This window comes from Sitophilus oryzae, unplaced genomic scaffold (assembly GCF_002938485.1).
Source record: "Sitophilus oryzae breed Bouriz unplaced genomic scaffold, Soryzae_2.0 scaffold_1394_pilon_pilon, whole genome shotgun sequence".
Taxonomy (NCBI): domain Eukaryota; kingdom Metazoa; phylum Arthropoda; class Insecta; order Coleoptera; family Curculionidae; genus Sitophilus; species Sitophilus oryzae.
Window position 1 is genome coordinate 15,289 of NW_022146053.1, and position 53,695 is coordinate 68,983.

At 32.7% G+C, this 53,695-nt stretch overlaps 1 protein-coding gene and 2 long non-coding RNA genes across 3 annotated transcripts; 2 read left to right on the forward strand and 1 right to left on the reverse strand.

Moving 5' to 3' along the window:
- Positions 1-16,773: 16,773 nt before the first annotated feature.
- On the forward strand, positions 16,774-19,477 carry LOC115875701. The gene is made up of 2 exons (XM_030891219.1): positions 16,774-17,141; positions 17,369-19,477. The coding sequence occupies exon 2, from the start codon at positions 17,535-17,537 to the stop codon at positions 18,153-18,155; it is 621 nt and encodes a 206-aa protein (XP_030747079.1). The 5' UTR covers positions 16,774-17,141; positions 17,369-17,534; the 3' UTR covers positions 18,156-19,477.
- Positions 19,478-26,607: 7,130 nt separating this feature from the next.
- LOC115875703 lies at positions 26,608-31,165 on the reverse strand. Its single transcript, XR_004049043.1, has 3 exons — positions 30,971-31,165; positions 29,167-29,428; positions 26,608-26,951 (listed from the first exon to the last, which is right to left on the reverse strand). It is a non-coding gene; the product is annotated as an uncharacterized LOC115875703 (long non-coding RNA).
- Positions 31,166-37,175: 6,010 nt separating this feature from the next.
- On the forward strand, positions 37,176-38,903 carry LOC115875702. Its single transcript, XR_004049042.1, has 3 exons — positions 37,176-37,331; positions 37,662-37,790; positions 38,605-38,903. It is a non-coding gene; the product is annotated as an uncharacterized LOC115875702 (long non-coding RNA).
- The last annotated feature ends 14,792 nt before the right edge of the window (positions 38,904-53,695 follow it).

Here is a 53,695-nt window from a genome sequence, read left to right on the forward strand (position 1 = left end):
TAAGGTTAATTACCCTTTATTGGGATTACTTGTGGTGGTATTGCAGTTTATCTATTATCCAGTTTTAACTCTTGATTGCAATGTGTATGGAGTTGTAGACAAAATGGAGGAAGTGGCAAAGAATGAAAGCCATGTAATGTACGAAGGTACCATGATCATTAGACCAGGGTCATGCGTTAAGATTGGTAAAAGTGCATTAATTGTGAAAGAAATATGGGTAATCATGAAGTACTTGTCTGCTGGAGTGATCCCTGTAAAAATTGAATTGAAATGCACCAAGTTAGATTGGAATTGTCCTATGACATCTAGCACGGTATGTGATAAACCGGAAAAGTCTTGTGCGGAATATTGTAAAGGTGATAATGCCTTTTACTTACAGCTTGTGTGAATCTCAAAAGACGTGGAGAGGAGATTCATGTTTCAGAAGTGGAGCTTCTAATGTACATAGTGATGTGTGTTTAACTACCGGCAACACCGACAATGATTATTTTGAATTGTTCACCTTGACTAACACTGAGTCCAAATTCTATGGTATCATAGAAGAGCAACGAGGTGAAATCAGCAACACGCTTGAAATATCTTCCACAGATGTGAATGTAGGGAGATCAGTGTCTGTTCAGTCATTTAAGTTAACACCTACTATGCCTTCGATATATTCTCAGATTTCTGTAATGAACAAAAACATAAGATGCTTAATGTTTACTAATTATCCGGATAAATTCTGTCCAGGAATAAGAGAGAATAACGTGTTTACTCCTTATTACAAAGACTGCTTAAGACCGGAGTTTAAGTGGCATGATAGCCATTATCAAATTGTAGTGTGGTAGTGGTCTTGCTATTTTTTTTTATTTAAATTGATTTTACATTTTTTGAGAGAGAGACAGAGATAGAGATACATTTTACCTTTGCCTATTTTTTTTAAGATAATTTGGACAATACTCAATTCTAACTTCAGTTAAGCTGTTATAGCCAGATTTCATAATTATTCAATTAAATTGAATTTTCAAGTTTGATAGTAGAATTTTGTCTATTACTTATTCAATTTTTTGATTGGTTGTTATTTTGAGAAGATTAACAATTTGATTGAATTTACCAATTTTTTTTAGCTGCCTTTCGGCTTCTGTATTAAAATTGATCAATTTAATTTTAAGTTAGTAGTAGTTAATTAGATTTAATTTAAATATTGTTAAGGTAAATAACTATACCTTTGATTTAAATTTTGATTGACTCTCATTGTACATTATATTGGCAACCACAGACAGTCGACTTGGTACTGTAGAACACTACCACATAACTAGGTACTTAACCATTATTTGGAATAGCATACTGCTGTTTATTATCTTCTAGGAAGATACGAGAACTGACCCTCCCCATAAGTAGCTCACGCACTGAGACTGGTGGAGTCTCACAAGCTCTCCAAGATTAGCCAGACAATCACGCTACCCACCAGCGGATGAGTGCAGCGAAGAGGGCGAGGCCTTTCTCCCAATCAACTGAAGCAGAACCATATATCTAAGTATCCCAGTTAATTACCTATTTTACTTTATAATATAGTCAAGACTGTCACAGCCAGCCAATTGTACTATAGTGAGAAATTGTTAAGTAAATATAAGTTAGTTTTTAAAGAAAAAAATATATCTTGTTTTATTTCATTCCAAAGCATACTTCTAAATTCATCAACATCCAGAATTTTGTGGGTTATAAGATGCTTCCGTCGCTCAGTTTTAGCGCCGCGCCGCCGCACATTGATCTGGGGCTAGGTCATAAGTGGTCAAATCCGACATCCTGGTATCTTCCTTAACCGATGCTAATTAAACACTTAAATGACCCCAGAGATATGACGCATTATAAGTGAATTCCTAAATTATTTTTTTTAAGTTACAGAGGGTTCATTTAGTATAATTTTGGATCGTAATCACCATAAGCCTAAAGAAAAAAAGTAAAACAAATTATAATTAAGACAAAAATTGTTCGTGGAGGAAATTAAAGACATCTACGTGTAGGGTAAGGATTGGGCTTTTAAGCAGTATCAAAAAAAATGGTAAGAGCGTTTTTGATTTTATGCAAAATTATTTTAATAAAATGTTAATTTAAAAGATGTTCTTGCTAGTTTCACAAAATTTATCTTTTTAAATTCCACATGATGCTAAATATATAATCCGACTACTGTAGTATATAAGTATCATACCCGGAAGCTTTTCTAGTAAATCTAATTATATGTTCCATGAATATGGCTGCTGTAACAGAATGTTGTCCGATGCGTTATTATTAAGGAACCAAGCATTTTTACGGGATTTACGCTGTTGAAATTTATGAACGTCGTTTAAGCCTCTCTTGAGTTGAATATGCAGTCTGAAAAAGATATAATGGCTTATGTGTCCAAATATTATTTATTTATCCAAGCCTTGAGGTATAAGAGGCGGAATAAATGAAGGCTACACATCGTTTTTTAAAGATCCATGTAATAACTGTTTTTGAGCCGACATACGATCCTTCAAAGCCTGAAACTATCATAAGGACCACAGGCCAAAGCTGTGTCTAGTCAGAAGATATGCGAAATCTACTTTATGCCTGTCGATTGTATCCAGACCCAAGAATTCGTTATTCCTGACTTAAAACCGACAGTAATAGAGGCTCGATATAAGTTAAAATTGCGAAATATATCAATTTCCGAAGGACACAGTTTAGAAGCCCTACAAGAAGATGTACCATTGCACCATTACATCTCATGGAGTTCGCTCCTTTTAGCGTGTGTAATTACCCTAATTATTTGTAGTCTCAGCATATATAAAAGAAAAAGGATCCAGACATTATTCGTGAATCCACGTCCAACCAAGGAGTCCCTAAGAGGGAAGGGTCCCTTCAGTCTTAAGGGGGGAAGAGTTAAGGAATATGAGCCCTGTCCCAACATAAGATAAGAAGCCTCTATAAATGCCAGCGCCCGCTGCGGGGAAGCCAGATTAAGATTAAATTCTCATTAAGTACAGATCGATACTCTGCTCAAATTGTAACTTGTATTTTGTGTAATTGTCTAAGTTCACTGTTTGTAATAAAATAAATAATTTTTAAAAAAGCTATTTTTGCTTCCAAATTATTTAATTTTAATATTTAATATATGTACCACAAATAAAGGTTACCTAAAAACATTTCTCAAAGGAGTTTTTAAAAAAATCCACCAAAGCCTAAATATCAGACAACATGGGATCCTACTTGTGTTCTAAATTTTTTATCATCTTTTTATCCATTAGAAGAAGTCTCGATTTTTAAATTAACGCTAAAATTAGTTACTTTGTTAGCCTTAATCACGGGCCACAGGTATTTTTTTTAAAATACTTTTAGTGTTATTTTCAAATAACAAACGTTATTTGCTATAAGTATGAAGCTAAATCTTTGCAGTGAACGTTTTATACAAATTAGTTTTTTTTATTTGTTGTGAATAAAAATGCAATAAACTGTTCTGTTGCGAAAACGCATCACTGGTATAAATCGTGATATAAAATTTGATTGAGCTTGTCAAGACTTGAATAATATTCAGAAACGAGTGTACATAGGTTTGCAGTCTGGCATAATCATTTGTGTAGTATGGATCGTTTAGTGGTAGAAAGTGTTTAAAGTGGCTTATAGGCGGTTTTTACTCAAAATGAGTTGGTAGAAGCCATGGAGGATGCAGACTTAGAGCTGGAGGACGGTAAGTTAGAAAATTGGTTTTATTTTTTTATTCCGCTTCACAATATTTAAAATTAAAACCTTTTCTTAAAATTCGTTAAACATTTTTTCAGGGTATGTCGATGGCGTTTATATACCACCAGATGTCGACACTCTCACCGACAAAGAGACCTTTGACGATGAGGCAATCTTATACGAAACAGGGGTACCTGAAGATATAGCGGGCACGTTCGAGTTGCAGGGTCCAGCATACAAAGTTTTTCCGGTTAAAGCTGAGGTAGGGGACAGTCACAGCAAGACTGTAGAGGACTTGCAAATTTTACCAGGTGCTTCAAACTCAAAAAATCTTCAACGAAACTTGAGTGACGACTCATCCGACGATGAAACGCTTGCTTCTATACGAAGAAAACTAATTGCAGCCAAAGTGCCTCAGGAATCCCTAGCAGTGAAATGGGAAAAAGGAGAGATCAGGTAATTCGGTGGTAACTGTTGCAAGCAATACCTACAGCGTTGAGCCTATAAGTCGTGTAAAAAGATTTGGTAAGAAAAAAAGAACTGATAAGTCCATTCCTCAACCCAATGTAATATCTCAATGTAATAAGTACATGGGAGGAGTAGACTTGCATGATAATGGCATAGCGAATTATAGATGTAGTGTACTTGGCAAAAAGTGGGGGTGGCCCATATTCGTCAATGCTATTGACAGCTTGGCTGTCAATGCCTGGAAGTTTTACAATATGGTCAATGATGAATCGATGTCTCAACTTGATTTCAAATCCTATTTAGCAATTCGTTTTATCAAATCTGAAAGAACCCCCATAATTAGAAAACTTGCAACAGGTATCAACGAATTACGTTATGATAATATTGGGCATGTGGTTATCCATTGTACTGAAAAAACTCGCAGGAGCTGTCGAATATGTCACAGTCAAATTGTATTTATCTGCAAGAAATGCAAAGTGCTTTTACACACTGCTTCTTTCGCAGTGTATCACATATTGCCTAAGACGTAATACCCAAAATTTATATGTTTATCAACCCAGATGATGCGTTTTTGCAACAGTCTAAAATGTCAAGTGTATTTTTTATATTGCTTTTTTTATAAAATATTTGCATGTTTTTATTATAATTAGCAAATTTTAGACTATTTACGGTTGTTTTTTTGCATTAATAAAGTTTTTTAAAAAATAAATATAATTATCGTTTTAATGTATCGTCCCAGTGATGCGTTTTCGCAACAGTTTTTTTTTACAAAACTATTTAAAAAAAATTTTTTTGGTCCCACAACATTGTTCTTTAGGGTAAACTAATAAACAAAAAATAGACATTTCTTTATTTTGCGCTTTATATTTTGCGCTTATATTTACAAAAGTTGTTTATTTTTGCCGTCTCTCAACACCTGTAAAATTTCATTATGATCAAATAAAAAAAACCTCTCCAGGTCCCAGGAGGATATTACCCATTTAAAAAAACTATTTAAACTATTTAAATTTTAAAGACAGCTATTTATCTTCAAAAATGTATTTAACAAAGAGAAGGCGATATACTTAACCAGAAAAACCAGAGGTTTCCTGACTAAAACCAAAAGAAAAACTTTACAACAAATATTTTCCAAATTAAGAAATGCAGCACATAAGGCAAGAAAGATGGCAACAACTTATAATTTAATATACAGGGTCCGGCAATAGTGCGTCGGGCATCTTTAGCTATTAAAATAAAAAACTTAGGAATTTTGTTTAAGTGCAAACCTAAAGTATGTACTAGGATGCATTTCTGGAAAATATATTAACTTCTATAGGGTGACTCAAAAAAGTGTGAGTGGATCGGGATGATTTTTTTTAAATGGAACACCCTGTATATTATTGCATTTTTGGCTTCCTTTCGGATCACTTTACATAATCCTAAGACATGAGTAAATATATATCGATCATTTCAGAGATATTAATAAATAAATAAAAATTATATATTTTTCAGCCTTTCTTAAAAAAATTATTAATAATACAAGAACTGTCCTGAAATCAAAACTATATTAGATATTTACTTTATATGGTCTGTACTTATTTTGCTATAAATATGGAAATCGTAAATCATACAGGATGTTCAAAATTCTACGCCAAACTTTCTAAAATATAAAATAATTTTTCTTTGTTTTTTTAAATGGAACACCCTGTATATTATTTTATCAATTGATGGCGAATTAAAAAATGAACATTTTTTGCATTTAGAGTATTTCAAAATCTTTAACAGTTTCGCAGATATTCCCGGTTTTGTATTTCATATGGCATTTTCCACAATAAATTTTTATCAAAGCCACCCAATGATTTTTCTCTCGTATTTTACCATTGAAAGCGCCATATGAAATAATACTGCGTGTATCCGGAAAACTATTAAAAATTTTGAAATACTTTAAATACAAAAAATGTTCATTTTTTAATTCTCCATCAAATAAAAAATAATATACAGGGTGTTCCATTTGAAAAAACGAACAAAAATGATTTTATATTTTTGATAAGTTTGGCGTAAAATATTGAACATCCTATATGATTTACGATTACCATATTTATAGCAAAAGTAAGAACAGACCTACTAAAGTAAATATCTAATATGGTTTTGATTTCAGAACAGTTCTTGTATTTTTAATATTTTTTTTTAAGAAGTGTCGAAAAACATATATTTTTGATTTATTTTTTAATATCTCTGAAACTATCGAAATAGATTTACTCATATCTTAGGATTATGTAAAGTGATCTGAAAGGAAGCCAAAAATGCAATAATATACAGGGTGTTCCATTTAAAAAAAATCATCCAGATTCACTCACACTTTTTTGAGCCACCCTATAGAAGTTAAAATATTTTGCGGAAATACATCCTCATACATACTTTAGGTTTGCACTTAAACAAAATTCTCAAGTTTTTTATTCTAGGAGCTACAGATGCCCGACGCACTATTGCCGGACCCTGTATTTGCTTAAAAATAAAACCCATTGTTATTTCTTCAAAGAGAAGTATCTGCTCAGTTCTTGTTCATTCAGATAAAAATCAAAAGTTACAATCCAAGGGGAAGGGGAAGAAAGTTTACATTAGATGATAAGGTATTAGGTAGATAAGGTATCACTTTTCCAACCAAGGTTACAGATTTATCAAAGATTTTCAGTTTACCATATCCTAAACATTATTAAGAGTATTAAAATAAATTAGTCTAAGAGCTAGCAACGTTTTCGAGAAAGTATTTTAAGAAAGCTGGCTCTTTGATATATATTCTACTATGCTCTCTGGAACAGCATGTGGCCCGTCTTGCTGCCGATACCCGTTGCGTTCACTACTGCGCATCGGCAGATCCGATTTTTTTTTAGTCCTATAAATTCTAGTATTGAATATAAATCGAACGTGTCTCCATAGCGCACTGCGTGGAACTTCCGACTACGAACCGAGGATTCAGAGTTAGTTTTTTTTAGTCAGGGCACAGACTTTTTTATTTTATTTTCGTTTATATTCTGATAGTAAAGTATTAAATAATTTTGGTGATTCAAAAAAACATAGATATTTAATACTTTACTATCTCGTTTGATAAGCGGAACCTCTATGCGCTGAGCTATGGAGGCTCAGTCGGTTTATATTCAATACTAGAATTTAAAGGACTAATAAAAATATAGGATCTTCTTTCAATGCGCAGTAAGGAACGCAACGTTTACCGGGAGCCAGACGGGCCGCATGCTTTTCTAGAGAGCATAGTAAAAAATATATCAAAGAGCCGGACATCTTAAAATACTTGTTTTTCCGACGTTGCTAGCTCTCGTACTAAAAAATGTAGTTACATTCTGGGATGAATCTATATCCAATTGCTGAACACTGTAGTAGACAGACGTTATCGTATTTAATGTATTTTGATGTTAGTAATTTATAGGTGGGCCATGAGCCAATATATGCTTTATAGAAGTTTCAAAAGGGTAGATAATTGTGAAAATTTTGATTTGAGCGATATCTTAGATAATGCCCAATATAGGATACATTTTGGAGGTTGATCTGAAATATCCCGAACATTTCCATGTTTATCATAAAGATTTTCCTTTATGCCAAGAACTCAAAATTAAATGACACACAATTTCCCCATATTCAAAATTATCCAAACTAATAACCACCTGTTGCTGCAAATTATACATTATATAAATTTGAAACTAGCTATTTTTAGGCATTAAACTTTAAAAAAGTCCATCGTGTTTTACAGTTTAATCGGTTTCCTATAATTAATTGAAATATCCAATAACGAGCAAACTTGAAAAAGTAACTTGGAAAAACCTATTTAAACTCATTTTACTGATGAACAATGCGGTTTTCGCAAAAAACACCATGATATAAAATCAGTAAATATATGGAAGGCTTGTTACAGCGAAAAAAAATGTTAACCTGCTATTTCACAGCAGAGCAGTCTGATGAACGTTTAGTGGCAACTGAACGGTATAAAATTGATTATGTTTATATAAACCCTTGTATATCGGAATGGCAATTTTAGATATTTTTAAAACTTGACTTTGAGACCAAATTATGGCTCACTGTATTAGGTCACACTGGTCCAAGTTTTATTTTAAATAGAAAACTATTTTCGTTCAATCATCAACTTTTGATACCTACCATGACTTTTTCTGGAAAAGAATCTAGCCTTGACACAGAGAGAAAAGTTGTTGTACAGCTTTGTAAAACTATTCCACATCTTCAGAAAAGTACGATATAGTTTGACAACTGGTTCACCTCCTTTCAACTCATTCTGTTATAAAAGAATGATTTTGGATCAATAGCTTAAGGACTAGAAAGAAGTAGAACTAAGAAGTAGCGGCTGTGAACTGTAAGGCCAAGAACTGGAAGTAAGTAGCTGCGAGCAGGAACAGTTACTGTTGACAAATCAGATAAATTCAAAGTAGATAATGCAGCAAGTAATAATAATACAGCACTATAATAAGGCCGACACAAAATGTGTTCAATTGATAAGCTTGATTGATAAGCTGTGTTTCTCATACTGCAATTGTTCAAGTCGAATGATACAGAAAATATGATACAAAAAGATTGATGTTGCATGCCCCTCAAATAATAAAACAATATAATACTGATATGGGGGTCGTGGACTTGGCAGATATGCTTATTGTCCTATATAAGATCCCTTCTAAGTTAAATGTGTTAATAATAAGTTACATGTTACAACATGGATCACTGAGCAATCCCTACGAACAATTACACGAGTTAGGCAGAGAGCACCTCTCCTACTCAACATGTTCATGGCAGCGCTCTCTATTATAGTGGTGGTAAACTACAGGAAAGAGGAATAGACATTAGATACAGAAATGACGGCGGTTTGTTCAACATAAAAAGATTCGGGGCAAAAACACGTACAAAATTCATCACAGAACTTTATTAAACGTCGCCAAAACTAAAATCATATGCACTCCCGTCGAAAAATCATAACAATGCTATAAAAATCGCAGAACTATTGGAATATGTAGCGAAATTCAATTATAATTTAATATCGACTCTGAAATTCAGCACAGAATTGGCACCGCCTCAAAAGCATTCTGGAAATTAAAAGACAGAGAGACAGGGTCTTCTACAATCATGACTTGAGCACAAAAACAAAACTTGCAGTGCCAGTGTACCGAGCAATAATAATCCCCATTACACAAGTTACAACAGAAATATCTTAGACAACTGTTAAGAATCAAATGGTACCACTATGTCTCAAACGTATCGGTCCATGAAAAAGCTAACTGCGAGAACGCTCATGAAGTCATGAAGTCTTGTTTACAATGAGTTTGTGGACGGTAAGAGGAAACCGGCTGGACAACAAAGGTACAAGGATATTCTCCATGAAAACTTAAAGGGCATAAGAAAAACGCAGAATAAAACAATAAATAATAAGGCAGAATCGATTGGAAGAAGCAGCGCACAATAGAACGCAATAGAGAAGAATTGTAAACTCAGTTAAGAGCGACAACCAAAAAGTAAAGAAGCAACAAAGTAATGAGATTTTTAAATATCCGGAGTGCGGAAGAAAGATAACATCACGTATTGGGCTTTTCAGTCACAGAAAAGCTCATGAAAGAAAACGCCTTGCGTTACCATCTTCTGATGCGTGTCGAATACTCATCAGCGTGTAGGAGATCAAGTCAAGGAGATGGTACTTCGGAATATTCAGTCAATTAATTGATATTGGTACGAAGAAGCGTTACTCTACAGAAGATATATATGTAATTTTTAAAAAACCAAAAATATGATAAATTCAATATATTTTATTTAGAATAAATTTAGCTTATAAAATCTAAAAATGGCTAGAAAATCTGATTTTACACAAGAGCAGAGTTCTGAGAAAATTAGAGTTCCCTCTCAGTGCTAGGCCCTCCGATGATATCGGGTATAACCATATAGAACAATGTCCAACATTTGTAGATAGACAAGTGTAAAGTATGCACAACTGGCTAAACAGTGGTATTCCGTAAATTTAATATTACGATTACGTTTTATTCCAGAAAGTAAGCCGTGATATAATTGTTTTTCTGTTTATCATATAAGAGCTATTTCATAGGCCCGTTTTCATCGGTTATTGCATATTTTCGTAAAATCATCTGCTGATGCAATAGTAGTATAATGATGAAATAATGTTTCTCACAGATTCTTCGTCCTATATGATCAAGGCATCCCAATTTGATTCATGTTTTGCTCAAAAAGTACGTCGATTCGCTGAATAAGTACGATCTATGTTTGAAAATGTAAACAAATTGATTTCGCCAAGAAAGAATTTATTAAGGCGCCTACTGACGTTGGGGAAATAGGCAAAAATAATATTAAAAATATTTGCCTCTGAAAGAATTAAGATGCAAGTTAAAAAACACTCAGGCTTGATTTCCTCAAATTCGGGGGAAGCAAATTGAAGATGTTTATTGTTTCACATAATTCTCGTCATATAGAGCAGTTATGCGCAAAGATGGGAAAAAGGTTTTTTTCTTGTAAAATTTGTAATTAATCTGGACGGCTCTCTTTGGCTTAATAAACATGCTGTTAAGATGCCAGCTGCGTCCCCCAAGATAGTATGATGTACAGCAGACGATGGAAGGAGAATGATATGTTATTAATGCTGCATGTTGCCCTACTATAAAGGGGATTTTTCCGAATTGTAAAGGTGATGAAAATCGTTCATTCAATTTTATTATGTGCTCTTGCCAACCCAGTGTCGATATGATCACCAGAAATTTAGGTTTTTTAACTTCACTACTGCCGCGTAACTGAAACTGTAAGTACTTGAGTTCTTTTTGTTTCATTTACAAACAACTGATTTCAAACAACTGATTGAAAACTGATTTACAAACAACATTTACAAACAACAACATTCACTTCCTCCAACATGAGATTGCCAACCGTCCCGCATTTGGTCCAAAGGTCCTGCAAATCCTGTATTCTATTTTGACAAAACATTTTTTAAATGTTATCTTTTTACAACAGCTATTATAGGTACTATAGCCTGTCGTGAACGATATCCCGCATATAGACAACACAACACAACACAACATGGATTCGACTAATAAAACCATAACTCGCACAATAGAGGCGCATATACGGGGAGAGTAATAGGTGTAATTACCCCTCCCAGAAAGAAATTTATAAATTAATGTTAAAATGTGGTATAAAGTAAATGTCACAATAGTAATTTTTAATACTAATCAAAATACAAAATCAAGACCCATCCAAGTTTATTTTTTCCAGTGATAATTCCATTCAGCGCATTTAACTTAAACCTAATACTTTACTTAAATACTTCCTCTACCCCTTCCAGACTTAATCTCTAGATGCGCCACTGCATCTGCATAGTAACATGGGGCGAAGTTCAAATCAGCTTTCACTTTTACATGACCAACACATACAAGGTGGACGAAAACAGTTTGTTAAAAAAGGTAAACTATCTTTCAAACTATACAGATGAAAAGAGTGCAATGAAGACACATGATATCTGAACGGTAGCTAGAAGTATTTAGCCTCTTTAAATAAATGATCTTCCATTCCAAAATGTACTCTATTTCGTTGAGTACCTACTCCTTGTTTTTTCTAGAAGCAACGCAGCTACAAAAAGATTATTTCTATTATAAACTCTACCTGGACATGTGAGAAATCCACACTTTTTGTTGAGGCCATAAAATAATAAATGTAAAGGTTGAAACTATGGCGGCCATTTTGTAAAACAAATGCAATCTGGACAAGTGAACTGAATTTTCGAAGCTGCTTGAAAGCAGAAAGATATCTTCAAGAAAAAAGTTCATGGCAGTGGGAAATATAACTTAATCTAGTAAGTTGGACACCAGTTAAAACACCTATTAAAATATATAATTTTGAATTTTAAAAGTTTTTATTTTTTTATTTGAAAGAACGAGTAGGGAGACTGGTGTTGTGGAGCGTCTCGCATTGGAGCAATAATAAGTTGGCAGCCTCACTCCAACACCGAGTGATATATGTTACTTAAAGACACTGTTGAGAACCACAGCTGCCACTAATGTGATGGTTCTAAGTTAAAGCTCCGCTGCCACCAATGTTGAGAGCCACAGTTGTCACCAATGTGATGGTTCTAAGTTAAACCTCCGCCGCCATCAATGTTGAGAACCACAGTTGTCACCAATGTGATGGTTCTAAGTTAAACCTCCGCTGCCATCAATGTTCAAAACCACCGTTGTCACCAATGTGATGGTTCTAAGTTAAACCTCCGCCGCCATCAATGTTGAGAACCACAGTTGTCACCAATGTGATGGTTCTAAGTTAAACCTCCGCTGCCATCAATGTTCAAAACCACCGTTGTCACCAATGTGATGGTTCTAAGTTAAACCTCCGCCGCCATCAATGTTGAGAACCACAGTTGTCACCAATGTGATGGTTCTAAGTTAAACCTCCGCTGCCACGAATGTTGATAACCACCGTTGTGACCACTGTGATGGTTCTAAGATGATCTACACCACAAATGCGATGAACGGCCGTCACCAATGTGATGGTTCTAAGTTAAACCTCCGCTGCCACCAATGTTGAAAACCACCGTTGTCACGTTGTCATAATTGAGTGTGAATATCCTAGATCGTTATTTCTAAGTTAACTTGACAACTTTATTTAAATTATGATATAAACCGTACAATTAAAAATATTTTTGAGCAATCATCCATTATATTCACAGTTTAAAAAAATTCTAATCTAATGTACCTCCTAAGAATTGTTTATTTGTCATTATACACAGAACGTTTTATGAAAAAAAATATATTGTTATATACATATATATACAGGGTGTCCCAATATTCCGTAGACATAGAACTACTACATATTTTTTGAAATCAAAATAAGGTCATTGGACACAATTTACCTCTATACAAAAGTGCTTTGTTTGTCCATTAGAAGGCATCAATCAAAAATAAACTCGAACGTTAATTAATTTAAAATTTATTAATTTTTAAGCTTTTTATGAAGCTTATTATCAAATATAATTTGTGATACTAACATACCATTCCGTATTTTCGCCAACTAGATATTATAGCATAACAGATTCTATACGCCTCCATAGTATCATGTGGCAAAAACATTTTTTGGAAGTCTGCTTCGGAAATATAATTTTTTCCTCAAAAAGTATGCGCGGTGGCGTTTTTTACGAGAGACAAAAAATGTAGTAAATACTAGAGAGACCATTATACAAAACAAAATCGGTCGTCGGTTGAGTTGGAAAATATTTATACTAATATTTATGTAGAGGTTGTAGGGGTGGGGGTATTTTTTACCCTTTCCTTAATTTATCTTAATTTTACTGAAAGTCTAATGTTAAAGCACTTAGCAAAACTAAAATCTCGGAATAACGGTTCTTAAAATATCTGAAAAAAAATTAAAGTTTCATGCCCTCTAACGGGCAAACGAAGCATTTTGTATAGAGGTAAATTGTGTCCAATGAACCTATTTTGACTCCAAAAATAAGTAGAAGTGCTATGTCTACGGAATATTGGGACACCCTGTATACCATAATACCATCTCCCCGAAAGTCAAAATTAAAAAATAAAATTTTAAAATTAAAGTTACAAGGATTCAGAAGATAAAGTACAGAAGTTAGAACAAAGTAATGTTCCCACACTGGAAAATTTAGAAGCTATGTGTATTAAGTTGATGGAACCTGAAGTGGCAAATTTTATGGTTGCCCAGTTAAAACTGATAAATAAATCCAGCAACGGGCGTAGGTATTCAGATGCCTTTAAAAAATTCTGTATGTCTTTATATTTTGTAGGTTCCAAATGTTACAAGTTGCTAGGTCGAACATTCCAATTACCATCAATTAGGTGCCTTGAAAGATATACCGAGAATTTATATTTCTCTGCTGGTGTCAATAATCACTTATTTCAATTGCTAAAATTAAAAGTCGATAAAATGAACACGGCAGATAAAAATTGTATAATTTGTATTGAGGAGATGTCTTTAAAATCTAATTATTTTACAATTATAGTAGAGATGAAATTATAGGACTAGAAGATAATGGTTTATTAAAGCAAAAAAATGTTGCAAGTTCCGCTACAGTAGTCATGGTAAGGGGTATAAAATTAAACTGGAAGCAACCTATCTGCTATTATTTTTCTTCATCCAGCTGTAGTGCACAGGATGCTAAAAATTTATTGGAAAACTGTTTGAACCAATTAAAAGAAATTGGTTTGAATATAGTTGCACTTGTATCTGACATGGGGTCTAATTTTATTGAACTAAGTAATCTATTAGGTGTAACAGAATGCAGCTTTTTCTATGTTGGAGACAAAAGATTATTTTATTTTTTTGATCCACCACATTTAATTAAAGCTACCAGAAATATTTTTTTAAGAATAAAATCATATGGGGTGGGAAAATAACAGATAAGACATATTGAACAATTCTATAAGAGATTCCACATTAAAAAACAGGCTTGCCCCAAAGCTTACTAAATCCCACATATACCCCACAAATTTCGAAAAAATGCGGGTAAAATTTGCTACTCAAGTAATGAGTGCAACTGTAGCTGCAGGATTAGAAACATATATCAGTTTAGGTAGTTTACCAGATGAAGCTTTGGGTACTGTAGAATTCGTTTCTAATTTTGATCAGCTATTTGAAATTTTCAATTCTTCAAATATCTTACATACGTACAAAATCATTTCAAAAAGCTTTTACATGTGCAACATTTCAGGTGGATTTTTTAACAGATATTTTGAATAAACTTGATAGTGCAGTTATAATTAATTCAAAGAGTAAAAATATTACTAATTTAACAAAATTTCTGCAGTGTTGGAAAATATCAATTAACACGTTGCTCAAACTGTGGTAAGTACTTAAAGAAATGGGATTTAGCTTTTTATTTACAAGAGGAATTAGCCCGCGGTTTCATTGGACGCGGGTCCGTGCGTTTTTTTAAACGTGCGAGCTCTGATGGAATTTACTCGCACGACTATTATATTTTAGTGGTTACATTAGATGCGCGTTCATGGTGTCCTGTGTGTCGAGTTTGTCAAAACGGACGCCACTACATTGATGCTGTCTGAGGATTTAATGTTAAAATAACTACTTATGAACAGAAGAAAATGTTAGGTAAATGTTTTATATGCAAAAAAAGGGGAAGAAAATGAATATGTAAAATACTTGGTGAATTAAAACAGGAACCGGTCAATTTTTTTGAATATTTTAGAATGTTTCCAGCAACATTAAATATATCTAAAATAAAAATAAACCTGGTATTCAAAAATATTCAAATTTTTTGGGAATGTATTGGACCGAGAGATATAAAAATTCGAACGCTCGGACGTGCACGTATTAAAAAAGCAAACCAGTTTGTTTTCATCCGACCCACGAAAATCAACGTACGTGCACGGACGCGCAAAGTCCGATGCAATGTAACCGCAAGCCTAGATACCATTTGTTTGTTTTTTGCTGCGTGCACGTCCGAGCACGTACGACTCTAGTACGACCAAAAAAACGCACGGACACGCATCCAATGTAAGAAAATTGTTTGCCAGTGTTCGTCAGCAAGGGGGTAACGCAGTAAACCCTACGCCTATTCAATTTATAACAGCTCTCAAGAAATTATTTATCTTAAAGAAGTATTTTCATACAGAAGCGATGAATTGCACTGAAGATTATAGCACATTATTAACATCAATAGTAGATTTTGGTGACAATCAAAATTTAATTCCATCTACTGATATTAATAGACAACCCTTTAATGTAGCACACTGCGATTACCACAGTAAAACGTTGCAGGAACAGAATGCATTTAAGTATATGTGGATATCTCATTAACAAATGCTTAAAAATCCATTGTTGTTTAGTTTGTGGAGAATTTGCTTCAGCGAATGAGCAGTTATCAGAATCAAATCTTTTTATTTATTATAAAGCTTATAATAATAATACGTCTCTATTTGGATCTTTAAAATCTCCACATGAAAGCTTTTATCATTATATCCCTACATTTAGGTAATAATATTTTAATTTATGCGAAAAAGAAACTATTTTTGCGCGTCCTTGTAAAAATTTTCCAATAGATTATTTAATTAAATTATATATTAGATTTGGAACTTTTAATATAATGAAATTCACAAATGTCTCGTTAAAGACTACAGAGAAAAGTAAACGTAAAGTATGTATTTTAATGAATTTATAATTTTTTAACTTATTTTATTGACACCTTGCGGTGAGAATATAAAAGATCGGGTATTGAGTATTGGACAGAGGTTACGAGAGTTAGGATTAGTTGGCAGAATAGAGGTACAAACCCAGGTAGTAAGTATATATATATATATATATATATATATATATATATATATATATATATATATATATATATATATATATATATACATATATATATATATATATAGCTATATACAGAGGTTTACGAGAGTTAGGATTAGTTGGCAGAATAGAGGTACAAACCTAGGGAGTAAGTATATATATATATATATATATATATATATATATATATATATATATATATATATATATATATATATATATATATATATATATATATATATATATATATATATATATATATATCGCACCAGATAAAAATTGCTTAACTCAAGTGCGGTACCGGACAAATTCGTCTTGTAGTTTTATTTTCATATTGTATGTGTTAGAGTTTATTTGGAAGAGCGTGCAAGTGCAAAAATGTCTTCTCGTAATAAAAAGATATTTGATTTATTGAAGAAACACAATCTAGATGAATCTTCTCAATTATCGGTAAGGTTTGATAATTTTAATAATTATGGTTCATTTTCTGATAAAAAAAAAAACATAAAAAGGCACCGACTCGAAGGATTGACCAGGATATGCCAGCTGATTTGCTTTGTAAACAAGATAATCATCAGTGCATTGAGGCTGAAGATCTAAATGTCTCAGCGACCCTTGAAAGTCCTCAGTTGCCGAACAGTAGTCCTCTAAGTTCTTACAATCCCTGTCAACTTTTGGTGAGCTTTTTATATTTTTATTGTACTTATTTTTCAACAACTCATTAAGTGCACATGTGCACGTGAACCCCCAAATTTAATGTATCTTCTTGAGGAAAAAACTAATTTAAATTTTATCATTCGATTTGTCATAGATTTGAAATTTATGCCGCCACTGCTGTAGGTTCCTTTATTCGTATTTGTCAGAGTTTTTCCGATAATAAGGTTTAATTTCCGTTTTCCCGTAGCTCAATCAAAGTGATACTCAAGTTCATCTTCCTGATCAAAATGCAAACTGCAATGATCCTCATACAATAAACGTAATCATGCAGCTGATGGATTATAAGTAAATGTAGAGCTCTTTTTTCCAAACTCCCAGATGAACATAAAATCACTGAAATTTGTCAGATAGACATGGTTTATGGTCTTCTTCATTATCGTATTAGAAAAAGAGTCAATAGAGATGATGTTCAAAATTTTAATGATTTATTACAATTAACCAGAGCAGTAGAGAGAACACTAGGAGAAAAAGAACCAAAAGAATCAAAATCTGTTGAAAAAGCAAGAAAGGCAGGTTTACACTGTGTATATTGCAAAAATTATGGACACACAAAAGATATTTGTAGAAAATTAAAAAGAAATCAAGACACAAGAGTAAAACAAGAAACTCCCAACCCTATTCAAGCAAGTGGTTCAAAAATGGAAGAAACTGTTAATAGTACTTCTACACTAACATGTTATGGTTGTGGAAAGAAAGGATTCATTAAGAGCAACTGTCCAGATTGTAGAAAACAGAACAGTAAAAATAACAATGTTATTACCACAGCAAGAATTGCAGAGTTTTATACGGAACAATATAACAGTGACTCCAGATTTCAACCGTTAGTATCTGTTGAAATGTTGGGACAGACAAGTGTTGCATGTATTGACACAGGAGCAAGAGGAAGCCTAGCAGATCCTCATACAATAAACGTAATCATGCAGCTGATGGATCATGCACAACCTGCTAGACAAAGGACGCATTTTGTATGGTGATAATTTCTATTCAAGTGTTCCATTAGTGAAAAAATTACAGGCAAGAAAAACTTTTTACTGTGGGACTCTTAGATCGAATAGAAGATCTTGGTGTTCCAAAAGAATTCGTGCACCAGAAAATTTCAAAAAATGAAGTATCAGGAGTTCATAACGGAAATGGAATAAAAATTATCAAATGGCAAGACAAAAGACCTATATTAATGATTTCCAATAAAAGAGATCATGATATTAGCCTTACGGATACGGGTAAAAAAATAGACAATCACATACAATTTTGAAGCCGAAATGTATTACAGACTACAATAAAGCTAAGAAAGGGGTAGATTTAAGCGATCAAATGTAGTCGTATTACACTTCTTTAAGAAAGGGACTGAAATGGTATAGAAAGACTGCGTTTGAGTTAATATTAGGTACAACTGTGGTTAATTCTCAGGTTGTTTACAATCATGTAAATAAAAACAATATGGAACAAACTGCACTCAACATGTTACAGTTCAGAGAAACTTTGGCATTCGCTTTAGTTGACCAAGGTGTAAAGAACTCTAGTTCAATTCACACACCTAAAAGAATACACACATTTTATATTGATAAAGGTCCCAACAAGAAACGGAGGAACTGTATAGGTTGCTATCAAAAACTAAGGGTCACATTATCAAGTCGGGAAGCTGATAAAAAAGTGCCCAAAGTAACAAGTTACTGCACAGATTGTGATAAAAAGCCAGCGATGTGTTTAACATGCTTTAACGAAAAGCATTCTAAATAAAAGTTCATGTTTTTAAGTTGTTTTTTTTTGGATATTGTTTATGAATGTTTGTATAACTATGAGAAAATAAAGTTTTTTTCTTTATGCAGATTTTGGTATTTTTCTTTTATTTTGCTTCTGGCGATTTAAAACGTTAATAGATTACATATTTTTTTAACCGAATTTAAGAAAAAACAACACATTGTTTTGTTAAAAATATGTAAATAGTGGGAAAAATTGACGTCAGACGTACCAGACATATACGTCTTGTATCGCCGCAATGGAATTGACAGGTATCGGACGTATTTATCTGGTATATTTGTTTTTAGAAAGGAAAACAAAATTGAAGCCGCAGTGAACGTGTTAAAGATTTATTTACATGACTACAAATAAATAAAATTTTAGGATACTTCGGCATTTGTTTTATTTCTGATATCTACCCGGCAATTTCTTATTTAATGTTATTAGAAATAAAATTTTAGGGTTATTACATATATGTTTTATTTTTGATACATACCCCCGTTACTTATATTAGTAATGAGGGTAGGTACTTATATTAGCGTGCAACGTAGACTAGCCCCCCCCCAGGTGCACCCTGAGCAAAAGTGACATTTTCACGGCAAAATAGTACATACTTTCCGACCTTTCTTAAAAAGTCATAATATTTAATTGCACATACTTTATGTAAGTATATATCGTCGGGATACAAGAGAATTTTATTTTTTAACAATATCTATACTAATATATAAAATCCTTAAGTGACTGACATACTGATTAATCACGATCCTGCTCAAACCATTCAACGTAAGAAGCTCAATTTTGGCATACAGGTTGATTCTAGGGTGTGGAGGTTCGATAAGAAGGGATATTTCGAAATTCCGGTTCCAAGAGGGTGAAACCACCCCTCAAATATTACAATATTTTTTATTTAAAAAACGGTAAAGTTTCCGAAAAAACGCTTAAACACGTATATTTTATTTAGTTTTTTTATATATTTTAAGATTTTTTAAAAATGTATACAGGGTGTTTCGAAAAATCTGGTCATTGATTAATCACGATCCTGCTTAAAGCGCTTGATGTAAAAAGCTGATTTTTGGAAAACAGATTGACTGTAGGGTGTAGAGGTTCGATAAGAAGGGATTTTTCGAAACTCGAATTCTAAGGGGGTGAAACTATCCCTCAAATATTAAAATATTTTTTATTTAAAACCGGTGAGAGTTTTCGGAAGAACTCTTAAACACGTATATTTTATTTTGTTGTTTTACATATTTTAAGATTTTTTATAAATTTATACAGGGTGTTTCATAAAATATGACCATTGAGTAATCACGATTCTGCTTAAACTGCTTGACGTTTAAAGCTGATTTTTGGTAAACGGATTGACTGTGGGGTATAGAGGTTCGATAAGTAATATTTGAGGGGCGTTTTCACCCTCTTGGAATTTGAGATTCGAGAAACCCCTCCTTATCGAACCTCTACACCCCATAGTCAATCCGTTTACCAAAAATCAACTTTAAACGTCAAGCAGTTTAAAATCATCGTGATAATCAATGGTCATATTTTTATGAAACACCCTGTATACATTTATAAAAATCTTAAAATATGTAAACAACAAAATAAAATATACGTGTTTCCAGATTTTTTCCGAACAACTCACCGGTTTTTAAATAAAAAAATATTTTAATATTTGAGGGATAGTTTCACCCCCTTAGAATTCGAGTTTCGAAAAATTCCTTCTTATCGAACCTCTACACCCTAAAGTCAATCTGTTTTCCAAAAATCAGCTTTTTACGTCAAGCGCTTTAACCCTTAAAGATCGCGCACACTATACCTACACGGACCGGCACGGACCAGACCAGTAAAATCTACCGGTGAAGGTGACCGTGTTATTTAATAGAGTAGAGCACACTAGACCAGTACCAGCACGTACTGCCACAAGCCACGACCGTCAAAACAGGTCGTGTCGGTCAGGGACAAATATGACCGACAATTTTTATGCCTGGTCGTGCTGGTCCGACCTAATGTGCGCACTGGCGAACCAGCACACCTCCACAAACATGCAAATATTGAAGGGTTCGTCAGTATTTCGAGTACGCTAGCTGGCTCAAGTCGCATGATGTAGGTTAGATTTCATTTATTTTTGTTTGAACCTTTAAATCGTTTTAAATATGAATGATACGAGCCAAGCATTTTATATATAGAGACCAAGAAAGAAAAGATGCAATATGGGAGTCGATAGCAAAAAAAAATCAAATTTGATTTGTGACATTCGAAAATATTGGAAAAACTTTTCTTCGAATCTTTTTAATTCAGGAAACAAATGATGAAATTCGCCATATTGCTTCTCTTTTGATTTATAGGGTGAACCCAAAATCTTCTTTTTTTCTTAGCTTCCTTCTCTTCCTCCTCTTCTTCACACAACATGGCTAAAATAATAATTTCCTCTGAACTACTCATTTTCAATACTTCTATGTTGCACGCTCTAGTAGTTGAGCCTTGACAACTGTACTTTTTTCGAAACTCTCGCTTATGTTGCTGGTCTGTGGCGGTAAAGTGTGCGACGTCATGCAGGATGCAGGTTTGTACTGTGCTGGTCCGTACTGGTCCGTTTAGGTATAGTGTGCGCGATCTTTTAACCGGCGTTGCGGAGTCCCTGGGACTCTAGTAAAAATAAATTGTTTCATAACTTTCGTATTTATCGACCAACCAACGCGCGTCGTCTACTAGCTTCCTATGGTGATGGTACCCATCGGATGTTGAGAGGACTTCGGTCTGTTATCACGGCAAGTGCATCTAACAAACATCTTAGACTCCGCGACGCCGTTAGTGTAATGATATCAATTTAGTGACTATGTCTAAGAAATTAAAGGTGGCTAAAGCCACAGATCCTAACTTTGAAGAAACTATGTTAAGATTGTTTAATGAGAGTGAGGAAGAGTTTTCTGACCAAGATGGAGAACCTGAGAGCCATGTTACAACAGAAAATGTTATCATAAGTGATCACGACATGGGGAGTGACATGTCTGCCGATGAATCTGATGATCAAGACGGGATGGAGGTTACTAAAACTTTAGAGGACAGTGACACAACTGACCCAACTAAAAAATATTTCTGTTCAATCAAATACTCAGGAAAAGTGTGTTCAATGCGTAGAAAATACCGAAGCTATATAAGCTATACTTTATTTGTTTTTAAACACTTGTAAATTTGGTGGTTGTATTCTTTTTTTATGTAGTTTTCACCTTGGTAATCACGTTTTTCAATGAGTAATGTTTTTTGTTAATTTTTCTTTTTGTAAAATACGATGAAAAGTAACATAATGTTAATTTTGTACAAACTGTATTACTTTTGGTTTGTTTGCTTTTTTACTTCATTTTGTAAATAATATGGCTGTAAAAATAAAAATATATTTCCTTGTAAGTGTTTAACAATGTATATAACGAAAAAAAAATATTATGTTATGATAACACTAATACAGCGCACCTGTATATTTTGGAGTCCCAGGGACTCCAGAACGCATAGAGTGCTAAAATTTCCGACCACGCCTGTTAAGGGTTAAGCAGGATCGTGATTAATCAATGACCAGATTTTTCGAAACACCCTGTATACATTTTTAAAAAATCTTAAAATATATAAAAAAACAAAATAAAATATACGTGTTTAAGCGTTTTTTCGGAAACTTGACCGTTTTTTAAATAAAAAATATTGTAATATTTGAGGGGTGGTTTCACCCTCTTGGAACTGGAATTTCGAAAAATCCCTTCTTATCGAACCTCTACACCCTAGAATCAACCTGTATGCCAAAATTGAGCTTCTTACGTTGAATGGTTTGAGCAGGATCGTGATTAATCAGTATGTCAGTCATTTAAGGATTTTATATATTAGTATAGATAAGTAAATAAAATGTTGGAGTATGACATCATTTTCTATAAAGGGTAAAAATTATTGTAGATACCCCTCATTATATGTTTATTTTTGTTACTGAAATTGTATTATATTTAATGCCAAATGTCTCAAATAATTATTACATCCATTTATTAAAAAAAAAATAAGAATGTCTCAAAAATGGTTCTCATATAATATGTAGTATATAGTAAGTACAATAAAAAAGTGGATTTAATTTTATGTTAGCTAACAAGTAACTTTTCTTAATAATTTAGTATACTTATCATATTCAACAAACGTAGTTGAATCTGTTGCTGTTTTTTTTTATTTTAATATATTGCAAGTTACTGTTTTTAAGCTTCAGAAACATACTTTTAACATTGGAAATGTTTATGTTCGTATATGGGGGCCAAATTTCGAGTTTTCTTGCAAGGTCATCAGCACCGGTATCGCACTAACCGCACAGTCGACCAAATTAAAGCATCAAAACTTTGTCGCGTGATGCCTAATTTAGGTGAACGGGCCTGACAGCACGAAACGTTAGATTAAGAACACGAAGCTATCGGCGATATACGAGGTTTAATTTTGTTAGGCCCGACGATATTACTTGACGAGTATGCTACGGGGGGAGATTATAAAATTGAATAGATTGATATTGATATTTGCAAAGGATATAAAACAGTACTATGTCGTAATTTTTGATTTGGGTTTTGACAATTATTTATGTTGTTTGTAATGAAACGATATTTTTATTTAGGTATTATAGAAATCCTGAATTATGACTCTTGGCTGAGTATTAATTTTTATTTGTTTGTGATGCAGTAAAGTGACGTTTTCTACTTTTGTTTAGTTATTATTTTGTTGTGTTCAAAAAATGTGTTTTTTATATTTTGTTGTAATGTGTTATTTTTATTTTTTTAGAAAATTTGTAGGTATTTAAGTAATCTACGGGAATACGGTTTGATAACCAAGTCTATGAAATTTATTGATAGAGAAATTCATGTAAACGTTTTATTCAAAAAATGTGTTTTTAAAATTACTTTTTATTTTTAAAAAACAAATGTGCTAGGCCCCCCTTGGGCTCAACCCCAGGCCCACCCCAGGATAAATTGCTAGTTACGCTAATGAAGACCAGAAATGCCGACCCTTAGTATATCGAGAAACTATGGTTACGCTCGTTGTATTCACTTTATGTCAGTTTAATATAGGGTTGCCAACTTTCAAAATCAAAAATAGAGGACGAGGGGCTTAAAAAAGAAGCATAGGCGAAACATTTTTTAAAACCTCGCCGAAATGTAAAAAAAATGTATTTACCAAAAAATTATGTCAGCGGTATGCATTTTGATGGTCTTTCTTACTTTCTTAAAAATTGTATACTCAAAACTTGTTAAAATAAAACAAACCATTAACAGTAAATAACCATAAAATAGTTAAAACAGGTTTATCGCTTCCACAGATTTCTTGTTCATAAATATTTCTTCATTTTCTTTTCTGTACAAACGAGTGGGAGTAGAGAAAAACACAGATTAACACTTTTTTAAAGCATTGTGGCGATAGACGAATATTTTTTAGATCTTAAGTTTGGTATGTAAAAAAAAGAGGACTTTTTCACTGCGTAAGAGAAAAGAGGACAGTGAGATCAAAAAGAGAACTGTCCTCCGGGATAGAGGACGGTTGGCAACCCTAGTTTAATAATATATTTTCGTACTTCTGTGCTTAGGCGTAACAATGCTTTATTTTTATGGCTAGGCGTTAAAATTACTTTTTTATGTTGTCAATCACGTCGCAAAAATGTATAGATACTTTTGTGACGTTTGAAAAAAAAAATACATTTATAACTTTCAAAACTTAAAACTTACGAAGTAAAAGAATGAATTTACACTGCTGAATTTATCGATAATATTTAAACTAAATTTATTAAAAATAATATATTATTTTGCATTATTGCCACATTTCTAAAAAGGGAACATTAAAATCCGGACGCTTATGAGAAACGAACCTAACGGGATGTAGTGAAAATCTGGACATGTCCGGATTAAAATCCGGATGTCTGGTAACCCTAACTATATTTGCATATTTTTTCTCTAAAACAGTATGGAAATTTGTAAAAGCATAAACGAGATTAACAATTGGTAATTATTGGCAAAAATTGGAAATCGTCCGATTTTCATCTAAATTGGTATACACCCTATTTTGAGGTCGTAGATTACGAATCTGAACTTTTTTTCTGGCGGTCTCTTACCGTTTTTCAGAAAAACGAAAAAATATTTCAACATCGAATTTTTCTTAATTTCTCATATTTTTAAAGTTTTCTAGGACATATTTTGTTAGGTATTCAATAAACAATGATGTTTTTGCAATTTTCTGTTACTTTTTTAACCAATGCATAATAGAGGAAAATTTGCTAAAATAAATTTGTAAACAATCTGAAAATGTTGGGTTATGTGTTTCTGGCATTTAAAACAACGTTGCCAATGCTAAACCTAAATTTAACGTGTTTTTTTTGCTCATTCTAGGATTACGAAAGGCGGTCGCTAGAAGAACGACTCCTTCCCATAACTGCTATTTTACCAACGAGATCTGACTATTTATAACCACGAAGTTGCACGAAAGAGTCTTGATTGCATTGGTTACAACTTCCATGCAGAGGGTGTTAATCTTTTGTTGTTATATCAAAAAAAGATTAACCCCCTCCAGTAATTGTAAAATTTTAATCAAAACTTTTCCGCGTAACTTTGTGGATATAGGTAGGTAAATATATTTAATTAATGTCAGATCTCATAATAGGTAATTTATTTAAAATCCCTAATCACCCGAAAAAATAGAAGATATGACAACGTTGTAAATTTTCATATTTCTATATCAGGTCTAGTACATGATACAAAGAATACAAGGTATGATATTGCGCAGGTTGGTTACTACGTCACAGGTGATAAACGGCACCATTGGTCGGCAAGCTCCGCGCGCCAATTTCAAATTGTCAAACAGATGACACAATAAACGCGAAAATAATTTTTCAAATGTCAAGCTCGATAATTTGACATAACTTTTGGGGTTATGTCCTGATTCTTCCCTATTTTAGTTTTTTTTTTATTAGTGGCAATTGAACAATATGGATATTTTTCTGTCTAGCGTATGACGTTACAGGTGGTATGCGCAAACTTAACGAAATTGGAGCCGCTATCGATCATACCTTGTTTTCTTTGTACCATGGGTCTAGTATATATTTGTCTCTCTCATTACATAGTAGAGACAAAGAAGGATATATGAAATGTCAAACTTCTATCTGGTCTCAATTTTCTTTGTTATTTTGTTAAGAAAAGTGTTTTTCAGTAAAATTTTCGACATTTTTCTATCCCCAATCAAGTGTGGTTTTTAGATAAACTATAATATAATGAAAATATAGTGAAATCATTACTTTATAGGGCCGAAATAAAGAAAAATTCAATGTCGAAATTATTTTCAGTTTTTCCGAAAAACGGTAAGAGACCGCCAAGAAAAAAGTTCAGATTCGTAATCTACGACCTCAAAATAATGTGTATACCAATTTTGGTGAAAATCGGACGATTTCCAGTTTTCCCAATAATTACCTAACAAGGTTTTTAGAGCAAACAAAACTTTTATGAAGAATGAATTTTTCTCAAAAATTTAATAACACAAAAGTTTTTTCTCTTGTAAATCCAATCCGGGACATAGAGAGTAGTGTACTTGTGCCAAACAGACAACCGATATAGATCAATAGGATTATGATGTAAAACAGTTATGAACGTTCAAAATACGCTAATAAACAAGTTTAAACAAGAAACAACCACTTAAAAACAGAAAACAACCACCAAAATGCTTAAAATAACAGGTCTGTTTTATTTATTTTTTAAAGTGGTTTGTCTGTTTTTAAATGGTTGTTTCTTGTTTAAACATGTTTATTCTTGTAGTAGCAAATTTTGAAAATCCTTATCTGTTTTACGTCGATCGCCTATTGATCTATATTAGTTGTCTGTCTGGCACAAGTGTCGCCATACCTACTATACAGTATTTAAGGACATAAATAACAAGAATAAAAATTTTTGGTTTGGTAAAAAATTGTAAATACATACATATATCCATTGCAAATTGTAAATTCCTTAAACACTCCGGAAGGTATACGTTTCCAGTTTCAAGAATGGTTCCATCTAAAACAAATCAAATTATAAAATGATTAAAGGATAAAAAATCAGTTAGAGACAGTAACATTCCAACTCAAATACTTAACGAAAATGCTGATCTCATATTGCAGCCTCTCGCATACACTAAGTTTTCAAATTGGTGTACCTATATCTTGATCTCTGAAAAATGTTCTTAAACCTGTATACATGGAAAAGAAAACAAGTGGTCGATATTCATAATTTCCAACAGACCTATAGAAATATATAGATTTTTAATTTCTGATATATAAAGAGTGAAAGATTAATAGACTTCTGACTAAAAACCGATTTTTATAAAGACATTATATTCAAATCTTCAAAAATAAAAAAATCATTGCCAGTTAAAACGTAGGACAAAATAAATGATCAAATTTAATGTTATCTGACAAGTCTAATAACACTTTTTGCTAAAACATTTTTTTTGACAATAGAGACAGTGAACTTTGACCACTTTCAAATCCAATAGAATACCTATAAAGGAGAAAGATGAAAACCAACCAACTTCATTCATATTTAGTAGTACCTTTTGTCATAATGTTGTATTTCTATTAATAGAGAACAACGGCATACGGTCGAGTCGGCCTACAAACACGTAAACGTTTACGTACGCATGCGCATTTCTTATATTTTTATTTTTATACACGTAAAAGATTCTTTACGTCTACGTATACGTGCCAGCAGCGGCCGACTTGACCGTATGCCGTTGTTCTCTAATGTTTAACAATTTATAGGTTGAATTTCAAAATTATTAATTATGTACATTAACATACATACATGTAGATCTAAAATCCTCTTATTTTCAACTCATTTGTACTCTAATCATCTAATCTGTATCTATAACTAGAGAAACTAGAAATATCTCTAGAAATGGAAACACAATAGTCTAACCTACCTAAAACAAAAGTAAATTTATTAAATATCCACTTTATTTAGGGTTCCCAACTTGAGCATCGGCGATTCCGGGACAATTATTTTTAAATTTTTAAATAATTGAAACAAAACATTAAATATTAGAAATTCAAATATATTATACATAAATGTGATTTTTTTGGTCCCGACCAAGGCAAAATTTTCGCCGGGACAAACTTTCTGATTCCTGATTAATCCCGGTTAAACCGGGACGGTTGGGAACCCTAACTTTATTTCATTTTCAAAATACTATAGAAACGAGTATTATTTAACTTGAAACATTTCACCAAATTTTAGAAAAATACTGTAAAGAAAAAAAAATGTTATAGCAGTTGAATAACACCTTTTCAACATATTAAGTATAGGGATGCCAACCGTCCTATGACAGTCCCCTTTTTTACCTCATTGTCCTCTTTTCTCTCACGTGTTGAAAAAGTCCTCTTTTTTACATACCAAACTCAAAATCAAAAAAATATTTGTCTATTGCCACAAGTCTTTAAAAAATTGATAATCTGTGTCTTTTGCTACTCCCACTCCACAAGAAATATTTATGTATAAGAAATATTTGTGGAAGCAATAAACATGTTTAACTATTTTATGTTTATTTATTTACTGTTAGCTTAGGTTTTAGGGTTCCCAACTGTCCCGGTTTGGCCAGGATTAACCAGGAATCAGAAAATTTGTCTTGGCGAAAGTTTTGCCTTGGCCGGGACCTGGAAACTAAAAAAGTGTACACACATAATTTAAAAATAATGTTTTGTTTCAATTATTTAAAAGCTTAAAAACAATTGTCCCGGAATCGCTGATGCTGAAGTTCGGAACTTTATTAGGTTTCGAAAAAAAAAGGTTTGTTAAAAATGGTTTGTTTTAGTTTAAGAAAGTTTTGAATATAAGATTTTTAAGAAAGTAAGAAAGACCATCAATCCGCATACCGTTATTGACATAACTTTTTGGTAAATACCAAACATTTGGGCGAGGTTTCAAAAAATGTTTTGCATGTGCCTTCTTTTTTACCTTCTCATCCTCTTATTTTTTATTTTGAAAGTTGGCAACCTTAATTAAGTATGAGTTAAAAACCTTGGAAAAAAATCTTCTTCGAGTGAACTCTATTTCTATTAATTATGAAAAAAAATTGTCGTGAATACAATAAGCTATAAATATTTTTGCAAAAAAATTAACTTATAAAGTTTTCAAAGTTAGGTATTGATATCTTTCTAAAAAATGAATAATATTCCTGACCTGTGCTTTTTTATGTACTGCTTTTAAGATTATTTACATTGTTACTTGTAATTACCGATACAAAGATGTGGAACACAAATCTTGCTTAAGTTGAGGATGCTAACTGTGCATGGTTACAATTGTAACTTATTGAGGTACCTATCTACTTCAGACATTCTTACAACATAAATTTCTACATCTTAAACATGGACACTAAAAGGAAAAAGAGATTCTTCGGTTGAAAGCAAAAAGCACCACACTTAATATCAATTGGCCTTCTTCTCCAGGCCAGAAATCAGTCCACCATTCACCTTCGCCACGCACAAGCTTTCCTACAACTGTAAAAACAAGGAACATTGGACTGAAAAATGGCAAGATTTATATAGGAAGAAAGGGTATTATGCCAATAAGAAAATTAAATCTGTAGGCAGAAGTTTCTTATTTAAAAACTGTTATGGGGCATATATTAATGTGTATCTGTGCCACAAATCACTAAGAAAAATCATATAATATTCATAATTGTTAACAAGATGATATTTAAAAAGTGTTAAAAATGAGACTTATTTTTTATTTTGAAAGTTGGCAACCTTAATTAAGTATGAGTTAAAAACCTTGGAAAAAAATTTCTTCGAATTTTACTGAAAAACACTTTTCTTAATAAAATAAACATAATAAACAAAGAAAATTTCCACAAAACTGACAAGATTGACATGACCGTTCATATATCCTTCTTTCTCTCTCTATGCAACGAGAGAAGACAAATATAATCTAGACCTGATCTAGAAATCTGTGAAAATTTGCAACGTTGTAATGTAGCATATTTTCCAAGGGGATTAGGGAGCTTAAATAAAATACGTTTTATTTAATATACTTTTTAATAAAATAAGTATATATTTGGTAAAGGTGTGGATCCGGTGGCTGACCTTGAAGGCCATATTTGCTGCATTTGATCATCGATACTACGCAAGCGCACATCTTCGATGTTGCCAATTTGCAGTTTATTTTCGAATTATTTGCAGTTAAAATTTTTTTTTTGAGTGTTAATCAATAATAATACAAATTCTATATAATTAATTTTATAATTTCAGACTCTATTTCTATTAATTCACGAAAAAAATTGTCGTGAATACAATAGGCTATAAATATTTTGCAAAAAAATTAACTTATAAAGTTTTCAAAGTAAGGTATTGATATCTTTCTAAAAAATGAATAATATTCCTGACCTATGCTTTTTATGTATTGCTTTTTAAGATTATTTACATTGTTACTTATGATTACAGATACAATAGATGTGGAACCTAAATCTTGCTTAAGTTGAGGATGCTAACTGTGCATGGTTACAATTGTAACTTATTGAGGTACCTATCTACTTCAGACATTCTTTCAACATAAATTTCTACATCTTAAACATGGACACTAAAAGGAAAATGAGATTCTTCGGTTGAAAGCAAAAAGCACCACACTTAATATCAATTGCCCTTCTTCTCCAGGCCAGAAATCAGTCCCCCATTCACCTTCGCCACGCACAAGCTTTGTTAAATTTTAAATAATTACAACGCGTTGGAATTTCTTCACTTTAAGACGAATAAAATAAAAATAAATGTTTTATCTTTTTCTCTTTAGAAGGGAGATGGTTTGTGTCGTAGAATACATTACAGTATTTAATATTGCTGATATTCTTTTCTAATTTACTGTAATTTCTTGCTATAATAATGCCAAATCTTGTCAATATGGTGAAGGTTGAGATTTGATCTTATTAGTTTACACCTGTGTTTATACAAGACCAAAGTGGAAATCGTCCGATTTTCACAAAATTGGTATACAATCTATTTTGAGGTCGTAGATTACGAATCTGAACTTGTTTCCTGGCGGTCTCTTACCGTTTTTCAGAAAAACGGAAAATTATGTCAACATTGAATTTTTCTTAAAATTTCCGCTGTATAAAGTAGTAATATCACTATATTTTCATTATATTATAGTTTATCTAAGAGCTGTTCTTGATTGTGGATAGAAAAATACTCAAAATTTATACTGAAAAAACACTTTTCTTAATAAAATAAACATAATAAACAAAGAAAATTTCCAAAACTGAGACAAGATTGACACTTGACCGTTCATATCCTTCTTTCTCTCTCTATGCAACGAGAGAAAAACAAATATGTATCTAGACCTGATCTAGAAATCTGAAATTTGCAACGTTGCCATGTCTTATATTTTTCGGGGATTAGGGAGCTTAAATAATAAAAATATTTTTATTTAATATACTTTAATAAAATAAGTATATCTGTGGTAAATCAATTGAACTCTGACACTTGGCTGACATTGACAGACGTGACGTTTTACGGTTCCTTTTTCTAAATATTTTCATTATTTTTAGTTTTTATTCACAATTTCTACTTGATTTTGTTCTTTGTGCAGCCTGCAGTACTAATTATATAGTTATAAGTTATAAATAATCTTTTCACCGATCAAGAACTGAGGAATAGGCTGGAAGATATTCAAAATATTAATAAGAAGCAACTTAAAACGTATTAGAAATGTTGACTCGTCCACAAATTCATTGAAAATAAATTAGTCAGATGTTTGTAAAAAGGTCTCCTAATTATTTTTGAGAAGTTTCCTCGTATCAGTAATTTTCGATGTTGCCAATTTGCAGTTTATTTTCGAATTATTTGCAGTTAAAATTTTTTTTGAGTGTTAATCAATAATACAAATTCTATATAATTAATTTTATAATTTCAGATTTATCTTGATATCCAAAATTAAGATAAGAAGAATAATGAAGATTTGTTGAAATGAAAAGAGTCTATGAATATAAAAATTGTAATAATAATAACATTTATTTATATATTTACATTAAAATTTAAAATTATCATGTACGGATTTCTTCTTAATGGTTTTAAACTTATTAGAATTATTTTATTTCTTTCAAGTTATTTAATTTCTAGTTATTTACAGGCAACAATAGTTTTGATTATATGTATTGATGTTTTGAAATACTACCATGACGAGTCTTATACATAGAACAATACACGTCAATGGGAGAATAGAGTAACATCTTTTACCTATACATTGTATAATTACTAATATAATATACTTTTGATTATATTTGTATCATAATTTCTTAAAAGGTATCAAGTTAGTGGATTAAGAGCAATTTTAGACATATATTTTTGTCGAAGATTCTGATGTGTTGATAAGACTAAAATAAGCTTTATATTTTATCTTTTCTCTCTTTATATGAAGGGAGATGGTTTGTGTCGTAGAATACATTACAGTATTTAATATTGTACTCATTGATATTCTTTTTCTAAATTTACTGTAATTTCTTGCTATAATGCCAAATCTTGTCAATTTAAGGTTGAGATTTGATCTTATTAGTTTTTACACCTTGTGTTCTATACAAGATAAATTAAGATTAGTCTGTGATTTATATTAAGATCTTTCTTATAATATTTGTCATGTCTTAATCCTAATACTATATAAAGCTTTGTTTGGAAAATAAATGTTAAAATATCTTAATTTTGCATATCCTATTCCACCCTTCCATTAGGAAAAATATGTGTTTATAAAAACATATTATGCTAGAGAAAATCACTTCGAATCTGCTTAAAAATACCTTTATTCTTGATAAATAATTTCAATAATCTATGTTTATTTATGACAACCACCTAATAACCCTAACTCTTAAGGTAGTAGAAAATTAATGCAATATATGTATAAGCAGAGATTAAACAAGTTAACTGTAAATGTTGCTCAAGATGATTCTACAATTTTAATTACGGAGGCTAAAAGGCCTTTTAAGGCCTCCATAGTTTTGATGGAATGTTAAAAAAACTATTATGAACATGACATGGAGCTACAGCATTTAAAATAAAAAACAACTTGGACACATCCCTTTTAATATTTACCGAATTTTTAATAAAGCACTTTTAAACGTATAGCATAATAATCTGGAGCAATTAGATTAATTATAGGAATCTAGAATTTATATTTCTATTTAATTTTATTGACTATAAAAATACATAATAAGCGTTCACGTTTCGTGTTGTGCGAAATAAAACAATAATAATATAAATAATATACCGCGTAATATGATTGAAAAAAATAGCGTCAGCGATGACTATGAAATGAAGATCGCTGTCATTTTATATGGGAAATGTCCTCAATCGTCATTTCCCAGCCAACTGGACGACGATTTTTGATCATACTGTATATATTGACAAAAACACAGAAAAGCACATATTTGTTTCTACTGAAAATAATTCCAAAATAACTTGCAATCTGGCAACATCGAAGATGTGCGCATGCGTAGTGTCTGTGACTATATGCAGCAAAAACTCGTTTCAAGGTCAGCCACCGGATCCACACCATTACCTAAATTTATATGGGAAATGTCATCGATCGTCATTTCCCAACCAACTGGACGCCATTTTTTTTCGATCATACGGTATTTTCTACAATAGGTAAAGACAATGATAAAGAATCTAGGACAAATAACACCCGAGAGCAAATTGTGACGATGTCACCAAACAGTGCCGTGGCACCAGAGAAATAGAAGGGATAGAGAATGAGCGTCAACATGCGCAGAAGGTCTAATAATCAAGTTGGGCGCCATATTCCAGGTCTTCATGTCATTTTTGTATATTGGTGGTAATCTATAAGTAATCAAATATCAATTTGCTGTTTTCAACCGTACGGGGGGCAATTTAAATTTAGTGAAATCTATCATTTATTATGGTTAGCTAACATTAATATGATTTATTTAATTATCAGTTTCAAAACTGCGTACAATATTGGTATATAATACATACACTAAATATACGAATATTCTGACAAAAGACGCTACGGACAGATGACCTTTTCGTCGTTAAACACTCGAAATGATATTAAATAAGTATTTACAATATTTCATGTTTACTTGTACTGAATTACGCGTTTCAATTTAAAATTTTTTGCAAATTTGGTAAAATTGTTCTAAACAACTTTTGTTCAAGTTGTAGGTATATTCATAAAAACATTTGGTTCATAATTATTTTTGATGATTACCTACCTTGTATTTTTAATATAAACCTAGAAAAAATATGTTTTTGTTTTTTTTTTTTTGTTCGTCCCTTCAAATTGTGTTACAAAAACTGTTACATAACATGACCTCTAACAAATATTTTCATAATACATAAACATGATTGATTTTATTAAGGGTATTATTATTAGTATTTATCCTGGTTTTTGTCGACAATAAAAACTCAATCTTGGGTAAAGGTGTGGATCCGGTGGCTGACCTTGAAGCCCATATTTGCTGCATTTGATCATCAATATTACGCAAGCGCACATCGTCGATGTTGCCAAATTGCGGTTTATTTTCGAATTATTTGCAGTTGAAAATTTTCTTTTGAGTGTTAATCAATAATAATACAAATTCTCTAAATAATTTTATAATTTCAGATTTATCTTGATATCCAAACTTAAGGAATGATATATAAAATTGAATATATAAAATTGTAATATTCAATAACATTTATTTATATATTTACATTAGAATTAAAAATTATCATTTACGGATTTTTTCTTAATGGTTTAAACTTATTAGAATTATTTTATTTCTTTCAAGTTATTTAATTTCTAGTTATTTACAGGCAACAATAGTTCTGATTATATGTATTGATGTATTGAAGTACTACCATGACGAGTCTTATAGAACAATACAAGTCAATGGGAGATAGAGGTAACGTTTTACCTATAATGTTACTCTCTGATGTTACTAATATAATATATACTTTGATTATAATATGTTTGTATCATAATTTCTTAAAAATATCAAGTTAGCGGATTAATAGCAATTTTAGACATATATTTTATCGAAGAGTGTGGTGATAAGACTAAAATAAGCTTTATTTATGTCTTTTTCTCTTTAGAAGGGAGATGGTTTGTGTCGTAGAATACATTACAGTATTTAATATCGTGTAGTTTGATAGTCTTTTCTTAATTTACTCTAATTTTTTGTTTCCTATAATGCCAAATCTTGACAATATGGTGAAGGTTGAGTTTTGATCTTATTATTTTTATACCTGTGTTTATACAAGACCAAATTAAGACTTGGTTAGTTTGTGATTTATATTAAGATCTTTCTTATAATATTTGTTATGTCTTAATCTTAATACTATATTATGCTTTGTCTGGAAAATAAATGTTAAATATCTTAATTTTGCATATCCTATTCCATCTTTCCATTAGGAAAAATATGGTTTATAGATCATATATGCTAAGAAAATCACATAAATTAGGTGTAAGAATAGAGAAATTTTAAGGTAGCAAAAAAATTAATGCAATATATGTATAAGCAGAATTAAACAAGGTAACTGTTAATGTTGCTGAAGCTGATTCTACACAATTTTAATTACGGAGGCTAAAAGTCTTTTAAAGGCCTCCATAGGATTTGATGGAATGTTAAAAAAAACTATGACATGACATGAAGCTACAGCATTTAAAAATTTAAAAAAAAGAAAAAAACTTGGACACATCCTTTTAATTTCCCGAATTTTAATAAGCCAACTTTTTAAACGTAGCATAATAATCTAGAGCAATTAGATTAATTATAGGAATCTAGAGTTTTATTTCTATTTAATTTTATTGACTATGAAAATACATAAAAGCATTCACGTGTTGTGCGAAATATTAAAATAATAATAAATAATACCGCGTACTATGATTGAAGAAAAAATAGCGGCAGCGATGACTATGAAAATGAAGATCGCTGTCATTTTATATGGGAAATGTCCTCAATCGTCATTTCCCAGCCAGCTGGACGACGTTTTTCGATCATACGGTATATATTGACAAAAAAACACTGAAAAGCACATATTTGTTTTCTATTGAAAATAATTCCAAAATAACTTGCAATCTGGCAACATCGAAGATGTGCGCATGCGTAGTGTCTGTGACTATATGCAGCAAAAACTCGTTTCAAGGTCAGCCACCGGATCCACACCATTACCTTTTTATTTCTTTAAATTGATCAACAAAGTTTTTTGGTTATGTTTTCACTGTTATTTAAAAAAACGGTAATGGTGTGGATCCGGTGGCTGACCTGAAAAGCTGATTTTGCTGCATGCTTGCGACAATACGCATCGCATCGATGTTGCCAATTACAAGAAACCGAGAGTATTTTCAGTGAAGCAAATCGGCAAGCTTTCAGTGATTTTTGTCAGCTATAGCGTATGATCGAAACGGCGTCAAGCTGATCGAAATGACGATTGACAGCTGAGTATATAAACATCGATCTTCATTTCAAGTCATCGCTGACGCTATTTCAACCATAGTACGCCGGTATATTATTTATATTATTATTTTAATATTTTGCTGGCTACGTACGCTTATATTATGTGTATTTTCATAGGTCATCAAATTAAATAAACTTCAGATTAGTCTAATTACTCTAGGTATGCTACGTTTAAAAGTGCTGCAAAAATTCGGGGTAAAAGTAGAGTTTTCTTGTATTATATACCAATATTGTACGCAGTTTTGAAACTGATAATTAAATAAATCATATTAATGTTAGCTAACCATAATAAATGATAGATTTCACTAAATTTAAATTGCCCCCCGTACGGTTGAAAACAGCAAATTGATATTTGATTACTTATAGATTACCACCAATATACAAAATGACATGAAGACCTGGAATATGGCGCCCAACTTGATTAGACCTTCTGCGCATGTTGACGCTCATTCTCTATCCCTTCTATTTCTCTGGTGCCACGGCACTGATTGGTGACATCGTCACAATTTGCTCTCGGGTGTTATTTGTCCTAGGATTCTTTATCATTGTCTTTACCTATTGTAGAAAATACCGTATGATCGAAAAAAAATGGCGTCCAGTTGGTTGGGAAATGACGATCGATGACATTTCCCATATAAATTTACATATAAAATGACAGCGATCTTCATTTCATAGCCATCGTTGACGCCGTTTTTTCTCGATCATATGGTATATCGATATATCTAATATATCGATATATCGTTGCCATCCCTAAATAAAAATAACATAACCAAACATTATCCAAAAAAAGCTTTGTTTTTATTTTTTTAGAATATAAAATAATTATTTTTTATCCATATTTTGTGCTTTTTTGGTATACAGCTTTATTTATTATTTAACAATGGTTAAAGTGTGTGGTGCGAAGTTGATTGAATAGCTGATGGAAAAATAAAGAGCAAAGGATATACTTTTTCCAACCTACGGTATGTAAAAATCATAGGTAAAAATTCAGTATTATTTGTATTATATCTGATTATATGTGAAAATTTGAGTCAATCAAAGGTGTAGTAATGATTTTTCGTAAGATTATTGATATACATGTTACAAAGTATATGTTTACAACGAATAAAATTTATTTTTAATTTTAAAATTTGACAGATATGCACAAATTGTTGACATTTTTTTAAACCAGTAAAAGTGGTAAATACATTAAAAATTGTACTTTCAAGAAATATATTTAACTATGTGCTGTATTTTAATAATCTATCATTTTAATCAAAGTCATCAGGATAATATTAGGTATTGATTTTCAGACAAGAATTAGATTACAGTGATGGTCAAAAGCATTAGATATTGCTTTGAAACCTACAGACAAGGCAAGACAAGGTATGGTTTCATTTTAAAGAACAAGATGTTAAAGTTTATGATAAAATTGTCATCAGGTACTGTTAGGCTTCCCAACTTGAGCATCGGCGATTCCAGGACAATTATTTTTAAGCTTTTAAATAATTGAAACAAAACATTAAATATCAGAAATTAAAATATATTATGTGTGTAGTACACACTTTTTAATTTTTAAACATAAAACATGACATAGAAAAGTAGGAAAAAAACATAACATGAATTATAAACATAAATCATAACATAGATAACTTCGGTAACTAGGAAAAAAAACTAATAAATATTATTGGCAAAAACAATTATTAAAATGAACTACAAAACAAACCCCTTTTCATTGCTACTTAAATCTATATTTTTGTTGAGATCGTGCAGCCTGAAGCAGTTTTTGATCTGATTTAACTATAGAGCCAAAAAGTCCTCACATTTTAATTTAAAATTTAGTCTTACTTGTATTTCTGATTTTACTTGAGATATACTCAATCGATTTCTTTCCTTGGTCCACAATGCTTCCATAATGCTGAAAACACGTTCGCAAAAAGCATTGCCGACAGGAATCGACATTATGTAGAAGAAACCAATTTAAACATTTCATTTAAGTTATCACTGGCAACATCAGCACTAAAAATCTGAACCCACTTTTCCATTACATTTTTTTCAGAAAAAGATTCGAGATTTTCAATAATATTGAATATTGCCGGTTGCTCTATTCACGAAAATTTCTGAATATCGTAAAACTACTGTTAAGTTAAAGATTTTAGGGATTTTTTAGGTCCCGGCTAAGGCAAAACTTTCGCCGGGACAAACTTTCTGATTCCTGGTTAATCCCGGCCAAACCGGGACGGTTGGGAACCCTAGGTACTGTTCACTTACAGTATTTACTTACATAGGAAAATATAGGAGGATGAAGCTCTACCTCCTACCTTAGGTTAATTTATATTCTGAGTTGCAATGACAGCAACAAGCAAGAAGGGAACCATTAAATGAATATTATACACATAAGTATTATTATACACAGAAAGAGATACACATAAATATCAACATTTTGTAGAGCAACAACAGAATAAAAGACCAAAATGTGAACACCAGCAACTAAAGCTTGATTTTCATGGATCCGTTGTCCGACGATACATTGATACGATATTAATTTCATTGGTTGTATTTAAAGGCTTCGATTGGTTAACCGTTTCTAACTAATCGAAGTCTTTAAATTCAACCAATAAAATTAATATTGTATCATCATATAGTCGGACAACGGATGCATGAAAATCCATTAAATGGAACCATTAAATGAATATTATACACGTAAGTACAATTTTATCGAAAAAAAAAAACCGCGTCAGCAATGCATACGAAATGAAGATCACTGTCATTTTATATGTAAAATGATATGGAGAATTTCCAAGCCAACTGTACGCCGTTTTTTTCGATCATAAGGTATTATTACACACATAAAGATCCCTTGATAAAGACCAACATTTTGTAGAGCAATAACATTCAATCCAATAATGGAAATAATGGACCCTGTTGCTCAAATCAAAAACAAAATTTCAGCATTACCACTTTATTGGTTATATAAATAAACCTAAAGAAATTGAGTTTATGACTCTAGATCGTACAAGCAAGCAGATATTAAATCACATAATTTTAAATGAAGATTTATCTATTATCATAGACTGAGCATCTCATTCATAAATAGCTGGAAAATGCGGTCAGACAATGTCTTGTTTGTTTTAGGTTCTAACGATTGCAACACGAGCGATAGATAGGTTGTCTCTGTCGTAACGGTAGTTCCCTGATGACTTTGACGAGAAATGCAACACTGTCTTTCGTTTTTCAGTACACCTGAACTTTCCGTATCATAGCCGGGTAATTTTTGGCCGAAGGCTATTCTGCCCTGTTAATTCAAAAGGGCGTATCCGCCTAAACCAAAAAACGGAGAAAATTCAATATCTGTGTTTTATTTTCTGCCGCCATGATGTTTTGTAAAAATACGAACTTTGGTTGTACAGAAAAAATATGTATAGTGATAGTTATTCTATTGTATCCTTTCAATTTCAAAATTTGATATCAAATAAGAGTTTTGATAGATACGCCCTTTTCGACTAACATGAACAATACGAATAACAGATACGCCTTTTAATTCTTCAGAATGGGTTATAATAATAAAGTAGAAAAGAAAACTTTATTACTAAAATTAATACATACGTCATAATATAATGACAAAAATAGACACAACAGAAAAATCTTAACCTAAATATAAACAAAAAACAAATTAAATAGACCGGTGATGGAGAGTCTCAATCATCCTCTTCCATTGGTGTCTCCTCTTTGCTTATTTCTGGCAGAGATTCCCAAAACTTTAGTCTATTTGGAGGAAAAATAGACCCTAGTCTTGAAATTATAGAGTGCTTCCTCTGAAGAGAGATTCCTCTAGGAACCTCCACCGGATTTGGCATTTTAATTCCAGTTTTGAAGCTCTTATGATTAAAAAAATTCAGTGTGATAAATGGCCCCTCAAAAGACTCTCGGTACGGAATGATTCTTTCTCCCCTGATAAATTGAACTTCAACCATGGATTTGAGATAAGGTCTTGGTATTATTTTATTCAGTTTATACTGGGATGTGTGATCTTCCCAGGAATAAAATGACTGCTCATTCATCACTGCCACGTTGATTCCTTTAAATGACGTATTCACAACATCCACATAATCATCAAAGTCATATACTTTTCCTTTTTTTTTCAACGACTTCTCAACTGCATGGTGAAAGGAGTCTGCTGCCATGAAAGTATGACCTGATTCAAAAAATTTCAGATTCAATTGCTTTAAAGCGACTTCGTTGAAATTAACCAAGTACACAAAGAAACTAAATATACACTAGTTTTTATTCTGTGCTGAACAGTTGTCGGCCCATAAAGTTACCTGTTCTGTGTCACGAATTTGTAAGAAATATTTATAGAAAGCACTTGTAATGTCACGTTTGCTTCTTCCCGCAATTGCTTCATGCCAAAGTACTGCCACAGGTGGAACTGTTGCTCTTTTTCCACCAGGAATGAAACTCTCATTAAAGGCGATCAGCCTCGGGACAAAAATGACTTCTTTGAAGGTATCACAACGGGGAAGCATTATAACCTAAAATAGTTGATACATATGTTACGCGCAAATATCGAAAACGCAAATATCGAATATCAGGTCAACAAGAACAAACACGAAGCGAAAAATTATGTCATTTCGGTATTTGGTCATTCGACACCGTCCGCAACGCGTTACGGTCGCTTTTTTCGCTCAATGAGCGTTTTCGAAGTTTGGGAGTAACATATGTTAATTTCAAGGAAAAAGAATTTCGAAAAAATATATACTTTTTGCAGATCCACTGTCACAACGGCTTCTAATTCAGCACAGTCTTTCTTGTAGTTTTCTCTTGCAGATATATATCGGTTATGATGGTCATTCCAAGATCTGCATTCGTGACAATCGAAAGATGGGTGGTCTTTTTGGTGACCACTTCCTTTTGAATGTTGTGAGAATATTTCACAGGCCCAGCACTCCTACTGGCCTAATTTCGACAATGAAATGTTAAGGCTGCTCACAACTTCTCTGTAGAGGTAGTATGAGAAATTTATCGATGGGTGCTTATCTTGAAAATCTTGATACATGTCCTTGATTGTGATGTCAGATGGCAAGTATTTTCTTTGTGGAGCATGCTCACGTCGATAATGTGCTAGGCTGGGATTAAATGATTGAATATGTTCCACAATTAATTCTCGATCAAACTTTTTATTGTTTGGTCTCCCACGACCATCCTTTTTTGGCATAACAGAGTTTCTCTCTATTTTATTAAACACACTTCTAATTAGTTTGTCATTGGATTTCTTGAAACCGAGTGTTGTAAGGAAGAATGCCTTGCATACTTCGACTCTAGAACCTTGATGATCTTTGAACGAGTAAATCACAGTATTGCTACGACGTGATGTTGACGCTGTAGTAGTTTCTCTCTTTAGAACAATCTTTGAGACACTATTGAGAATGAAAATCCTTCGATCGTTAATGGACATTTCCCAGAAGCTGTGATTGATTATTGCTCTTTGATTTGAATTAATTTTGTGCCCACATTTTTTTAAACAAGTGACACTATTGCAGGATTCCTTTATTGTGTGTCGCATTATCTTTATTCTTTTCTTCATAACTTTTCTCTCCTCAACACTTTCAATAAATCTTTCGTTTTCTTGGTCTTCCATCTTTGGTCAGTGTTAACTGCTCCGCCTTTTCTATTACGGTTATAAGCATACCTTCTAATATTTTGGTTACACAATATAGAGGTTCATTAGTATCTTGATTGAAAGTTAAGTTTGTCTGAGTAGTGGTGCTTATGATATCATTGATGCCCTTATTGTTATTACGAGAGCATAGCAAAATTGCGCCAGCGTTAGCGGGACGTATACAAATATTGCTTAGAATATTTATTTTCGTTGCGGATTGTAAAATGTCGGAATTCACTTCTAAACAGAGAAAACCAGTGTAAAATGACAAATGAACAAAATAGTGAACTTTCAACGACTTACCCAACTCTGACATGGTATGAGTTGATTCTTATTCAGAATCGCTAGAACTCGCGCTAGAATTATACGAACTAACAGGTTCATAATCGGGATCTGAAGCATTCTTTTTTCCACTAGTAGACTGGCGGCAAACGTCTTTTAACTTTAAAAATCTTTTCCCTTTGAAGCTTATTCAAAGCAAGTGAAACTAGTCGTTTCCCTCGCTCCATTTTATCGATTTTTTCACTATTATACAAAACGTTAATAGACGAAGACTAATCAAAACCCTGACCACGAATAATCAATAATAATAATTAATTTTGAGGTTAGGAAATACACCGATAATTCGCATGCGCATATAACATATGTTAATGAGAAAAGGCGTATCTGTGAATGTGTCTTGTAGATATGCCATTTATTTTTAACACACTCTGCATATACGACTTATGTTTGTAACAATATCACTTACGCCTTTTTAAGCTAACAAAGTTGATGAAAATGCAGATACGCCTTTCATTTTAAGGTGTTTCCTTTTGAGGTTAGGAAATACACCGATAATTCGCATGCACATATAACACATGTTAATGAGAAAAGGCGTATCTGTGAATGTGTCTTGTAGATACGCCATTTATTTTTAACACACTCTGCATATACGACTTATGTTTGTAACAATATCACTTACGCCTTTTTAAGCTAACAAAGTTGATGAAAATGCAGATACCTCTTTCATTTTAAGGTGTTTCCTAGACATAGTACAGTCGTATACGCCTTTTTACGCTAAAATAATCGAAGATATCTCATAAAGGAACCTGTATATGCTTTTAACTCATTTTCGAGAAAACTTGCAGATACGCCCCTTTGAATTAACAGGGCAGTATTAAGATCGGCAAAAAAAAAGTTTTTTTAGTTTCACTCAAAATGAGTTATTTGGGTCATAAATGACCTAAATGCAAAATATTTTCATAGTGTCTGTCTGTCCGTCTGTCGGTCTGTAACACGATAACTCAAAAACCGCTAAACCGATTTTAACCAAATTTGGCACAAAAATACTGTGGCAGCCGAGAATCTGGCCATTAGTTTTTGGTGGGGGTGGGGGGTTGGTAAGGGGCTATGGGAGGGGGTTAAAAATTTAAAAAATCGTAACTCCAAAATTACAGTAGCTAGCGAAACGCGGTTTTCAATTTAAGATTAGGAATAATATTTGCAACAAAATTTGTAATAACATCAAAATCAGTCAAAGTCGCAGTTTTTGAGATGAAAAAAAAATTGGAAAAATTCCTTTACTTTGAAACTAAAAGAACTGCCTACCAACTTTTTATTAACATATTTTAGTATGGGCGGCTATACGTGCCTCCCGGTGTCAATTTTTTATTTTGATGATGCTATAGTTCAATTTAAACTTTTTTATATTTTATAAAGATTTAGGAGAGATTTTTTAAATAAAAGTTTAGAAAAAAAGGCTTAGAGTCTAAAAACCATAAAAATAATAAAATACATGTTATAGAGGAAATTTTAATAATAAAAATTAAGTATTTAATTTTTGAAATTAATAATAAATTATTAATTTTAGTCAAACATGTACAACCCTAATATTAATCAAAACAGGATCTATTCTATAGATATAATAGAATTGGTAACAGGGAAAGAGAAAAAACTTTATGATTGTTGTAATTTTTTTTTTGATAAGTGATGTCTTATTATGTAAATTAGAGAAAACAGAAATCTGCTCCATTAAAGCAAGCTTTTAGGAAGCGGATAAAATGAAAATTACATTTGTTTAATGTAAAACCTCTGACGAGGGGTAGGGGACTCAAAGAACTGACAATCTTTTAGGATGTTTATTTCAAAATTTAATTTGATTTAAAATTGGGACGACATGTTTCGGGATTCATTTAATTCCCACATTGGGTTGGAGAACGTTTAGACATTTATTTAACTCGGTATTGTCTTTATTATACCTGTTCATACATTCTTTATCCACCGCGGTTCATCACATTGGTGACAACTGTGGTTCTCTCAACATTGATGGCAGCAAAGGTTTAACTTTGGACCATCACATTGGTGACACTGGTTCATCACATTGGTGACAACTGTGGTTCTCAACATTGATGGCAGCAAAGGTTTAACTTTGAACCATCACATTGGTGACATTGGTTCATCACATTGGTGACAACTGTGGTTCTCAACATTGATGGCAGCAAACGTTTAACTTTGAACCATCACATTGGTGACATTGATTCATCACATTGGTGACAACGGTGGTTCTTAACATTCATGGCAGCAAAGGTTAACTTAGAACCATCACATTGGTGACACTGGTTCATCACATTGGTGACAACTGTGGTTCTCAACATTGATGGCAGCAAAGGTTTAACTTTGAACCATTACATTGGTGACATTGGTTCATCACATTGGTGACAACTGTGGTTCTCAACATTGATGGCAGCAAAGGTTTAACTTTGAACCATTACATTGGTGACATTGGTTCATCACATTGGTGACAACTGTGGTTCTCAACATTGATGGCAGCAAAGGTTTAACTTTGAACCATTACATTGGTGACATTGGTTCATCACATTGGTGACAACTGTGGTTCTCAACATTGATGGCAGCAAAGGTTTAACTTTGAACCATCACATTGGTGACATTGATTCATCACATTGGTGACAACGGTGGTTCTTAACATTCATGGCAGCAAAGGTTTAACTTAGAACCATCACATTGGTGACACTGGTTCATCACATTGGTGACAACTGTGGTTCTCAACATTGATGGCAGCAAAGGTTTAACTTTGAACCATTACATTGGTGACATTGGTTCATCACATTGGTGACAACTGTGGTTCTCAACATTGATGGCAGCAAAGGTTTAACTTTGAACCATCACATTGGTGACATTGATTCATCACATTGGTGACAACGGTGGTTCTCAACATTCATGGCAGCAAAGGTTTAACTTAGAACCATCACATTGGTGACATTGGTTCATCAGATTGGTTACAACGGTGGTTCTCAACATTCGTGGCAGCGGGGGTTTAACTTAGAACCATCATATTGGTGACAACGGTGGTTCTCAATATTGGTGGCAGCGAAGGTTTAACTTAGAACCGTTACATTGGTGACAGCGGTTCATCACATTGGTGACAACTGTGGTTCTGAACATTGAATATGTCAATCAATTCCAATTTATGTCATATACTAACATACCAAATATCGTTGCTTAATCTGAAAAAATAAAAAAGTTATAGGGGTGAGCCACTTTTGAGACGCACCCGGTATATATACTTCGATATCGGGAGAATTTCTCCAAAATATAATGCCATATCTTTTATTTTTTTACTGGTTGTCTAACTGCCTCTTTATTTACTGTGTCAATACAGACTACCAGTAAATTTGCAAATAAAGCTTCTTTGGTCTTCTTTGGGCTATATAGTCTTGGCAATGTAGAAACGAATAAAAAATGATAAATTTGGACCTGTTAAGTTATAAAAACATAAAGCTATAATATAAATAATTTATTTATAAAAGTTTTTTTTATAACAATTAATTATAACAAATTAATTTATAACAAATAAAATATCCCAATAAATTAACAACATTTGTTACAACAGCGGTTGATCACATTAGCGATAACGGTGGTTCTCAACGTTGTTGTCAGCGTTCATCGCATTTATGGTATAAATCAACTTAGAACCATCACATTGGTGACAACGGTGGTTCTCAACATTGGTGGCAGCGGAGGTTTAACTTAGAACCATTACATTGGTGACAACGGTGGTTCTCAACCTTGGTGGCAGCAAAGGTTTAACTTAGAACCATCTCATTGGTGACAGCGGTTCATCACATTGGTGACAATTGTGGTTCTCAACATTGATGGCAGCAAAGGTTTAACTTTGAACCATCACATTGGTGACATTAGTTCATCACATTGGTGACAACAGTGGTTCTCAACATTCGTGGCAGCGGGGGTTTAAACTAGAACCATCATATTGGTGGCAACGGTGGTTGTCAATATTGGTGGCAGCAAAGGTTTAACTTAGACCCATCACATTGGTGACAGCGGTTCATCACATTGGTGACAACGGCGGTTCTGAACATGTCGGCGGAGGTTTAACTTAGAACCATCACATTGGTGACAACGGTGGTTCTCAATACTGGTGGCAGCGGAGGTTTAACTTAGAACCATCAAATTGGTGACGGCGGTTCATCGCATTTGTGGTATAAATCAACTTAGAACCATCACATTGGTGACAGCGGGGTTCATCACATTGGTGGCAACTGTGGTTCTCAACATTGATGGCAGCAAAGGTTTAACTTTGAACCATCACATTGGTGACATTGGTTCATCACATTGGTAACAACGGTAGTTCTCAACATTCGTGGCAGCGGGGGTTTAACTTAGAACCGCTTCGTAAGAAACCGTTTAACTACAACCTAACCTAATCAAACCAAACCAAATCATATTTTTGGTATATTGGTGACAACGGTGGTTCTCAATATTGGTGGCAGCAAAGGTTTAACTTAGAACCATCACATTGGTGACAGCGGTTCATCACATTGGTGACAACTGTGGTTTTGAACATTGATGGCGGCGGAGGTTTAACTTAGAACCATCACATTAGTGGTTCTCAACAGTGTCTTTAAGTAACATTTTTCACTCGGTGTTAAAGTAACTCTTCGTCTTACGTGGGAGACAAAAGCGAGCGGGAGACGCGTGCGACAACAGAGGGCGATGAGCGCGACTCGCGCGACATATTTGAATCGCCTACAATGTCGCTTTAGTCGCGCTCATCTACTACCTAGGACAGCTTCGTAAGAAACCCTTGTTTGATAAGTACGCGTCGCTCGCACCGCCCGAATCGCGCGCTTTTGTCTCCCACGTAGGACGAAGCGTAAGATTGCCAACTTTTTATTGCTCCAATGCGAGGCGCTCCACAACATCAGTCTCCCTCCTCCCTCCTCGTTCCCTCAAATAAAAAAATAAAAACTTCTACAGGGTGGCGCACCTCATTTGCCTCGGTTGATTATACGAAAACGGAAAGATGTAGAAACAAAATATTTTATGAGTATATGTAGAGAAGCAATATGCATAATTAAAAATTATTTTTTTTATAATGTACAGGGTGTGTCAGAACTAAGATCCATACCAAAGTTATATTTTTTCTTATGGAACACCCGGTATTTTATTTCTTTTTTGGATTCTTGGGCATAAAATAAGGTATTTATTATAAAGGTTTAATATGTTTAAATGCTTTATGTTTTGAGATATTTAAAGATATTTAAATATGCATGCTATAATAAAAATGTTTGTCAACACCTTGTACATTACTTTTCAGATTTAATTCTTGTGCTGACTTTGAAGCCAGAGAAATAAACTTTACTAAAAAATTTGATTTCTTCCTTAAAGATATACAGGGGTATCAAAAATTACTGGTCTATTTTAAATATTTATTTTACATAAAAACTTCCTTATCAATCAAATGCAACACTGTGTATTTTTTAAATAAGTCGAAGCAGATTTAAATGCTCTTTTAAACTATATTAGGGGTATACCTATACCTATCTTGCTCAGATTTAGAAAAAATAACGATTTTTCAATAAAATGGCAATCAAGATGGCCGGTGTCGCCATGGCAACTTGCTAGTGACAGTTAGTAGCTATTTTCAAAATCGACATTATATTATGTTAGTTTATGGCCTTTGTATTTTAAATATAAATAATAAATTTGTAACTAACTGTAATTCTTTTATTTAATTTACCTATAATAGTTTAATAAGTAAGTATTTATTATTTTATCAAGAAAAATAAACAAGTAGTTCTTTGATTTATATTACAATGACTTGTAGATATATTAGATTTTCTATAAAAGAACCAATTAAGGCAAATTCCTTTTCTTCACTTCCAAAGACAGTTTTCTGCCTAATAGGTTTTTCATATAGGTACCACACTATCAACTCTGCGAAATAGGAAAAGTAGATTTTCAAAGGAACGCTGAAGAAAATTCCTATTATCTATCTCTATTCCTATCTTTGAACATAAACCTTTAAGGCCAAGAAGCAAATAAAATCACTAGTAACATATCTATTCCTTCCCACAGCAGATACTGCTTCATTTTTCTGGATAAAATAATAAATACTTACTTATTAACATTATTGTAGGTAAATTAAATAAATATAACCTGTTATAAATTTAAATAAAGTCCATAAACTAATGTCGATTTTGAAAATAGCTACTAACTGTCACTAGAAAATTGCCATGGCGACACCAGCCATCTTGATTTCAATTTTATTGAAAAATCGCTTTTTATTCAAAATCTGAGCCAGATAGGTATAGGAAACCCTAATATAGTTTGAAAGAACATTTAAATCTGCTTCGACTTATTTAAAAAAATACATAGTGTTGCATATTGAAATAACGAAGTTTTTATGCCAAATAAATATTTAAAATAGACCAGCACTTGTTGATACCCCTGTATACATTTAAGGAAGCAATCAAATTTTTTGGTAAAGTTTATTTCTCTGGCCTGAGGGCCAGCACAAAAATTAATTCTAAAAAAAAAGTATGTACAAGGCGTTGACAAACTTTTTTATTATAGCATACATATTTAAATATCTTTAAATATCTCAAAAACCAAAGCTTTTAAACATATTAAACTCTTATAAGAAATGCATTATTTTATGTCCAAGAATCCAAAAATGAAATAAAATAGTTCCATAAGAAAAAATATAACACTTTGGTATAGATCTTAGTTCTGACACACCCTGTACATTTCAAAATAATTTTAATTTATGTGCATTACCTTCCCACGTTGCTAGATTAAGGTATATTTTCCAATGCCATGAACTTTTTTCTTCAAGATATCTTTCTGCTTTCGAGCCAATTCAGTTCACTTGTCCAGATTGCCAACAAGTCCGTATTATCCAGCCTCAACAAGAAGTGTGGATTTCTCACATGTCCAGGTAGAGTTTATAACAGAAATACTCTTATGTAGCTGCGTTGTTTCTAGAAAAAACAAGGAGTACTCAACGAAATAGAGTACATTTTGGAATGGAAGATCATTTATTTAAAGTGGTCAAACACTTCTGCCACCTTTCAGATATCATGTATGTCTTCATTGCACTATTTTCTTTTTTAAGTTTTCATCTGTATAGTTTGAAAGATAGTTTACCTCTTTAAATAAACTGTTTTTGTGTAACTGTATGCGTTAGCCATGTAAAAGTGAAGGTTGATTTGAACCATATTTGAACTTCGCCCATGTTACCAGAGACAAATGTTACTATGCAGATGCAGTGGCGCATCTAGAGATTGAGTCTGGGAGGGGTAGAGGAAGTATTTAAGTAAAGTACTAGGTTTAAGTTAAATGCGCTGAATGGTATTATCACTGTGGAAAAAATAAACTTGGTTTGGTCTTGATTTTGAATTTTGATTAGTATTAAAAATTACTATTGTAACAATTTTTTGACAATTACTATTTGACAATTACATCTATTACTCTTCCCGTATGCGCCCCTGTTATGCGCCTGATTTATGGTTTTATTAGACGAATCCATGTTGTTTTGTGTTGTCTAAATGCGGGGTATCGTTTACGACAGGATAGTGTACCTATAACAGCTGTTGTAAATAGATAATATTTAAAAAATATTTTGTCAAAATAGAATACAGGGTTTGCAGGACCTTTGGACCAAATGCGGGACGGTTGGCAATCTCATGTTGGAGGAATCGAATGTTTACTGTCAGTTGTTCTTAATTGAAACAAAAAGATCTCAATTACTTACAGTTTCAGCTCCGCGGCAGTAGCGATGTTAAAAAAAACCTAAATTTCTGGTGATCCTATCGAGCATGTTTATTAAGCCAAAGAGAGCCGTCCAGATTAATTACAAATTTTACAAGAAAAAAACCTTTTTCCCATCTTTGCGCTTAATTACTTTATATGGCGAGAATTATGTTAATAAACATCTTCAATCAAGGAATCAAGCCTGAGTGTTTTTGAATTTGCGTGTTAATTCTTTCAGGGGCAAATATTTTGAATAATTTTATTTCCCCGACGTCAACAGGCGCCTTAATAAATTCTTTCTTGGGGAAATCAATTTGTTCATATTTTCAAACATAGATCGTACTTATTCAGCGAATCGACGTACTTCATGAGCAAAGCATGTAACATGAATCAAATTGGGATACCTTGATCATAAAGGAGGAAGAATCTGAGAGAAATATAAACAGTTCATCATTAACTTTAACCAACTGCAACCGATGAAAACGGGCCTATGAAATAGCTCTTATATGATAAACAGAAAAACAATAATGCCACGGCTTATTTTCTGGAAAAAAACGTAATCGTAATATTACATTTATGGAATATTACTGTTTAGCCAGTTGTGCATAGTTTACACATGTCTATGGGGGGGAACTCCAATTTTCTCAGAAGGCTGCTCTTGTGTAAGGTTTTCTAGTCTTCGTCATATTTTTAGATTTTATAAGCTAAATTTATTCTAAATAAAATATTTTGAATTTATCGTATTTTAGGTTTCCTAAAAATTCCATATTTCTTCTGTAAGTAAACTGGCTTGTTCGTACCAATATCGATTAGTTGACTGAATATTCCAAAGTACCATTTCTTTGACTTATATTTACATACTGCCATTACACACTGACGGGGATATTCGACACGCATCAGAAGTAGTAAGTAGTAATAGTAAGTCATGGTGTTTTTGAAAGTCAAGGTGTAACGCAATGAGCTTTTCTGTGACTGAAAAGCCCGATATGTGATGTTATCTTTCTTTTGCACTCCGGAAATTCAAAAATCTCATTACTTTGTTGATTTTTTACTTTTTGATTGTCGTTGTTAACTGAGTTTACAATTCTTCTCCATTGCGTTCTATTGTGCGCTGCTTCTTCCAACTAATTCTGCATACTTATGCCCTTTAAGTTTTCATGGAAAATATCCTTGTACCTTTTGAGTTGTCCACCCGGTTTCCTCTTACCGTCTACAATCTCACTGTAAAGAAGACTTCATGACTTCAGCGCTCTCGCAGCTAGCTTTTTCATGAACCGATACGTTTGAGATATAGTGATACCATTTGATTCTTAACAGTTGTCTAAGATGTTTCTGTTGTAACTTGTTTAATGCGTTCATGTTTTCTGGCGGTGCGGCACCCAGGTTTCGCTTCCATATAACATACTGGGGATTATTATTGCTCGGTACACTGTAAGTTTCGTTTTTGTGCTCAATTTCAAGTTCCGGGCCGATGCGTCGATGCTCGGAACCCGGGGGACTCCCCTTATGGCTTGGCCATTAAAAATAAGTGAAACAAACAGGTTAGTTGTTAGATTTCTTTTTGGCGTATGTGCGTAAGTAAAGAAAAGCGTTTAAATAGTACTTGTGGACAATTTCGTCAAATAAACTGCCGGACATAATTATCGGGACAAGCAAAATTTTAGGGCAAATTTAATATCTCTTGAACTAAAAAAGATTCTGGGATGCGGTTTGGGCCAGGTTTTAGATACATCTATTGTAATTAAGATGCTATGTGGCTTTCGAAAATATTTTTAGCGAATTCTCGTATACAGGGTGTTTTATAAGAGTGTGAAAATTTGGTCAAGAATCTTTTTACCGCAAATTTACAATTTTTAAAAAAATCGAAATTTTTACCAAGTACGACTAATCTGTATTGAAATTAGAAAAAACAGTTTGATTGGTTTTTTAATTTTTTTTTGTTTTAAGGAAAATATGCATTTTTAGTCATACGTATGGTCCTAAATGGTACAAAAAGCTTTATACATTCTGTATATGCTAAAAATTATTGATATAGAGTGTATCTAAAAGTAGATAACTAACACAAGTTAAAAAAAACTTCAACATCAGAATAATATTTTTATTTATAAAATAAGTTGATAAATTATAATAAAATTTAAGTTTATTTAATATTTAATATTAAATATATTTTTTGAACATCCTGTATACATCGGTCGAAATTTCTGTACAGCTAGTTTAAGATACACGCTATATCAATATATTGTGGGCCTATGCAAAATGTACAATGCTTTTTGTACCATTTAGGATCAAATGTATGACTATAAATGCATATAGTTGTGAAACTGATATATTTTGTATTGTACCAATATGAAATATATACTTTTCTGCTACTATTTTTAATTGCATAAAACCTTTTTATTAGCAAGTTTAATAGGTTGAGTAGAAAGAGGAGCATTTATTGTTTACAGTCAAGCAATTTTGCGGATCCGCGGAATTGATTGCATTAATCTCGCAGGTTTGCGGGATTGAGATTTTGGTGCGGGATTGCATTCCCTATTTCTTATTGCTGTCACGTTTTTTCAACTAGAGCGCAGTCATCAGCGTAATGCAGTTCTGTGATGAATTTTATACATGTTTTTGCCCTGAGTCTTTTTATGTTTAACAAACCGCCATCATATCTGTATCTAATGTCTATTCCTCTTTCCTGCAGTTTACTGTCCACTGTAATAGAGAGCGCTGCCATGAACATGTTGAGTAGGAGAGACGCTAAGACACATCTCTGTCTAACTCGTGTAATTGTTCGTAGGGATTGCTCAGTGATCCATTTTGTGACATGTAACTTATTATTAACACATTTAACTTAGAAGGGGTCTAGGACAATAAGCATATCTCCCAAGTCCAATCTTTTTGTATCATATTTTCTGTATCTTTCGACTTGAACAATTGCAGTATGAGAAACACAGGAGCTTATCAAGGGAACACATTTTGTGTCGGCCCACTTTACTAGTGCTGTATTATTATTACCTGCTGCATTATCTACTTTGAAGACATAAGTTCATCTATAATTTGTCAACAGTAACTGTTCCTCCTCGCAGCTACTTACTTCCAGTTCTTAGACTTAAGTTCCCAGCCGCTACTTCTTACAGTCCTTAAGCTATTGATGCCAAAATCATTCTTCTATAACAGAATGAGTTGAAAGGAGGTGAACCAGTTGTCAAAATATACCGTACTTTTCTGAAGATGTGGAATAGTTTTACAAAGTTGTACAACAACTTTTCTTCCTGTGTCAGGGCTGGATTCTTTTCCAGAAAAAGTCATAGTCGGTATCAAAAGTTGATGATCGAACGAAAATAGTTTTCTATTTAAAATAAAACTTGGACCAGGGTGACCCAATACAGTCAGTCATAATTTGGTCGTTTAATTCAGTAACACAAGTTTTCAGTACACAAGTTTTAAAAATATCTAAAATTGCCCTTTCGATATACAAATGTTTATAGAAACATAAATCAATTTTATTCAGTTGCCACTACGAGTACTCGTAACCGAACGTTCATCACAGTCTGCTCTGCTGTGAAATAGTGGGTTAACATTTTTTTGCGCTGTAACAACCCTTCAATATATTTAGTGATTATATCACGGTGCAGTGGCGTATCCAGG

What these genes read in the sequence shown, in the direction of transcription:
- LOC115875701 (XM_030891219.1), top strand. Translation starts at nt 17,535, where the DNA reads ATGGTTTATGGTCTTCTTCATTATCGTATTAGAAAAAGAGTCAATAGA.